The 72,089-nt window shown below is 38.9% G+C and overlaps 1 protein-coding gene across 5 annotated transcripts; it reads right to left on the bottom strand.

Annotated features, from left to right (window-relative positions):
- Nucleotides 1-22,867: 22,867 nt before the first annotated feature.
- Nucleotides 22,868-62,062, bottom strand: PLSCR4 (phospholipid scramblase 4). Of its 5 annotated transcripts, none has more exons than XM_037525827.2 (11): nt 61,841-62,062; nt 45,459-45,630; nt 45,296-45,363; nt 43,429-43,456; nt 42,213-42,320; nt 35,956-36,191; nt 33,143-33,185; nt 32,021-32,247; nt 30,030-30,191; nt 25,869-26,027; nt 22,868-24,895 (listed from the first exon to the last, which is right to left on the bottom strand). In XM_037525827.2, exons 4-11 carry the CDS (start codon nt 43,433-43,435, stop codon nt 24,845-24,847), a joined length of 993 nt encoding a protein of 330 aa, XP_037381724.1. In that variant the 5' UTR covers nt 43,436-43,456; nt 45,296-45,363; nt 45,459-45,630; nt 61,841-62,062; the 3' UTR covers nt 22,868-24,844. The 5 variants fall into 5 exon arrangements, with proteins under 5 accessions (XP_037381724.1, XP_037381727.1, XP_054556727.1 ...); XM_037525830.2 differs by having other exon boundaries at nt 45,296-45,358; XM_054700752.1 differs by having other exon boundaries at nt 45,296-45,630.
- Nucleotides 62,063-72,089: the final 10,027 nt, after the last annotated feature.

Here is a 72,089-nt window from a genome sequence, read left to right as displayed (position 1 = left end):
TGGCAGCAGATTTGGTGGCTCATCTACTGGTACCAATAATTGTCTTTTGCCACAAGGTTGGTGCCCTGCTGGACTTATTTGTGTTCTGTTGTATTTTGTTGTTATATTGTGATGTATTTGCTTTTGTGGGCCATGGCTGCATTGTTTGTTTGCTAAGAAAATTGTATATATGTAGATTGTATGGCAGAAAACCCTGAGGGGGTGGACTGTAGGGTAAGGTAAAAAGTATCAGGCTTTTCTGCCCTCCCGCATCAGGATAGATGATGGTCCAGAATGCATGCCTGATGGCGGACACCTGGAGTAGGGTGTGGGCATAGGTAGATGGGATTCACCTGGGCTAAGACTGTGCTAATAAGGGCAGCGTCACGGGACACCAGGAGAAGCTGAAAGAGAAGCCGAGAGAGAAGCAAGAGCAGCAGAAGCTGAGAGAAGGCTGGAGAGCCCAGATAGAGTGAAGACCTGTTGGGGGCTGGGAGGCCTGCCAGCCTACTGGCACCCCCAGTGCCACTGCCTGCCGTGTATGTGGTAATCCCAACAAAAACCTGCAAAACCACTGAGGACTCTGACTCCTCCTTTACCCGGTCTGCTGGATCAGAAAACCTGCTCAGTGTCCAGTCCTGCCCCTACAGGGACCCTGGGGAAGAATGCTATTGTTTGAACACCCCAGGAGATGGGAATCTGGGGATGGCCAGTGGGCCTTGATGGCCAAAAGCAGCCTGTGTACTGCCCAGCAGCTAGGCAGAGGAAAAAAGCCCATTTTGAGAAGGCAAAAGCTGGTGCTAAGTTGAGAAGCCCTGAGCGGCTGTTAAGCAGCCTGAGTATGCTGTAGACCAGTGAGTCTCTTAAAATCGCCTGTGGGTGATGCCCTGCTCATTCATGAGTGAGGGTGAGTAGCTGAGGAACCCGTCCATGGGGGACGGGTGGGGAATGTGTCTTGGGGTGGAGCCCAAGCCAAAGAGGGGACCCAAGAGAGGCCGCATGTAGATTTGGATCCCCGACCCAAGTGCTTGTGCAGTGGGTTGGCCTGAGTGCAGGGGTCTGCGTGTCGCATTGGTGGCTATGAAAGCCGAGTGTTGGAGCGACCGCAGACAGAAACTCTGAGGGTTGGTGTAGGGTAAGGAAAAATATCAGGCTTTTCTGCCCTCCTGCCATCAGGATAGATGAGGGAACCCTGTGATCCTGAATGCATGCCTGATGGCGGGCACCTGGAGTGGGTACACCTGGGCTAAGACTGTGCTTTTAAGGGCAGCGTCATGGGGACGCCAGGAGAAGCCAAAGAAGAAGCCGAAGCAGAAGCCGAAAGAGAAGCCGAGAAGCAGCAGAACGAACGCCAGAGAGCCCAGATAGAGTGAAGACTTGCTGGGGGCTGGGAGACGGCAGGCCAGCACCCCAGACTGCCATATGCCTGGTGAACCCCAATAAAAGACCTGCAAAAAACCACTGAGGACTCTGACTGATCCTTTACCCAGTCTGCATGGGATCAGAAAACCTGCTTTGTGTCCATTCCTGCCCTTACAGTTGGTGATTACCCAACAGTATAGAATTGCCAATCCCAGAGTGAGTGCATCCTGGGGGTGGATGCCGTGTGTGGCTTGTAGCCAAGACTACAGCCAGAGAAGGCCAGGAAGCCTGATGGCTCCTGGTGTGTGACAGTAGATGCTGTGAGTGGCTCCCCTTCCTTGAATGAGCAGTGCCTTCAGCAGCAGATATGGTGGCTCATCTGCTGGTGCCAATAATTGTCTTTTGACACTAGGTTGGTGCCCTGCCTGAAATTATTTGTGTTCTGTTGTATTTTATGTATTCTGTTGTTCTATTGTGATGTAATTATTTGTTTTTGTGGGCCATGGCTGCAGTGCTCTATTGTGAAGAAAAATGTATATGACTTATGTAGACTGTCTGGCAGAAAACCCTAAGGGGGTGGATTGTAGGGTAAGGTAAAAGCATCAGGCTTTTCTGCTCTCCCGCCATTAGGATAGATGAGGGAATCCTGTGGCCCTGAATGCAACCCTGATGGAGGGCACCTGAAATGGGTACACCTGGGCTGAGAGACTGTGTTTATAAGGGCAGCATCACGGGGGCACCAGCAGAAGCCAAGAACAAACAAGCAGAGAAAGAAGCAGAGCCATGAGAAGAGCAGAGAGAATGTGAGAGAAGGCCGGAGAGCCCAGAGTGAAGACTTGCTGGGGTTGGGAGGCCTGCTAGCCTCCCGGCCCCTCAACGCCCCTGCCTGCAGAATACCTGGTAATCCCAATAAAAGCCTGAAAATCCGCTGAGGTCTCCAGGACTCTCTCCTCCTTTACCCCGTCTGCATGGGATCATAGAAAACCTGCTCCGTGGCCATTCCTGCCCCATACAGGAGTGGATAGTGAGACTTGAACTAAATTTGTAAATATTTCCAAGATTTCTAATTCTGAAACTTTGGCTTATCAGAATTGGAGCACTTCAAATTTCTCCTTGAAGAAATAAAATGTGCCAAGAGGTGCTTTTAAATCAGTAGGTGTGACTCTCCAGGTCTAGATGGGAACATTTTCACAGTATTGCCTGATGCTAATTGTTTTGCAATCATCCTAAACTGGGTAGGTTCACCATCGGTTCTAGCGATTTGAAGGAGAATTTTGGAGCGCTTGGCATCATTTTCACAGGTTTTAATAGTAAGCAGGGAAACAAGCCAGCAGGGAGACAGCAACATGAGCCCCCTGTGAATCTATATGCTCTTTTCTTTGGCTTTCTCAGGCGTTTTCTGATGTTCTCCTCTAGTGGCAGTTGCTTGTTGGCTTATAGCCACTCAGCAAATGCACACACAGCCATGCTCAGGTGTCCAGTCAGGCACACCTGTTCCCACACCTACTACGTGCCCCCTACAGTAGCAAAATCAAGGCCACAGGTGATAGCCACAGAGGCCAATGGCATAAAAACCTGACCAACCTCATTTATCTTGCAGAAAATAAAGTGATTGTGGTGCCGGCAAGGCACAGTGCCAGATCTCTATGATCTGGGAAGAAGTGTACAGGAGAGTCCTGGAGTCCTGGTGGCTTTTCCAGGCTTTTCTGAGCTCTTTACAAGGCAGGAGGGTGGGGTCCAGGAGGCTGGCAGGCCTCCCAGCCCCCGGAGGGGCTTCACTCTTTCTGAGTTTTCTGGCATTCTCTAGTGGTCTCTGCTTCTCCTTAGCTACTCTGCTGGTTCTGTTTGCTCCCATTCTCATTCTTGCTACTCTTTCTCATTCTCCTGATTCCAATGGCATCCCCGTGACACCATCCTTATAAGCCCAGTCTCTCAGCCCAGGTGTGCCCCGCTATGTATGCCCACACCCTACTCCAGGTGCCCACCATCAGGCATGCATGTAGGACCACAAGGATCCATCATTAATGCTAATGGCAGGAGGGTGGAAAAGCCTGACAATTTTTCACTTACCCTACAATGATCAACATATAATAAAGGGCTATTCTTTAAAACCAGTATCAGAAACATAAAATTAGTCATTAAAAATGAATATAGTATTGTCGGCATTTCATGGAAAAGGGGAAGCAGTTAATCATTTCATCATTAAGGCCTTCCTGGGTTTCTACAGCTGTGAGTGCTGCTGCCCTGTCTGCAGGGCCTGGCACCTCAGCAGTGCCCTTTCATCATGCTTTCTATCTTAGGATGTGCTGAATTTTTCATATATGAATTCTATTTTCCTTTGAGGCACAGCCCTGCCTGACTCACGTTTGTATTCCACCAAACCTGGCATGATGCCTTGAAAATTGTAGGCATGCAATAATATTCTGGTAAATGTATAAGCATATTTCCTTTTACCCCCTTTCTGTCACATTTAAATGGTCAATGAACCCAATTCATTGGTTCTTTTCCCAACAAGGCTTTCAATTATTGGTATATGTCTATCTTACCTAATATAGCAGTATTACTAAAATAGAAAATTAATCTTTCTTACAAAATTTTAACCATTCCTTGACCTAAAAATTTTTGTAAGTGTGCTTCATTATTTTTCATTGTTCCTCTCTTCTTCATGATTACATCTGTATTCACATTTTCTCACTTTGTGGTTCAACAATTAGGATGCTGATGCTAATCCTACCGTGATTTGCTATCATTTGGGATTGCACATTGTACCATTTCAGTCCAGTGAAGGATGTTCAGTGGAGCCATAATTTTTTTTCCTGCTAAACTATAAACTTTTATATAAACCTTTAAATGCCAAACATGTTACTCAGCAATCTTCTATTGTGAATTGTGAATCATCAGAAAATAATTATTTAAAAAATTATTATTGGACCTCCCCTGGTGGCACAGGTAGTTGAGCACAGTGCTGTGAAGCTGTCCGCAGCCTCTGCAGTGCTGGTTGAATGGCGGCCGGCCAGCAAGGGTCCCACATGGAGTGGCAGACCTCTCCTGTCTTGCCTGCTGCTCCCCTCAGCAGTGTATTTCGTCAGTCTGCCTGTTCTGTTCCCCATTCTGTCTCTGGTGAATCCTTTCACCCTCCCGCACATCTGGTCTGTACCCTTGTTCTTTTATAAATAAATTAACATTTTAAAAAATATTATTTAATAATAAGTGGTATAGCCCATTATCACCATCTCCATGTATATTTATTGAAATACAGGTTTGAAATGATAACATGTAATAACAAAATGTTTTCTGTAAGAGCATCTCTCCCATTCTGTAATAGATAACATATAATAACAAAATGTTTTCTGTAAGAGCATCTCTCCCATTCTGTAATAGAACTAAGTAAGAAAAAAAGAAGCAGCTTTGCAAACTATGACTATTTGATATAATAATTCTTTATTTTGATCAAATATATACTGGTACTTTGTAAAATCTATCAATATTTACTGAGTATCATTAATAGCATGCTATCATGATGATTTATTTAGCAGATATTTTCATTTCAATTATTTGCTGTTTCTTCAGGGTGTTGACTTACAGAATTCTTTTAAGGATAATAGGCTGTCTATGTTTTCAAAGACTAATTAAAATTTGATTGGGGACAATAGGAATTTATTTAAACATATACCCACTTTCCTATTGTGTAGCTAAGTAGGTTTTGGTGTGCCTCCAAACCTATGGTGTACATATGATGTTAAAACTAAGAATAATCTTGGGGCTACAAATTTCAAAATACAAGTAAAGTCTGTTTAGAAAATTCAAAAGAATTTGAATAAAGAAGTTATGAATTGACCATCTTTCTTGTATTTTTAAATTTCTTTTTTTCCTATCTGCCTGTTTTTAGCCCTGAGGGCTAGCATTTGCTGGCTGTCCTACAGCAGAGCAGATCTAGGTCTGTACATAGAGTCAGCCAAAGTTGTGCTGAAGAAAGCATTTTAAAATTTGACTAATCATAAAAATGGTATGGTAATGTAGTGTATGCTCTTTGGTTTCTGAATTATTTCACTCAACATATATATATATATATATATATATATATTTTTTTTTTTTTTGTGGGACCCTTGCCGGTGGTCGGGGATCAAACTGGCGCTGCAAAGGCTGTGGACAGCCTCGCAACCCAGCGCTCAACCGTTGCGCCACCAGGGGAGGCCCTCAACATAATATTTTTAAGATTCATCCTTCGTATGTGTTAATGAGCAATAGTTTTGTGAGACTAGATATCAGAACAGTGAGTGTTGCTGGGATAGGAGGGGGATTGACTGGAAAACAGTATGAAGGAATTTTTTGTGGTGATGGAAATCCTGATAGGTATGCTTTACATAGGTGTATGTATTTTATAATATGTAACATTTGTATATTTGACTGTATCAGTGTGCCTCAATACAGTTTTAACTTGCTCTAAAGGAAAATGGGGGCCTGGGGAGAAAGATTTTTATAAGGTCTTTGTAGATAGCTTGTGCTTGTTTTATCTTTTTTTAGAAAAAAAAGTTGTTTTTTTTTTTAAATTTATTTATGCATACAAGAACTGGCATGTAGGCCAGAGGTGTGGGGTGGGTGGGAGAGAGGACTCACCAGAGACAGAGTGGGGAGCAGAACAGATAGATCCACTGATATACACTGCTGAGGGGAGCAGCAGGCAAGACAGGAGAGAACTGATGCACCATGTGGGTAGCTCCCTGACTGGGGATCCATAGCTTGATAGCACTGAGACTTAACCCGTGCACCACCAGGGAGGCTCTTTTTAGCAATAAATTAGTTAGCCTCTCTTAGAGGAATGTAGCTCCAAAAGCAGGCTCATTTCATAATGACATGAAAGGTCACCTTTTGGACCTTCAGATCCCCTATCTCCAATGAGTCTTCTCTCACTTTCCAAGCCCCTGACATGGCAGGCCCAGAATTACACCAAGCCCTTCCACCTGGCTTATAGCCTGAAGCTAAATTCCAATCAATTAAGCTTTTTTAATCATTCTGAATATGAATTTAGTTGATACAGCATTTTTTCAACTTTCTTGAAATTGCCAGAGAGAGATTAGGTTGTGATAGAAACAACATAGAGCCCACCACATTTTACCTTTAAATTTATATCAAGGGGGCCTCCCTGGTGGCGCAGTGTTTGAGCCCGCAGCCTATGCGGCGCTGGTTCAATCCCTGGCTGATCCCTGGCCACTGGAGGAGGGTCCCGCATGGCACGCAGACCTCTCCTGCCGCCCGCTGCTCCCCTCAGCAGTGTACTTCGGTCCTTCTGCCTGCTCTGCTCCCCGCTCTGGCTCTGGTGAATTCTCTCACCCTCCCGCGCTTCTGACTGTACCCAGTGCTTGTATGTATAAACAAACAAACAAACAAATAAATAAATAAATCTTTAAAAAAATAATAAATAAATTTATATCAAGGGCCTCCCTGGTGGCACGGCGGTTGAGCACTGGGCTGCGAGGCTGCCCACGGCCTCTGCAGCACTGGTTCTATCCCCGGCCTCCAGCGAGGGTCCCACATGGCGCGCAGATCTCTCCCCCTGCCCACTGCTCCCCTCAGCAGTGTACTTCATCGGTCTGCCTGCTCTACTCTTTGCTCTGGCTCTGGTGAATTCTCTCGCCCTCCCGCGCTTCTGACTGTACCCAGTGCTTGTATAAATAAAGAAATAAATCTTAAAAAAATAAATTTATATCAATACAATTCTGCTTTAGATAATTTTGGGTGCTAGTTCCAAGAAGAAATTTTTTTATTCATGAGTTTCCAAATGATATAACTCTTGTTCTATCCTTTTAAGCCATGGATTATAATTGATTTTTATGTATAGTAGACATTAAAGAACATAGTGACTTTTCTAAAATAGTAAATAAAAACTTTAATCAAATTTGCTATTTAGTTTTATAAGATTTACCTGAGATGTCTAGCTTCATGTTATCATTATTTTTATATAATCACATTTTTATCACTTTTTACTTTTCGAATGAGATAAGCACAGTGTGAATGAATTATATTAAATAATGACAAAATTAATTATTCCATAGGAAGGTTCAGGAATTCAAGAATTCATCTTTGATCACTTGCCAATATAGGACTGGATGCTTTTGGAAAACTTTCTCTTTTACTCCTTTAATGGTTTATAGAATTCTTTTCTTCTTTCCTCAAAATTCAACTCACAATCTCAATCTCAAAAGAATTTTTTGTCTTCTACTTAACATAAAAAGTAGTAACCATCAGTATAAATATTTTGAACTACTCTCTCCTCTCCCCTTTCCCATTGTTCCTTATGTGGATGTACCTGCATTCATAGTCATCACTGATCCTGCCAGGCAGGTCTGTCCACCTGGGCTCTGGTCAAACTGCTCAGTCACTGTCCTTTATCCATAGTCTTGTCTCCTCTATTGTCACATGTCCCTCTCTTTGCATGTCTCTAAAAGCACATATATGCACTACAGATTCTATCATAATAAAGTCAAAAAACATTTTTTTTGTCCTTATCCATCCATCTAATTCTAAGCCAGAGTCTTAAACATTCTGGCCTTAGCAACACTTTATATGCTTTTAATTACTAAAGGTCCTTCTAGGTAGTGAATACTTGTCCTCTCCCCAAATTTATATAACCATATGCTAAATCCCCAATGTAATGTATTTGGAGGTGGAAACTTTCTTAGGAAATTAGGTTTAGATAGGGTTAGGAGAGTAGAACCTCCCATGATGGAATTAATGGCCTTGTAAGAAGATGAGGAGGCCAGAGCCCCTCTCTCTCACATGAGAATAGAGCAAAAAGAGACGCATGTACTAACCAGGAAGTTAGCCCTGACTGAACAATGAACCAGCAAGCACCTTGATCTTGGACTTCCACATCTCCCTTCCCCCACCCAAAAGGAAGGAAGGAAAGAAGGAAGGCTGGCTGGCTTTCTGTTTAAACTAATAAGTAAATGGTATTTTGTTCTATCAGTACAAACTTCTACAATAAGTCCCAAAGACTTTTGTTTATGTAGTTTACGTTCATCAATATCTGCCATATCCAAAATTTGAAAGCATTTTGATAATATTTATTTTAAGGTAACAGTGAAAAAATACTACATGTTAACATAAATACAATGCTTAATGAAAAATAACTATACTTCCCATAACAAAAAATTTAATGGGTGGCAAATTTAATAGTTCACTTAATAGAAAACAGTTGTATTTTCAGTGCTTTTTGTATTTAATTTGTTGTGATATTTTTGCTTTTGATTGAAGTATATGAATAATATCTAGTCTCATACAAATAGATAGCTGAAAAAAGATAGGATTATTATAATACCTTTTTGAGATAATTTTGGATATTCTTTGATTTCACAGAAAAATTTACAAAGTAGTCATTTCTGAAAAGCTAGTTTAAATGAGAAATGCTAGTAACACTCTAATATGCTAGTAACACTCAAATGCTAGTAACACTCTAATATGATGAAAATAGTTTTGACTCTGTCTAGACAGTGGGGGCGTGTATGTAGGAAAGCAGGATCTTGTATCAAACTATTGGGTTAAAGTATGAATTCTGCCCACCGTACCAAAAAAAAAAAAAAATCTGTGTATCCATTTGCTGTGAGGATGATGAAAATATGTTCATCATTAAGACTGTTGTTGTGTTGAAATGACACAATACATTTACATAAATACATCTTTTTATATTTCCCTTAGTTTCTGATTTTCTTTTATGCTTTCAATTTATATCCATGTTCTCTGTTTTACCTTGTCTCTGGTCTTTGACAATATCTGCCATATTCAAAATTTGGAAATATTTTGATAAATTCATTTTAAAGTAACAGTGAAAAAAATACTACATGTTTATGTGGACTTAAGTCAGACCTGAAAGAAAATTTCAGAGATTAGAATCTTTCTCTAAATCAAAATTGAATTTTCAGGAGATAAACTATAATGCAAACCTGTTAGAGAATGAGAATATCTCTAGAATTTGGGAAGCAAAGAAAATGAGTCTTTAAATCACAGGGATCCAAAAGTTTCACAGGTGAAGAATATGACCTATTAAAAGGAGTCGCTATTCCTAGGTCCTCATTGGACATCTCTGTAATAGGAAAGAAACTCTCCTTCAGGCCTCTTGTGTTGATGGCACACTTGGGGAAATATATTGACCAGAGTAGAATGGTTATATTTGGTTCCTGGATTATATACAAATAGCTGACTTCAACTTTTTTTTTCTATAGAAGAACTGGGGTGTAGACCAGAGGTGCTGGGCAAGGGAGAGGATTCACCTGAGGCACAGTGGGGAGCACAACACGCAGATTTACTGAAATTCACTGCTAAATGGGAACAGCGAGCAAGACAGGTGAGGTCTGCTGTGCCATATGTGGGTGAGTTCCCTGACCTGGGATCGAACTCAGATCATATCTGTGATAATGCCGGGACTTGACTCCTAGGCAACCAGGGAGGGCCCTGATTTCAGCTCTTTGTCAGAAGTTTAACTCATGGTTGGTTATTTCCTGATGAGGATACTTTGCTCACTTCGATATTGGGAAGACTTCCTAAAACTGTCAAATACTAAAAAAAACAATAACAGAAATTCAGTGGCAGGATATTGGTACTCGTCCACAGAAACTGGAACAAGGAAACTCTAGCAAGCTAACTTAGCTGACATTGCTTAAGTGAAGAAAGCTGAAATATCGATCTGTTGAGCGTGGGATGCCAAAGAAAAGCAGTTGAATGACAAGTCATAAAACTGATTTTTATATGATATGATCACATTTCTTTAGATACATGTTCATATATATATTTCACATAATACGTAAATATCCACACTAAAGGAAACATCAAAATGCAGATTTGGTCACTTTTGGGTAGTATGAGTAAGAGTGATTTTACTTTATTTCTATTGTTTTTTTTTTTTTTTCCATTTTCCTTGCCTAACTTTCTCCTTCAATCTCTTCATATACAGCCCTGCTACCAAAAGATCCTTGATTTCATCAAACCCAACCCAACCAAGTCTCAAAATGTCCAAGTCTAACTCTGACTCAGTAGGTCTGAATCTTTTTGTTGCTTCTCCTGTTCATACTTCACCCCTTGGTCTAAGTTCATAGTATCAGACTCCTCTTCACCTTAAGTTCCAGAAAACAGAAATTCTTGTTTGTAACTCAGACATATTTAAAAGATGAACAAAACTTTCTTTGATACTTCTATTGAGTTGTGAGTTCAATGTCCCCTCCCCTTAAATATGGGCAATCTGGACTTTAACCAATCCAATATGGTAGATGTTACACTGTAACTTAGGCAGTTGGGTTATAAAAGGTATTGTAGTGTAAATTTTACCCTGTTTTCTGGAATATACAACATTTGAAGCCTTAAGTCACCAGGGCAAAATTCTGATTACTTTGAAACTGCCATTTTGTGAGTTAGCCTAAGTCCCATGGAAAAACTGTGTAGGCGCTCAGCCCAATAATGAGAATGAATGAGCCTTCACATAATTCCAGTCCAGTAGGGTTTTCACCACCTTCAAATCTCCCTGAGGTCCAGGCAAGAAGAAATGGAATCAAATTTTATATACTGTGCTTTGTCAGCATTTCTGGTGGCAGAATCCATGGGTCTAATAAATGGTTGTTTTAATATGTACCATCAAATTAAATATATACTGTGTTGTGTTTTTAAATAATTTTTTTTTCTTATGGCTGATGTATATTTCTAAATATACTCCTTGAGGGAAGAGGACAAAGGGACTATGGTAATGATTCATAGGTGATATGGTAGTTGAAGATTTTTGGAGACTGCACCTGAGGGGAGAAATCAAATATTGTACAAAAATGACCAATGATGCAAGAAAATAAAAAAATAAGTTAATAAAGATACCCCTTTATTTATTTTCATTATTGATTTCCAATTTTTTTTTAATTTTATTTATTTATTTATACAAGAACTGAAGTACAGGCCAGATGCGCGGGAGGGTGAGAGGTTTCACCAGACACAGAGTGGGGAGCAGGACAGGCAGACTGACAAAATGCACTGCTGAGAGGAGCGGTGGATGTGACAGGAGAGGTCCGCTGCACCATGTGGGACCCTCGCCAGCTGGCCAGGATGGAACTGAAGCTGCAGAGGCTGCAGACAACTTCACAGGACAGTACTCAACCGCCTGTGCCACCAGGAGAGGCCCTCCAAATATTTTTTAAAACTCCTGTTTTGAAATTATTATTATAAAGCCTGCCATAATATTTTACTTACATTCAGTGACATTTGTTCAACATTTATTTAGACTGTTCTTCCTGTTAGTCACTGCTATAGGCTGTGAGGATATAGTGGTCAACATGATGGACAGACTCTGCCTTCTCAGAACATGTGATAAACAAACAAGCCAACACAATTTCTTACGGTTTTAAGGGCTTACAAGGAAAAAGTGACTTGAGGGACTGAAAATAGGTAGAGGTATCAGGGCATGCCTTTCTGAAGAGATGAACTATGAAGAAAATATATAAATTACCTCAAGAACTGGGGGAAATGATGTAGGATTCTGAAGGGAAACAAACTTTGCCTTTAGATACTGGTAAATGGAAAGCTACTGGAGGGTTCTCAGAGGAAGTAACATAATCTGATAAATATTTGTAAGTGGACTTGAGATAAGTGGGTGAATGTGGTTAAGTGATTCAACAGTCATAACATGACTGGGAATTTATAGTACAAACGGAGTTTTACAGTTTGAGGAGTTGTTTATAAAAGGGGATTTTCAAAACTGTATCAGCAAAAAGACTAGAAGATCGTCCACGCAGGCCTCAACTCTACTAAGTCCTCACAAAGAATAAATATCCTATTAATAGCTCATGCATATATGAGGGCAGTTAAGTTTATAAAGAAATTAGTATATCTAAGAATTCAATATATAAATTATATGTAGATATATAATATGTTACTTACATTGCTTTTCTTTATGGGAGGGTTAAATATGCTTTTTGATTTTTTTTTTCATGAAAACTGAGAGTATACTGAATTCTATAGCTTGTAGAAATAATCACCTATTGTAATGAAATCTCCTTCAAATCTGAAAACTGAAGTGGATTTCATTCACAAGGGGAACTTAAACTAGCTAATGTACCTAGGTATATGGAAATATGACATCCACACACATTTTTTTCCATTTTATTTAGTCAACGGTAAAACCCAGACTTTGGAGATCTTCCCGTAAGTTTGTCTGTGACTCAGTCTTGGGTCAGATGACTTAATGCTTCTACCAAAGAAGAGACAGGAACATGATTATTTAACAAATCCATGATCTCCAGTCAGGATGCCAGGAGCCTCCAAGAGGACTAATCTTGTGGCTTGGCACAGTTCATCTTTTCTTTTTCCTTAAAAAGTCAGTTGGCCTTCTAACTGGCTTTTTTCCCCCTCTTGAGGATACTTCTGGGTCAATTTGCTTTGCTAGTTCACAAAATATATAAAAGCCTGACTTAGTTTCCTTGCATAGAGGAAAATAAGCCTTATTCCTACTTGATTATCTTTTACTTAATAAAAATGTTAATGTTTGGATAATCCAATCTTACCTACTTTCGCTCTCTCATTGGAATCTTTACAATAATATTGTTATCAAAACAAGTCAGATATCATACCTTTAGTTTTACTGATGTAGAAGTGGAGGAACACAGCTTCATTTCTAGCCTAAGTTCACCTAGTTAGCAAGGGCAGCTCCTGAACTCAAGATCTAGCACACTCTCTGATATATCACATATCTATGCAGACAATCTAATACCTGATAGGTGTTTCCCTACCCACTAAATATTAGACACTATTACAATATAAGTATGTGTTGTTCTTTTATCATATATTTGTAATCTATAGTGATGATTTATGTGGTTAATGGATAATTCTAGACAATGTAGTTTAGAAGTTGGCAGAGATAACAGTCTTTCTTCTCTTCAATAGGCAATTAAAAGAATGGGACTCTGGCTTGTTTGAAACTGATAGTGAAGGCACCACTTCTAGTTTAACACTGACAGGTTATACCCTGCTACCTGAAGAAAGGGTCCAAATAGTTGTCCCATGTTGGTGGGGGTGGGGGTGGGGTGGAGTGGGGATGTATGTGAGTGCACACACACGCACAAACACACACACACACACACCAGTCAACCCATTTGTGCATTCTCTTGTATTAAAATCTTTTCTTGTGATTCAGAAAAATGATGAGTAAGGGCTCAAAGTTGGTTGGTTTAGTTACTTGAAAGGAGGAAGTATTTAGGGTGGGGAGGAAGTGACAGAAGCAGAAATTAGAAGTTATTTGCTAATTTATTGAGTTTAGAGAAATCCAGCAAATAAATAGTCTTGTAAAAAATAGGACTACAGTGGGGAAGAGAAATGAAAAACTTTCAGAATGTTCTACTGGATGTTAGCAAAGTGAAATCACTTTGCTTTCTCAAGTATTCAATCTCCTTAAAGTTCCTTTACAAAAAGAAAATAACTGCCTTACTCTACAATGATTATTTGTGCACCATTTTTTGTAGGGTTGCTGGATTTCACAAATAAAACAACAGGATGTCCAGTAAATGTGTTTCATACTAGCAATGAATAACTTTAATAAGTGCAAGTCTCAAATATTACATGTGACAGTCTTACTAAAAAAAGACTTTTCTTTTTATGCTATGTTTTTTCATCATCCTTTATCATAAGGAAAGAACTTAAACAAATACATTACATTTAATTAAGCAATTTCTAGGACAACAAAACAAAGTTCTAACTGAAGAAGATAGATCTGAAATTCAAATCTTTTTGGGCAAGCTGAGTTTATATAACAACCTTCCTCATTTGGCTAAGACATGGATTAAAACAAGTAAGTTTATTTTATTGACATATGTGCAAATTAGAGGAAAGTATCACTTTTAGCATTAACAGCTATTCTCTAACGTTATCTCTATTAAAATTACCTGAAGAAATCTATATCTTATGCTGTTCGTCTGAGATTCAGACATGATTTAGGATTTTTCAAGGCAATTCAGAAAATGCCAATATGCCAATTGCCAGGAGCTACTGATTGATATTCAATAGTTATCATCCCGAAATATACAAAATAGACACCTAAGGAGCATTTTTAAATAATTACACATGTCCAGATCAAAAGCAATTATGCCCATATATTTGGGCAGTATCCTGCATTGATATTAAGGAAAAGCTTCCAGTAAATTTTAAGGTTACTTCAGAGTTCAGAAACCTTTTATTATCACCTAAAATATGGCATTTTAGGTAGTACCAGCTGTGAGAAACTTTGAAATGTTTATCCATAATTATTTAGTTATGAAATTAATATTGATTATAAAAAATTCAAGTCATGAAGAAGTATATAAAAGAAAGATGAATTCCCTCAAGTCCACTTTCCAAAAGTATTCAATATTTGCTATCTACCTCCCCCACCACTTTCTCTGGCAGATTTTTAGGTTGTTTTTTGTTTGTTTGTTTTTGTTTTTTGGGGGTTTGTTTTTGTCTGGTCCTTCGATTTCTTTCTCTATATTCCACATAATGCTTTTGTCCATCACCTTCTGACATCACTTAATGAAATCCCCTCTAGTTCCATCAATGCTATTGCAAATGGTAATGGTTCATTTTTTATCATACTTGCACAGTACTCCATAGTGTATATATACCATAACATCTTTATCTACTCATTTGTCATTGGGTACTTAGGTTGTTTCCATAACTTGAAAATTATAAATAGTGCTACAAAAATCAGAAGAGTACATATATACCTTCAAATTAGTATTTTTTCATTCTTTGGGTAGAATTCAAGGAGTGGAATTGCTGGATTTACTTTTAATATTTTAAGTAACTTCCATATGGTTTTCCTTGAGGACTGTATTTCCCATATCTAGTACTACCTAAAATATCATATTTTAGATGATAATAGAAGGTTTCTGAACTCTGAAGGAACTTTAAGATTTACTGGAAGCTTTTTCCTAATATCAATATAGTCTATAGTCCCACAACAATGTATGAGGTTTTTTTTTTTCTATCTACACCCTTACCAACATGTGTTGTTTCTGATATATTTCAAATAGACATTGTACATCTGTGTGATAGTATCTCAGTGTGGTTTTGAATTGTATTTCCCTAGTAAAATGTGATGTGCACTTTTTCATATCTTTGTTGGCCCTCTTTTTATCTTCACTGGAAAAATATCTATTTAGCTCTTCTGCCTATATTTTGATTCTTTTTTAGAGTTGGATGAGTTCTTTCTAAATTTTGGATATTAGCCCATTGTCAGATGTATGCTGTCTAAATAGTTTTTCCCATTTGGTAGGATGTCTTTTGTTTTAATGATAGTTTATTTCACTGTGCAGAAATTTTAGTTTGATGTAGTCACATTGTTTTTGCTTTTATTACCCTTCCTATTGGAGAAAACCTCCAAATACATAACTGAAGCCAATGTCATTAAGTGCTTTGACTATGGTTTTTTGTATTTTTTTTATGATTTCAGCTCTTGCATTGAAGTCTTCAATACATTTGAGCCAATTTTTGAATATGGTATAGATAGTGGTGTAGTTCATTCTTTCACATTGGGCTGTCCAGTTTTCCCAACACCAATTGTTGAAGAAGAGGTTTTCATTTCTCCAATATACTCCTGGCTCCTTTGCCATGGATTAACTGTCCATATATGTGTGGGTTTATTTCTGGGCTCTCAATCTATTCATTGGTCTGTGTGTCTAATTTTATTTCAATACCATATGACTTTGATTACTACAAATTTGTAGTATTGTTTGAAATCTGGGAGTGTGATACCACCATTTTTCTTTTTTGTCACAATTTTTTTTTGTTTTAGGGGTCTTTTATTGTTCTATGTGAATTACAGTAATGTTTGTTCTATTAATATTTCTTTGAAAAATGTTAATGAAATTTTGATAGGAATTCCACTGAATCTGTATTTTGTTGTAGGAAAGATGGCCACTTTAAACACGATAATTCTTCCAATCATAAGCAAGGAATATCTTTACATTTCTTTGTGTTTCTATTTATTTTAATGTGTCTTATAGTTTTCACGGCCATTCACCTCCTTAGTTAACTCATTCCTGAGTATTTAGTTCTTTTTTGATGTAATAATAAATGGGATTGTTTTCTTTGCCTTCTAGTTCTTCTTTGCATATAAGAGCACAACAGATTTTGTAAATTGATATTGCAGACTGCTAATTTACTATATTAGTTTATTTTTTCTAGTGATTTTTATGGCAATTTTAGGGTTTTAAAATATATTACTATGTAATCTGCATATACTGATTACTTTGCTTCTTTCCCAATTTGTTTGCTTTTATGCCGCGGACCAGCACAGCAGTAGACAATGAGGCCATCTCAGGGTTGAGAGACTGCGCAGGGTGGTCAGGGATTCGGTTAAAGAAATGACAAACAGACACACTTCAAGAGAGAGTGTAAATCTGAGTGTAATTTTCTTTGGGTTTGTGGCCAGTATTTATATGTTCTCTAAAAGCATAGGAACAGTGAATATACTTTTCACAAAGTAATATTTTTATCATTAAAAGCTAACAAAGCCAAGGACACAACAGAGAAATTATTAAACTAACAATTCTATTGTTACACAGAGTTTAGTAATGTTTCATTTGTATTAGTCTAATTATTAAATTACGTATGCTTTTTAATTAGCAATCAATGACCAGAAAAAGGAAAGATTTTAGAGAGACAGTTGTAGCAGAATAAAGTTTATGGGCCTTGAGAAAGTGAGATAAGGTTCCAGGTGGTCAGCATTTCTTTTAATCATCTTTGTGGCAGCTTCTGGTGGTCGTTATCTCTTGGCAGGCATTCGGCTTCTCTGCATCTTAGGGAGTTTGCTGTTCTCCCCCTGCGCGCATGGTTCCTTGCCCACGCCGGACCTCAGGGACCATGGCAACAGCCATTAGCCCTGAAGGTCACTGCAGGGGGAGGTGCAGCACTTTTATGTCTTTCATTTTCCTGATTTTTCTAGCTTGCACTTCCAACACTATGTTGAACAGTAGTGGTGAAAGTGTTCTTCTTGTGTCTTACCTGATCTTAGAGGAAAAGTTTTCAGTCTTTTATTTAGCATTGAATACAATGCTAGTTTTTGGTTTGTCATATATGCCCTTTATTATATTGCGATACATTCCTTCTATCCCCATATTTATCATCACAACCCAAACTAGCTTACTAAGACTGTCATTCTGACCATGCCCTAATCAGACAATCTGTTGATGCTAAATTGCAACTTTCCCCTTCAGATGTTGTGTGTAGTCTCTAGTCTTCTAGCCCCTAGTAATCCTATCTCATTTATCTGTGTCACTTAGTGGTCTTTCTACTTATTTGAGTTTATGATGTGATAATATATGCTAAACTATAGTTAGCTGTATTTTACTAGGAAAGTCCACTAGAATAAAGATTTTATTGATAAAAATAAACTTAAATAATGAGTCTCTTCACTGAAATTGCTTGAGTTACTCATCTACAAAATGAGTCTGTATGTATTCCTTGAGACATGTTTTAATCACAGGGTTTTGGAGGGTCTATTACATATTGGGAAAATAAGTAGGGTAATTTAATTCACTTGAGAATCAAGAGAGAGAAAGGAGGACCAGGAACATTCAGTATGAAGAAGACTTGTCTTCCCATTTATAGTCAAGGGTAGTAATCAAACAAATAAGAAAGTCATTGGTAAATAAGTTTATACTCTGATAAGAATATTCCTTGAATAGAAAAATCAAAAAGTCAATTAAAATAACTTTTTCAGTGTTGAATTAAATTCATCAACACTTGAACATATATTTTTAATGTAAATACCTTCTTTTTTTTTTTAGATTTATTTTATTTATTTATTTATTTATTTATTTATTTATTTATTTATTTATACAAGCATTGGGTATGGTCAGAAGCGCGGGAGGGTGAGAGAATTCACCAGAGCCAGAGCAGGGAACAGAGCAGGCAGAAGGACCAAAGTACACTGCTGAGGGGAGCAGCGGGTGGCAGGAGAGGTCTGCGGGCCATGTGGGACCCTCCTCCGGTGGCTGGGGAGCAGCCGGGGATTGAACTGGTGCTGCAGAGGCTGCGGGCAGTTTCGCAACCCAGCGCTCAACCGCTGCACCACAGGGGAGGCCCTTGAACATATATTTTTAAATAGACATGATTGTGTATTTTATTTTTTTTTAAATTTTTTAAAGATTTGGGCCTCCCCTGGTGGCGCAGGCAGTTGAACACCACACTATGAAGCTGTCCACAGCCTCTAGCGCCAGTTCGGTCCCGGCCCGCCAGTGAGGGTCCCACATGGCAAGGCAGACCTCTTCTGTCTTGCCCGCTGCTCCTCTTAGCAGTGTATTTCGTCAGTCTGCCTGTTCTGTTCCCCGCTCTGTCTCTGGTGAATCCTTTCACCCTCCCACAATCTGGCCTGTACCCTGGTTCTTGTGTAAAATGAATACATAAATCTTTAAAAAAAAAATTATTTATATACGCATACAAGAGCTGGGACACAGGCCAGAGGTGTGGCGCAGGGAGAGAGGACCCATCAGAGACAGAGTGGGGAACAGAACAGGCAGACTGACTGAAATACATTGCTGAGGGGATCAGCGGGCAAGTCAGGAGAGGTCTGCTGCGCCATGTGGGTTGCTTCCTGGCTGGGAATTGAACTCATGCTGCAGAGGCTGTGAATAGCTTCATAGGTTGAGTCTTAATCCCTTGTGTCACCAGGGAGGCCAGGTTTGTATATTTGAAAACCATATACAGTTAAGTGCATTATTGGACGGTCTAGGAATCATATAGCAGTGCTGTGTTAGGATTACTTAATCTAAGAAATTCTCAGGACCTTGAGTTTCTTCTATCTTTTATTCTACTACTTATGGTTTCTCACTCCTAAGATCTGCTCATAGGCCAAGAAAAGCTCCAGTGCAAACGACATCCATTCTGGAGCCCAAAGGGAGGAAGAGAAAATCAATGAGCTGCAAGGGACAGGTATCAGAAATCTTTTCAAGAAGTTGCCATACTTCATTTCTAATGGGCCAAAACTTTCCCATGACCCCACATCAAAGAAATATTGTGTTCATTCTTGGCTATGCTGTGAGTCAGTGAAATCAGAAGCTATATTAGCGAAGAAAGTTGGAAAAGTCATAGGTGGCAGGCATAATCTCTTCCACAATTATTTTCCATTCATGGCATTTCCATCTGACAGTGACAGTCAAAACATTACTAGTCATCCTCCCTCAATTACTTGCCTCAGGGAATGGGGATGACTTACCTGTTGTTGAGTATACAAAAAATAATAATAATAATACTGGGCATAAGTAGTTTAGTCTCTCATTTTTGCTTCTTTTGAAGGAGGCAGCTTGTCAGCAGAGAATGCATACATCGAGCACCTCCATGGACTAAGTTTTATTTTTTTAAAGGCTTACTTATTTATGTATACAAGAACTGGGGTGCAGGCCAGAGGGGAAGTTGAGAGGATTTGCCAGAGACAGAGTAGGGCACAGAACAGGCAGATTGGCTGAAGTACACTGCTGAAGGGAGCAGCGGGCAAGTCAGGAGAGGTCTGCTGCACTATGTGGGTAGATTCCTGGCCTGGGATCGAACTAGTGCTGCAGAGGCTGCAGATAGCTTCACATAGTGCTGACACTTAACCCCTTGCACCATCAGGCAGAACCATGGGCTAAGTTTTATAAAACAAATCTCTACCCCTCTGTTCTCCTACTCTTCTACACTATTTTTGTAAGCCTAGTATTGCCAAGGAATACTGCATGTCCTTACAAAAAGCCCTATTAGGATATAAATAATTTGTGTTTCCTTTCTGTGTCTCTTGGTTGGTTCCATTCACAAAGTAATCTCTCAAAACACTGACAATATAATTTCCCTTTGAAAGTCACAGAGCTATCAGTGAAGAAAACAGAACAAGTTTTACCTGATTTATATTCCAGGTAATCCCTGTGGCCATGCCTCAAACAAGTGTCATAAATGTGGTATAACAGAGATGCACAAATCCACATAAAACCAGGAGAGATGTACACACAGGAAACACAGAGGCAAATAGAAAGGTTCTAACTAGTAGAAAAATATATTGAATTAAAAAAAAAAAAAACCTGAAGGTGATAAAATAAACACAGAGCATTGCCTGAAATTGTCCTCATAGCTGATTGACATCTGATCTACAGATCCATGAGTAAGGCATTCCTACATTCCCAGTCATGTTATCTGTTCAGTGTCATCAGTTGAGCCAGGCAGATAAGATTTGTATGCAAGATTATTAGCTATGTTTCTCTTCTTTACTGGCAATAGTGTGATTTTGTCTTTGCTCTAATGATAACCTTTTTTGAATCAACATTAAAGTTTCCTCATACCAGGAAAATCAATGAATGAATAGCTCTTTACCAAAAAAGTCAAAATATCTATATTTTAATAAATAAATCAAACTCAAATGTGAATGGTGTCTACAGAAGACACAATTTTATCAATGCATACATGAATGACTAAAGAAACCTTTACACAACCCATGAGATAGACATTTAAAATTTTTTTGTAGGGCCTCCCCTGGTGGCACAGGCAGTTGAGCACAGCACTGTGAAGCTGTCCACAGCTTCTGCAGCGCTGGTTCAATCCCTGTCCGCCAGCCAAGGTCCCACATGGCACTACAGATGTCTCCTGCCCTGCCCTGCCCCGCCCACTGCTCCCCTCAGCAGTGTACTTTGTCAGTCTACCTGTTCTGTTCCCCGCTCTGGCTCTGGTGAATTCTCTCACCCTCCCACGCTTCTGACTGTACCCAGTGCTTGTATAAATAAATAAAAAAATAAATATATATTTTTTTTTTTTTTGGTAACGTAACAATTTAGTTTTTCCCCTGGAGTTACAAGACCTCTATTAAACTAATCTGGTTTATTAAGTAGTCTCCACAAACCTGTGTTTCAAAATGATTTTAAAAGATTAGAAAAATTGAAACTGGGATTTTTTATTGCTTAAAATCTCAATGTTATGATAGATGTTACATTAAAATATTTCAAATAACTACTAAATACTTAGTGTGATGGCAAGGAGATTGGAATAAAAATAGAGAACTGTTCTTTATGTCTGGTTTTATTACTAATTTAAGGAATAACTTTGGGCATGGGACCTAAACTTCTTTCAATTTCTTCATTCTTATGTTAGAAAATAGAGCAGAACATACTTATGCCCTTTCTAACTGTAACATTATCTGCTTCTATGCTTTAAAACTTACAGATTAGTACTATTATATCCTTGGTTGAAATAAGTATTACTTACTGAAGAAATCCACGAAGTGGCACTGCCCCCTTCAGTGTACCAACATGGGGAGATGCAAAACTAAATATTTTGTCTTTCTCTAGCTCCCTCTATATGCCTATTTCTGAATTATCAAGAATTTTTAAAACTGAGCTGTAAATGCCCTATTATGATGAAAAAAATTAAAATTATTGTAGATTATGTTTAATGACTTGTTAGCTAAAGTACAAGCAAGAGTTATTTAAATGCAAAGTGAAGCTCTTAGGAGGTAAGATTTTGTATAGGTCAAAAACAGGAACAATCTGAAATATCTGATGACCCTTATGACTAATTACCTCCCAAAGCCCTTATCTCTAAAAGCCATCATCTTGGGAATTATATTTCGATATGTAAATTTGGAGGAATGGGGACACAAATATTCCAGCCTACAGCATTTTGTTTCCTTCCCCACATGTCATGCCCTTCTCATATGTAAGATATAATTCATTCTTGTTTCTGCATTAACTAAGAAGTCCAAAGCCTCATCTAAATATGTTATATCAGACTTAAGGTCATATTCATTCTGAGACAAATTGGTCTCTAGCTATGAACCTGTGAAAACAAGTTATAAGATTCCAAAATGGAGGGACAGGCATACAATGGACATTTCCATTCAAATGGGAGAAACAAAAAGAATGAATGGGTCCCAGGTCAATTCAAGAACTAACATCATAATCATTACACATTTAAAGTTCATTTGAAATCTAATGGAGGCAGCTCAGTCCCTAAAGCTGTGCACTCCACATGCCAGCAGAGACAAGGCTGTATGGAGATCATCAAATTTTGCTGCTTAACGCACCAAAGGCACAGCCATTGAGGACTACCAGTGACATTTGAAGCAACTGAGAGTTGTGGAGCCAGAGTATAGAGCAATGCCTACACAGACTCCACAGATACCAGTAGCCCCTTTTCTAGACCCTCTACACCACCCCAGGCTCTTGCACCTGGGGGACCTGTTGGACATATCAATTCTGTTGATCTTTGAATCTCCTTTAGGGTCATTATGGTCATTCTTCCATGTTTTAAAGAATGTGGCTTGAAGAATAACAAACATTTATTTCTCACAGTTCTGGAGAATGAGAAGTCCAAGATAAGGTTCTGGCAAATTACAAGGGCACTAATCACACATGAGGGTGCCACCTGCCTGACTCATCACCTCCTAAAGGTCCCACCTCCAAATATTATCACTTTGGAGTAATTTGTAAATTTCTTGGGGAGATATAAACATTCACTCTATAATAAAGACTCAATGAAATGTCAAAAAATAAAACAGTATTTACTAGAAACCATATTTATTTAAAGCCAAAAATAATATGATGAAGCATATACATTTCAGAGAATTAGTTATTTTTTTAATCAATCACCAATTTTACACAATGAAATATCACATTAATGTCTATATTTCTTTATGGCAATTGTAGTATACAAAAAGAAGATACATAGCATTATTTTTAAATGGAGTGAAACTACAGTAAGGGACTTGTTCACACCACAAAAAACTTTAAAAATAAATTTAAAATATCATATGCTAAAAATAATTTTTGTATTATGCAGATCTTGGAATATAGGGATATAAGCAAGTAAAAACAAAAGTTTACATTTACTTTCTGAATAACTTATAGTTAAGTCTGATTTTCCATGAAAAACATGGTATCACAAGAAATAATACTTCTGTTTAAGTTTACAATTGCATTTTCATGTACAACATAGTTATCACTACAGGAAGAAGCAGGTTTTATTTTCTAAGAAAAAGGCAGAGTAGCACGCAAAAATGAGCACTACAAGAAACAGAGTAGAATGAGTTTTACCATGAATACTTTAAAAAGAGGCACCTTTCTTTAACTTTCATGAGAACAGTGAGCTAAGGTTCGCATCTCAGAATAACCACATCTAAGAACACAGACTTGATTTAATAAGGAACACAAAAATGCATTCCATTCTGCTGATAAGTCTTGTGTTGAAAAAATACATTACATATCCAGGAAAGAAGCTAAAGTGCAGTAGAGGCAAGGTGATTTATGAGTATACAGTCATTGATACATTACACTTTTAATTAGTACAAGCAAGTAAAAATAATACTTTAATGATTGATCCCACATAATCTTTACTCATAAAACTATAGATCACAGAGAAATAACATTTGCTGTGTTTTATTATTATCTTTGAATAAATATTTATCTATTATTTAAATAAAAAGCAGCAAAGTTTTTATTAAGCAGTGTCAGAATTTGTAGTTTTTGTTTTTACAAAATGCAACACACAATGTCACATTTCAAAATTTAAAAACAAAACTCCAATTCTTGTGCAATTAGAATACCACAGTGATTATCAGGATCTTATAAAAAAAATCAACTATCTCCGCTGTATACAATCAAATGAGATACTAAATTTCAGTAAGTAATCTTGAAGATTTGGTCAAAGATGTTTTATGAATAAAGCATGTGTGAGCAAGAGCTGTTAAATATACGAAATGTAAACTTCTTAGGAGGGTACAGATGTCTCTAAATTGATCAAAAGTCTAGACTGGCTACAATCCTAGTCACCTCTTATTCTGATAGTCTGATCTGTTTTCTCACTCTCTCTCTCTCTCTCTCTCTCTCTCTCTTTCTCTTCTATAGGCAGCTCCTGATTTTCCAATTAAGACAGGGAACAGGCATGAAAAATATAAACCTTATTATTAAAAAATGTAATTTATATCAAAAATCAAAAATTCTTTTAAAACATAGATGAAGTTTGCAAAATAAGGGTTTGATACATGTGCACAAATAAAATTTTCTTATAAAGTATCATGATATTTGTATCTGCCTTTTTTTTTTAAAGGTGAAGAATGTCATTTTTTCCACCTGGAATCAAATTTGTCATCAATAAGAGGACATACTGACGGACAGATTAAGAGTAAGAATGGGTTAGCGATGGTATCTCTATTACTCTGTCTCAACAAACATTGCTCTGATGATGTCCGCAATTTCATTGCATATTAATGTGATAGCCCTGTGATTCATTTTCTGTTATCTCATGTTAAATTATTTTCATCTCATTCTATATGTTGTTTTATGAATCACAGAGTAAACTCCTAGTCAACCAAGTAGACAGACACTCAGTTGAAACACACATTTAGACTGTTCTCACACTTATATTCTCAGCTTACCTGTCAAAGCTAGCACCCAGTAAAAAAATAATGTACAAAAGTAGGAAAATATATTCACAAATCACTGAGGGTTGATTATAAGCCTGAGCCAACATGTCTTTTTCATGTGTCCATCTATCTTCTTGCATGTGGTGGTGCTGCTGATTTTTCAAAATACATGAAATCCTGAAATTGGAAAAATAATTGTTATGTATGGGTAGAAAGATAGGTAATTATTTATGTGTATATAGACAGAAATTAGATGCAATGCATATAATATTGTTCGTTATAATTAATCAGGCGATCCTCCCAACTGAGCTAGGAATAAATACATTTAATGGAATCCTTATGAAGAGGACTTAATACAAAGGATGGCAATTAAAACATGAAAATGGTGATAGCCATTAAGTTTTCCATTTTGGGTAGTTAACTAAACTTTCATTGTTAAAATGGAAAAATTGATAGTAGTTATAAGATTCCGATGTTTTCGGAATGTTATAAGATTCTAAATGTTTTTCTATTTAGAAGCAGTTTACACTAAGAAACCATAAATATAGTACAGGAAATAATCTCAAATAGAAAATTTTGGCCAAGAAGAGAAAGTGTTAAATATTTTAAATGAATAAACTGAAATATGTCAAGTTTATAAGTAGTATTATCAATTTTATGAGTGTTTTATTTGTGAATATTAACCAACAATCAGGAACACGGAAAGGGAACTGTACCTCGTAAATCCAAAGGTGGTATAATATCAACGAATATACTGACAAAGTGGCGGAAAGGTGGGAGAAAAGCCAACAGCTTTGAGGTTATTTTATTTAATTAAGTAATAAAAGGACAGGAATTTTAAAGTAGTGAGAATAATTACATCAAAGATGACAATTACACCTATTGGATGCCTTATATCATTGGATGCCAAGCACTATGCCTGACCCATTACTCATATAGTTAACACCATGAGAAATGGAAGTACTTTGATCTCCATTTTACAGATGAGGACACTGAGGTTTGCAAATGTTAAACACTTTACATACCCTGTAACTAATAAGTAGCAGAGACAGATAATGCCTAGTTTCAAAGCTTATTGCCTGGCTACACCTCATTGCTTCTCATCAAAAAGACTAATTCTCTCAGGATAACTCAAAATCAAAAGGCTTACAATGAGGAAACAAGCTCCAAAAATCATGGCTTTCATCTTCACATCCAGATCCAATGGGAAGTGAATGTCAAAATGGTCAGCATCAGCCATTGTTGACAACACACCATTCCACTTCCTAATAATACTGCCAACAGTGGATATGCCATCAAGGGATTGGACCTAGAGAGAGAAGAATATGACTTCATGGTGATAAAAATCTATATATGTTTTTCTATTTAGAAGCAGTTTACACTAAGAAACCATAAATATAGTACAGGAAATAATCTCAAATAGAAAATTTTGGCCAAGAAGAGAAAGTGCCTTGTAAATGGTCAGTCACTGAGTTGGGATATATTTTCCAACTTTCATTTCAATACTCTTTCTTCAACTTCAAATGTGTTATTGAAAGTATTATATATGAATAGATTCTGTAATTCTTTTTAATATAGCAAAAGGCAGGAATTGGGCATTGGAAGGAGTCTTTCACAGTCTAACATAACATGTGAGCAAAATTAGGGAGACATGGTTCTTTGTACTTCACAAACCCTGTATCATTATTCTAGTTTCCGTGGACATAGCCACCCTATCTTATTGTTTTTAAGATTTATTTATTCATGCATCCAAGAACTGGGGTACAGGCCAGATATGCGGGACGGCGGGAGGATTCACCAGAGACAGAGAGGGGAACAGAACAGGCAGACTGACTGAAATACACTGCTGAGGGAAGCAGCAGGTGAGACAGGAGAGGCCTGCCACACTACGTGGGATTCTTGCCGGCCGGGAAGGAACAAGCACTGCAGAGGCTGCAGACAGCCCCACAGCGCTGTGCTCAACTGCCTGCACTACCAGGGGAGGCCCATACCCTATCTTCTTAAGGTGTATCAGGAGACCAAAGGGCTTCAGTTTCTCAAAGGGGTATGGTGGGAGAGAATAGGGGAAGATGACAGATGGGTAGGATCTGTGAATCACTACTACTTTCATGGACACTGGGGATCAGTGTTTTGAGGGAGCAACCACATCTGTAATAGAACTGGGGACATAAGGACCTTCCAGTGTCATAGCAAGGAGGAGAGCCAGAAACTATCAGAAAGGGAAGGAAGAATGAAAAACAGTAAGGGATGGTGCTGGTTCACCTAAAGGGATACCTGCCCTTTTCTCACCTGTCCCCTGGGCTCTTCTGCAGCCCCAGCCCAAGACTGAGAGCACACACTTCTAGCAAGAACATGCCCTGTTTGTTCAACAAAGGGTAATAAGGTGACTGGTTTGGCAGTGAGTAGAGTCTCTTGAATCTGTCCCCCCTCCCTGTCTGGTCTCTGGGGTCCCAGGACTATCTGCAAACCTCCACCCCCCAGAGAACTGGGAAAGCCACCAACACCTCCCCATATGTGACCTCTGACCTGTGCCCAGAGTACATGAAAAGAAACTGAGTGGCCACAGTGAGTTCAGTCTGCCCATTGGTATTTGTGTACCCACATTGGGAAGTCACTGAGGAGCAGTTCTGGAACTACCATAGTTTCTTCACCTGCCTCACAGCACAGGAGAGTGCAAGACCTCTGTGTTTTGCATGGAGCCTCTGCAGCAGGGGTTTCATTGACAACAGACTTTGGAAAGCCTGGGTATACACCCAACCCTCTCCACTGTGACACCTCCAACCTGTGCCTAAAGTACATAGAAACAGTGAAAAGTCAGAGTGAACTCAGTCTACACATTGTTTTTGTAACTGTTTTGAGGAGTCACTGGAAGACCAAACTTAGAGCTGGCACAATTTCATGTGCTATATTCCTTGTACAGTGGGAAAGTGCAGGCTCTCTGGTCATATTGAACATACCTTGTCTGCAGGGAGGGGATGAATGGACAGGTTCCAAAAAAACCAGGTAAGTCACCTTAATCCTTCCCCCTGCATGACCTCTGGAACTGTGTTCATAGTGTATGTTCTAAAACTACAAGTAACCACAGTGAAAACAGCTTTCAAATAAAGCATCCTAGCTGCTGGTGGAAAGTATGAGAAGCCTCCTCCAAGCATGCTCTCTTGGGCTTCTACTAAAGCTCCCAACTTGCTAATGCTGGAGAGTGTAGAATCTGTTTAGAAGATCTAACACAGCAAAAAGTCAGACATAAGACCTGGAACTGCAAAACATTAATGCCATTACCTTCAACGATATCTTTGCAGATTCATCTCCAATGGCAAGAGAGACAAAAGTAAATATAACAAATGGGGCAACATGAAATGTCTGTAGAGCAAAAGACACTACCAATAAAACAAAAAGACACCCTATTGAATGAGAGAAAATACTTACACTATCTACATCTAACTTATAATATAGAGAACTCATGCAAACACTTCTTGTTACTCATGTAACAAAAAGGAAACAACCCAATTCAAACATGGCATGAGAACTAAATAGACACATATCCAATTTTACGTATCCAAAGACAAATTGATGGCAAGCAGGCACAAAAAAAAATGTTCATCATGACTGATGAAGGAAATGCAAATAAAACCACAATGAGGTATCACCTCATGCCTGTGAGAATGGTCCTTATCAAAAAGTCAGAAACAACAAGTGTTGGTGATGATGTGGAGAAAAAGAACCCTTGTATACTGATGATGGAAATATAGGCTGGTCCAGCCCCTATGGAAACAATATGGTGGCTTCTAAAATATTAAAAATAGATCTACCATGTGATCCAGCAACTCCACTGCTTGGTATCTACCTGAAGAACACAAAATCTTTAACTTGAAGGGTTATATGTGCTCCTATGTTCATTGAAGCATATTTATAATAGTCAAGATATGAAAACAATCTAAATGTCCACAGACAGAGCTGTGGATTAGGAAGATGAGGTAGAATATTCACAGTGGAATACTCAGCTATAATAAAGATGACCTCTTGCCATTTGCAACAACATGAAGGGAAGTCAAGGGGTTAATGCTGTTAAACAAGTCATAAAAGAAAGACGGATTTCAGATGATTTCACTTATATGTGGTATATAGAGAAACATAACGAGGGGAAAGACGAAACCAAATCAATGATAAACCCGAGAAACCTGGTCATGGAATTGAGACTACAAGATGAAAAGGAGGAAGGGTGAAACAGAGTGGAAAAGCAGCACAAGTGACTATGTTGGAGAACTGAGGGTGCCTTGGTGGTACGTGTGGTATGGTGACATCCATCTGAGCAGATGGGTTTCTATGCCTTTGAGTCACATACAGTATTGTAAATAAATGTTGCTTCATTAAACAAATTTTACAATGATAAAAAATGAGCCCATATTTTCTCATATATAAATATCAAAAAATAAAATAAAAAGTAAACCATAACTCTTTCCACAGGGAAAATACCCAGAAAGATCCTGTGCATCCTTCCCTTCAAATCTGTCTTGTCTATATTATCTGTTTCTCTACAATGGTCTTCAAATAAATTAACAATGTTTAATGGTATGACGATGTAAAGTGAGAACCAAAGAAAATGTATGTTATCATAAATAGCTGAATGAGTAACTTTACATGATGAACCTTGCTGAGGCATTCAGGACTGGTTGAGAAGCTCAGGAAATATTTCGCTGAATCTCCTTTGTCAGATTTATCAGACAAGTAATCATTTTATAGCCTTGAGAAAAGGGAAAACAAAAAGAATTTTCTTTTCTTGAAAAAATGTGATAGCCTATTCTTATGAGTTTTATCTATGAGTATTGTCCTAGTCCTCTAGGATGCTGACAGCTAGCCTGCAAAACCCAAAGTGAACAATCTCATGGGTACTTCCCCATGAGATTGAAAATATTGTCCTTTTTGCTAATTACCATTGCAATCACATATGTTCTGTGATATGATGGTGCTTTCATTACTCACGACCTACATGCCAATCCTGGAAATTTTTTGGGAGAAGTGGTTAAATAAATATAGTAAGAGAAAAATAGATTGGTTTAGGTCTAATATTGTGTGCTTCTCCTTATCTTTATCAAACACTGGGATCATGAAAAAGGAGATCATGTTTTGGAAAACAATAAGCAAGTCACTAAACAGTAAGTTGAAAATCATTTATTTGCTCTCAAGCTGTTATTTAATACTTCCTTCATAATACTTTACTCAACATGAAATGATGATCTAAACCCAGATCATTCTGAGGTCTGTTAGTACCTGTAGAAAAGGTAGTAGAAACATTACTTTTAAATTTGTTTACCTCAAAAACAGAATCTGAACCACAGCCATAGGTCAAGCATGGTCCATGCACTCTCAACACATTTTCTTTCTTCTCATTCTGGAGACTATAAACAGCCCTGCACAGGTTCCAGTGCTCCGCAACAAAGCCAATGGTGACACCAGGAGGACATTGCACCTCCAGCTGCAGAGGAAGCAATGACAGAGGCAAGGATGTAACAGACATGTATGTGCACACACCACCTGGATGTGCTCCTAATTCACTAAAGGGCTAGGAATAATAGAGGGAAAGAATCTTCAACTTTACCGGGACTATTTCATGCTCATGTATTTTAGTGAACAATCTTAAGGGATGGGGTCACACTTTGCTTGTAACAAAGTTACTACTTATTATAAATGGTAATTCTCCCAGATAAGCCCTCCTCAGCTGTGTATGTTGCACCTGCCTGGGCTCCTCCTGGACACTATACAACTTGAAGGAAAAGGGACCTATGCAAACACCTGATGCTCATGCTATAAAAAAGTCCTTTGTCTCTGATCTAGGAGTCTCATTTCTCTTAGTGCCATCTATGAAATATTATAAGCTAACTTCTTAGATTTAAATCTCAGACATGCCAATTATAATAGAATCCTAGGACTGAGATAAAAGACAAAAAGAGATGAAGAGATTAAAAAATCAAAAGTATATAATAATCAATTACTTAAAATAATTCATACTATAGTATGAATAAAAAGGAATGAAATATTGACTCCTGTAACAACTTTAGGAATGTAAAGGCAATTAAAAAAGCCAGCCCTAGATGGTTTTATACTATACAATTATGTTTATATGCCAATCTTGAAATAACAGAATCAAAGAAGAGAAGAATGAAATAAAAAAGAAATGAAATAAAATCTAGATAAGAAATCTAGATAAATGGGGAAATTTTCCATATACTGGACTAAGGTTACAATTTTGACTTGCTGTAGTTTGTCCTTGCTTCCTATTTTGGGAAAGCTTTCATGTAAAAATCCCTACTTATAAATACAAGAAAAAATCTACTATACAAAATCACCAAGAATATGAGGTCAAGATTCATATAACTATAATACTTTTGTTAACAATGACAAGAATGACAGATGAATATCTGACAATAGCTAACACTCACTGACCAATACACTGTTTTCCAAGTGCTGTACTAAGCAGCTAGCATCTAATTACTTAACCCTCACAGCAGTCAATCTATGAGATAGGTACTAAGGGTTGTCAATAAATTACTATTGTAAATGTTAATACTTAACATATAATGCAAGTATCTCAGTAATCCTATGGGATATGGTTCTACCCACGTCTTGTATAAGAATACTAAGGCTCAAAGAGGTTAAGTAAATTGGATGAATTTAAGTAGGTGGCATATGTGAAATTCAAGTATTCTTGGATCTCTCTCTAGCAGGGCTTTTCTATTCCCTGAGGTGTCTTCTCAAGCTGCACAGGCTATAGAGGAATAACCAAACAGTAACTCAGCATATCATCTTTCTAGTTCTATTATTGCCTACTAGTAAGTAAAACACCATTGTTAGACACGATCTTCATCCACCTTTTCTTTTGGTAGAAAGGTGTAGATTGTGATGATTAGTGTAAATTTATCTCAAGTCTCTTCTAATTCTAAAAGCATGTTTATGCTCAGTAATATCTATATGGGGATATATAGATGTATGTGACTATTGCTCTAGGTGATAGGGACATTTTTAGTATCGAACATACAACTGACAATAGGATTGTCATCATTGACTAAGTAACTCTTAACTTGTGTTTGACCCACCAATTATCACTGATGCACAAGGAGCAATAATAAAAAGCCTTCATGATTTTGCTTAGGTGAAACATCTTGCTTTTCTCCCTCTTCACTATTATCTTTCAATCTGACTGGCAGTCAGTGAAAATTCCCTCCCGTGTAGCTTTGAAAGGAGCACAACCATGCCCTGAGGAGTTGAATGAAGAAGTGACAATGGATTAGACTTCTGTTCTCTGACCTCTTGCCTGGTGGAGGGACAACAGAAGCAGCAGCAGGTGCATCTGAAAGGTCTCTGCATTGTCATGACTTCTCGGCCCATACAGTCAGTGACCCGGAGGACGAAGGGCCTTAGCGTCCGATAAGTATTCCTGGTGAAGTCATTTGTGTCTTCATTTACAACGTAAACCATCTGGTCCACACTGTTCTTGACATCATATCTATTATTAGTTTCAAAACCTGTTATCACTAAAAATCAAAACAAGGAGACATTTTAAATTAGAAGCAGTTAAAATAGGCCTCAAGAAATGCTTTTTGTAGTATTTCTTAGGCAGTTAAAGCAAAATAGTTTAAGAAACATTCAGCTGAAACGTATATAACTGATTAAAACAACAAACTAGTTCACATGCCCTAGGAATATTTAACGGATTTTGAGAATGTAAAATTTTTTAAGAAATATTTAAAAACTCCTCCCCCATAAAAAAAACAGATTATATTTCTGTAGCTCTTGAATTCAAAGAACTTTAATTATTAAATAATTTAAGGGAGATTAAATATTGGACCATACATTAATCAGTTCATGAAATGTGCTGAGATGATTTGGGTCATTGATAATTGCAAATAAGAAAATTAACCAAAAAAAGTTTAAGGCCCTGTGTGGCAGTAAGGGATGTATTGACCTGGTATACTGATGGTCAGTGATCTTGTGAGGATGAACAACATCCAATATCAGGTACTTTGACTTCTCACTTCCAAAACAAGGGCAGTGGACTAGAACTCAACAAATCAGAGATTAGGTTCTACTTCTACCTACTATCTGACTCTGGATGTCTCTAGCTAGCTCATTCAGTCTTTTGGTCCCTTCCTTTTTCCATTCACGAGAGGTGAATATGGAGGAGATGGAATGTATAAAGGGTTGTGGTTGGATCAGATAAAATACAACTCCTTTTCAAATCTAAGAGTTTATAGATGATAGATAAATTAAATTGTACAAAATAATTTTTTTTCTTTCTTGAAGACATATTAATATATTGTCTTTGCTCTTTGAATCACTAACAAATGATCAATATAAGGAGCTAGATATTGGATAATGCAAATTTTCATCTGATTTAAGGACTGCTGCACACTACAAAATTATACATACTTTCCAGAGGTTCAAAATGCTGAAGAACGTGTATGTTGTCCAACTGTTGAGATAAAACACAGTAACTTGAAATAACAGAATTAAATCATCACTACAAAAGAAACTGATGAGACGGGTATTAAATCAATTAATACCAAAATATCTTTTTTGAAATCAAATGAAATAAAAAACTACCAAGTGCAATCAGCCTATCTATATCTAACCAGATGTTTATTAGCAGACTGTCTAGTAGAAAACCACTTTCTTCCAATTCCACTAAAAAAGATCAAAATATTTGTCTACAATATTAGAAAAGCTGGCCTTCCCTGGTGGTGAAAGGGTTAAAGTCTCAGTGCATCAAGCTATTGCCAGCCAGCCAGCCACTGCAGCATGAGTTCAATCCCAGGCCAGGAAAATAACCCACATGGCACAGCAGATCTCTCCTATCTCATCCACTGCTCCCCTCAGCAGTGGATTTTGCTCCGTCTGCCTGTTCTGCTCCCCACTCTGTCTCTGGTGAATCCTCTCAACCCCCCACACCTCTGGCCTCACCCCAGTTCTTGTATGCATAAATAAAAATATTTGTAAAAAATAAAATATTAGAAATGCATCTTCTTGCTATATATATATATATATATATATGTACAATAAAAGCATCTAGAAGAAGCTGTGTTGACATAGATTGTTCCTACATATTCCCTTGTCACTGTTTTCTCTGACAGGAGTTACTGAGCAAGTTCAGAGAAGTTTAACAGTCATAAAGAAAGCAATTTTCTCCATGGCTCAGGGAGAGTAAATCAGCCAGTGTGGACCTCAAGCAGGAGTGTCCAATTTGCAGTTACTTCTCAGGTACTTCTAAGAGATTAACATACTGATTTCTATTCAATTAGCTACTAATACCAAGGTCTTCCCTAGGTGCACACCTTAATAAGGGGGAGGGTTATGGAGCCTGAAAGGATGTGCATATGACTAGGGCAAAGGAGAAGAAACATTCTTGAATAGGGTTCTTTAAAAGCGAGATTGGGAATACTATTATATAAACTTCTATATAAACTGTTCTTAAAAATCACACTGAAAACATAGTTTGATTATCTGCGAGACCTTAGGACAATTTAGCAGAGGAGAAGAAACCACTTAAGACAGAATAATCATACCCATGTGATTTTATTTATTTTTTTTTATAAATCATTTTCCTCAAGTTGCCTTTTTTTTAAGATTTTATTTATTTATTCAAGAACTGGGGTACAGGCCAGATGCACAGGAGGCTGAGAGGATTCACCAGAGACAGAGTCAGGAATAGAACAGGCAGATGGACGGAAGTACACTGCTGAGGGGAGCAGTGGGCCAGACAGGAGAGGTCTGCCGCGCCATGTGGGATCCTCGCCGGCTGGCCGGGATCGAACTTGTGCTGCAGAGGCTGCGGACAGCTTTACAGCACGGTGCTCAACCACCTGCACCACCAGGGAGGCCCATACCCATGTGATTTTAAATACTAGATCTTGGATTTCCAATGACATTTCTATATCAAGTATAAAATAGTGACTTTCTAAACATGATTAACTAAAGAAATTTTGTAAGTTTCTGCAATAATGCAGGAATTTGTTCTTGAACTCTACCTGAATAACTGGCTTTCAGTTATGTCAATTTTAACAAAAGTACATTTTTTAAAGATTTCTTTATTTACTTATGCATAGAAGAACTGGGGTATAGGCCAGAGGTGCAGGGGGACAGAGGATTCACCAGAGACAGAGTGGAAACAGAGCAGATTTACTGAAATACATGGCTGAGGGGAGCAGCAAATAAGGCATGAGAGGTCTGCTGCGCCATATGTGGGATCGCTCCCTAGTCGGGGATCAAATTCAATCCTTAGCGGTAACAGTGCTGAGACTTAATACCTAGGCCACGAAAGAGGCCCCGAAATTACAATTTTTTGTTTTATGTAAACTCCAATTTTACTGATCCAATTATACCGACTGACAAATATCAACATAATAATATTGTACCATTTTTTTTTTTCAGAAAGGATAAGGACTGACCCATATTAAGCTATGTGCATCTTATACTATTTTAATCACATTGAGTCTTAGATTCAATTAGATTTTTAATCACATTGAATCTTATTGCAGTAACAGTGGTTTGTGACACTGTGTATGATTCAGAGAGATAGGTTCACACCTCTTCAGATGTTAAGTTACCACATTACACTCACTACCAAAGTACCCATATTCCTCTACCATACTTCATGTACCAATGGTTTTCACTGTACATGATTAACAGGTTCTCTAACAATATACAAAACTGAAATGAGAAAAATGTCAATTACAAGGAATATTTGGTTCACTATGTAGGGAGACATGTATCAAGTTGGCAAATTCCTTGTCTCAAATGTATTTTAGTATTTCCTTTTCCTAAAAGGAAATCATGATTCAGTATTTCTATTAGACGTCTTATAGTTTATTTTGATTAGAAAATATTTTTTATTTCTTAAATAGATTTTTGAATAACACCACTTAGTACACTAACTTGATATATTGGCCCAGTTTCTGATCTGGCTATCCTGTTAACTCCAGAATGTCTATATAGATGGAAATTAGAGCGTAACGTCACATTGTGGGATGAGGTTCTATGGAATTTGGCACAAAGCAGTATCCTGGGTAGGTTTCCTACTTTTACCCTTCACATTTCTGAAATTCTTACCATCACTCCTATAGTCTCACAAATTAAACATCTGTTATCACAGACCTGTCACCTTAATGTATTCATCTAGTCTTGTGTTTCTTCATTTCAGATCCCCAGCCATACTTCATTTGAAAAATATTCTTTGATCTGTGTACCTGGGCTAAGTATTCTAGACCAGGAGGGCAGTTTGGCATAAGAGGTGGCCCTGGCATCCACACTACTGGAGCAGACTGATTTGCCATAGGATATCTTCCAGGTTGGTACTGGATAGGAAATGTACTACCAGTTGGCTGGTATAAGGGGAAGGAACTGGACTGCTGTGGATTGTAGTATCCGAAAGGCATGCTTCCTGGGCAGCCTGCATGTGGAGGGACACCAGGTCCAGGGGGTCCTGTGTTCAAAAACAAATTAAAATAGTATACATTATTAATACTCTAATATACTGGATTTTTTTAAGATTTATTTATTTATGCATACAAACTGGGGTACAGGCCAGAGGTGTGGGAAGTGAGAGGATTCACCAGAGACAGAGTGGGGAACAGAACAGGCAGACTGACTGAAATACACTGCTGAGGGGAGCAGTGGGTGAGTCAGGAGAGGTCTGCTGCACCATGTTGGTAGCTCCCTGGCTTGGGCTTGAACTCAGGATGCAGTGGCTGTGAACAGCTTCATAGTTTGCATCTTAACCCCTTGCACCACCAGGGAGGCCTACATTGGAATTTAACATGACTTATTACATGACGTTACACAGATCACACAATACCTACTTAAAAATAACAAGGGATCACACAAAACCTAGTTAAAAATAACAAGATGTTCCATTTTCTGAGTGTGTATCTTGTAGCAACAACACTGGGGAATTTACATATTAACTCATTTAATCCAAAATGTTATGAAATAATCATTCCATTCAGAGTTCTAAAAATAACATTGGAAACATCAAGTAACATATCAGGCTTTCTATGTACTACACTCCTCCTTTGGAGACAAAAATGTTTCTACTTCATTAGGTTGTAGTGGGATTAGCATAAGGAGCATTAGCTAATTATCATTAGCTAACACATAATTAGCAACGTAATTTTGCTATTATGTTTATTGTTCTTATTGTTCATGGTCACAAAGTTAGTACTACTTAACTTTAAAGGGCTATTGAATTCCAGAATTGTTTCATCATCCCACACTATTAGCAATTACTCCCCATTTGCCCCTAATCCCTGCACACCCTGGAAACCACTGTCTCTATAGATTTGCCTAATCTGGATATTTCATATGAATGAAATCATATATCATGTTGCCTTTGTGCTTGATTTCTTTCACTTAGTGTTAATGTTTCCAAGATTCACCCATCATGTAGCACGTATTAGTACTTCTCTCCCTTGTATGGATAATACTCTACTATATGGATATATCATACTTTATTCATCTAATAATCAATTGATGGGAATCTGGGTTGTTTCTGTTTGGTGGCTATTACACGTAACATTGTTGTGAATGTTGGTGTACAAGTTTTGGTGTGGACATATGTTTTCAATTCTCTATCTGGAGCATAAGATAACACCATGTTTAACTTTTTGAGGAATCGTCAAACTTTCCAAGTGGCTTCGCCACTTTACACTTCCACCAGAAGAGTATGAAGGCTCTAATTTCTCAACATGTTCACCAATACTTGTTATTGTGTCTTCTACTTCAGTTATCTTAATGAATGTGAAGTGGTATCTTACTGTGATTTTGATATGTATTTTCCTGAGGTCAATCCTAATAAATCCAGCCACTACCAGAAAAGGGCATTGCCTAAAAATTCCAGAAATTCTTTTGAAACAGACTTAAAGCAGGGGCCTCCCTGGTGGCACAAGGGGTTAAGCACAGCACTGTGAAGCTATCCACAGCCTCTGCAGCACAAATTCAATCCCAGCCAGCCAGGAAACTACCCACATTTCGCAGCAGGTCTCTCCTGTCTCGCCTGCTGCTCCCCTCAGCAGTGTATTCCAGTCAGTCTGCCTGTTCTGCTTCCGCTCTGTCTCTGGCAAATCCTCTCACCCCTTACACCTCTGGCCAGTACCCCAGCTCTTGTTTGCATAAATAAATCAATCTTAAAAAAAAGGAAGTATAGCAAAGTTGACATTTCTTATAAGGTAAATTGGATAGCAGCTCAGATTCTGGAGATTTGCACATTAAAGAAAAGTGTGATTGAGGCTGATGAAATCTGGGACATTTTGTTTACTCATAAAAATTACACTCATGAAAGTCACAAATTGGGAAACTATTTTTCCTACTACTGAAAACAAGACTATGAGATAAATCTGAAAACAAGACTATGAGATAAATCAAGCGTTCCTTTCTCTAGGAAATACTTTTTACACCAATGTCAAGGACCCTAAGTTATCTTGCTGCTAGAGATGAAAGCTATATACAGACAGATTTGGTCTTCATGGACATTTGATTTTGTGAAGGACACAGAGAGTTATAGCCAAACACGAATGGCTATAAAAAAGTAATTGGTGTAACATAGGTAGATGCATAGTGTGCTACAGGATTAGACAGGAAAAGCAATTAACAGAGGCAGAGGAGTTATCTTCTAATGTAAGTGTTGATAGTAACATTAAATTCAGCTAGCACAATGGGCAGAAGTTTTACAGCAAGAGTGTACACAATGAGTAGTTACACAAAGGAGATTCAATAGAGTAGGAGTCAAGGCCATGTATGGAGATTTAACAGACAAGGCTAGAAAGGAAGGTGAGGATGGAATGAAGATTATGAAAAACCTGTACTTTGTGCTAACAACTTGACCTTTATATATACTGAAATAATAGAGAATGGAATGGTTAGTTCTACAATTAGAAACTTTATGGATAAGAAAGTTATATTAGGGAGGAAGTACCTGCAAAAATTCAGATAGAAGCAAGAAAGCTGTTTGTAAAGAAAGGAGTAGAAAGTGGAGAAATAATAATTACCATTTGAGAAATAGTATTGTCTTGGTAATAGTCTGGATACAAGAAAAGCATCTCTAGTTACTGATTTGTGCTCATAGCTGTAGGCCTTCATGGCAGGAAATGAATAGAGAACATGTATTCAGAAGTAGGATGCCAAAGTTGTATTGAGGAACACTAAGCTTGAGACCCAGTCACACAGGGGAAGTGTCTATAAGCACTTGGAAATGCAAGAATAGAGCACAGGAGATGTTATGGGCAGGAGCTAAGAGATTTGTAAATGGTTAATGACAAGTGAAAGCATGGGTATTACTTAGAAGAACAGTAAAAAGATGGAGGAGGTAAGTGAGGGAAGCAGAGCAAGGCAGGACATGGGAGCAGACCTAGATAACTCTGAGCAACACCAATTTTAAGGGTAGGGAACACAAAGTTCTTGATAGAGACTAAAAGTTAAAAAAGACAAAAGAAAACTATAATGGAAATTATAGTTGAAGTAAAAAATCTACTATCTTTAAAGAAAATTGAGGAAACTACAGGTTTCAATTGTTCAAAAATAACCAAAGGAACAATTGTTTAAACTATAATTCAACTAAAAGTCATATAAACTATCTTAAGAATAACTGATTTTTTTTAAGATTTATTTATTTATGCATATAAGAACTGGGTACAGGACAGAAGTGCAGTGGGTGAGAGGATTCACCAGACAGAGTGGGGGACAGAACAGGCAGATTGACTGAAATACACTGCTGTGGTGAGCAGTGGTGAATCAGGAGAGGTCTGCTGCACCATGTGGGTAGCTCCCTGGCTAGGGATCGAACTCGTGCTGCAGAGGTTATGGACTGCTGCAGTGGCTGTGGACTGCTGCAGTGGCTGCATCTTAACCCCTTGTGCCATCAGGGGGGCCCAGAATAACTGTTATTTCAATGAGTTAATTAAGTCCTCTGATACTTTGTGATTTCTACATAAAAATACCTCATACAAGAAAATTTGTGAATCAACAAATTCCCTTCCCTTCGAGCTTGGAAATTGTTATTAAGGATTCTGATTTGTTCTATGGGGAAAAAGTCATTCTTAACTTTGTATAACTTTGTACAACTTTGTATGCCCCACTTAAAGAAAGAGCTCTTCCCTATAAAACATTGCCCTTCCAATACTTGTTTGAGGAAACTGCCTTATGGGATTTGTTTTCTTAGTTATTCTGATTATTATCTTTTTTTATGTCAAGAAATTTTGTGATTTTTCTCTTTAAATGGACGGACTATAACAAAAGTTTCTTTGTTAGCTATTCTTTCATACATACTATTTTTCAGTGGGAACACTCATCTATTGTTCTACAATGCTAATGGGAATTATATGGCTGAAATTAAAGAAAGTCATTAAAGCTAACTATTTCTAGTATTTCCTTAATGTAAATATCAATACTTTGTATCAGTCATCATAAATTAGTATGAGTATACAGTTTAACCAGTAGGTGGCAATCAAAATGAACATTTGTGAACAGATACATTTCTTAACTGAAAATTCATTAGTTATAAGCACAGCACCATATTTTTCAAGTTATCTAGTAATTTAAATTTAAGGCTGTCTTTTATTCTCTTGCTGCTTTTGATACAGCGAGGAATAGACAATACTTTCTCAGACAAGTACAACATGACGTACAGTTAGTATTTGCATCTTAGAAATGGTGGTGCAGAATTCTGTTCTAGTAGAATCAAAGTACTTGAATATAGTGATCAGTAATGTAAGATAGATTTTGTAGATCATGTTGTATCATTAACTGAAATCATTTCATAAGAAATGATTGGATATAATGTGATTCTAATACAGGAATTTAATGCCTTGGATTTAGAAACGGTTGAATCAGTAATGCTGAAATATGAAGAGAATGTATCAGATTCACACAGTGCACAAATGCAGCGGGAAAAGGGGAAAAGGAAGCCCTCCTGCTTCAGAGAACCCTACAGTAGCAAAGGCCATCTGAGCTCCATCGATCATATATCTAAAGCCAAACAACACTACTGCTGTAAAGATACTGAGGTTCCTTCTACCCTTCCAAGGCCTAACTCATTGAATTCCGTGTGTGTGTGTGTACTAAATATATATTTAAAATATATATATAGTATAGATACACTAAATATAATTTAAAAAATTATGCTGTGTGGGCCTCCCCTGGTGGTTTAGGCAGTTGAGCGCCTCGCTGTGAAGCTGTCCGCAGCCTCCGCAGGCTTGTTCGATCCCAGCCGGCCGGCACCCGCAATGGCGTGGTAGACCTCTCCTGTTGTGCCTGCTGCTCCCCTCAGCAATGTATTTCATCAGTCTGCCTGTTCTGTTCCCCACTGTCTCTGGTGAATCCTGTCACCCTCCCGTGCATCCATCCTGTACCCTGGTTCTTGTACAAATAAATAAATCTTAAAAAAAAAAATAATAAAAATTATGCAGTCCAGGGCCTCCCCGGTGGCGCAGCGGTTGAGCGCTGGGTTGCGAAGCTGCCCAAAGCCTCTGCAGCGCCGGTTCGATCCCCGGCTGCTCCCCGGCCACCGGAGGAGGGTCCCACATGGTGCGCAGACCTCTCCTGCCGCCCGCTGCTCCCCTCAGCAGTGTACTTCGGTCCTTCTGCCTGCTCTGCTCCCTGCCCTGGCTCTGGTGAATTCTCTCACCCTCCCGCGCTTCTGACTGTATCCAGTGCATGTATAAAGAAACAAACAAATAAATAAATAAATAAAACATGCCTCTGTAAAAAAAAAAAAAAAATTATGCAGTCCATTTTCTGTCATTTCCAAAGTAATTAAAATATATTTGACTATAATCCTAATTAAATCTATTTCTTTAGTCAAATTAAGTATATTTTTAATTTTTAAAACTTCACAAATTGCAAATTACTTTATGAAAAGACTACAATAATGCCTCTAATTTTTACTAGCAGAATTAATATCCAGTTCTCTGAGTCATCAGTTGTATATTCAGACTTATAAAAACATTTGCAGAACTACAAGTTCCTTTATCAGCACTCCTCATTCATTCACCTTTATTTATTTGCCTTTCTCATCCCATTTGTGCCATGGATGACTCATTCCAGACTTTGTGCTTTTGGAAATCTTATTATTTCAGCCAAGCATGAGTCCTTTCCCTTTTCTTTGATTGAGAAACTCCTTAGCACATTAATAAAACTTGAATTCCGCCATTACAGTATCCATCAGATTCCTGGTAGCATCAGTTACTAACTTCTGTTCTACTACAATAGTCTCTTCAATGTTCCATGATAGAACAAAGAGAATCCCATAAATGTTTTTACAACTTCTTCCTTAGTAGCCTATAACACCAATGAATACAGGAATATAGTCTAATTGACAAAGAATATTTACTACCCTACAGGCACTCAGTATTTATTGAATCATTCCATTAATTAATTAGTTAATTTAAAGAACAATCTTAACAACTGGTTGCTTTTCTGTAGAGGAAAGATGGTTTCTAAATATTTAGCATACCTGGCACGAAGTGGGAATTATAAGCAGGAGGGACATCAGGTTGATCAGGCAACCTTACTTGAGTTTCCATTTTATCCGAAGGCTGTTCAGGGGCTGAAGGGACTGCATCTTCAAGGAAGGAGGGCACATGACTTATAACGGAAATGGTAGTATGATTGCAGAACATATTGTTTCTGGTTGCTATGTATTAATAAAGGTAAACAACAAGAAATACACTCATATCTCTAACCAAAAAATGCATTATGTATAGTAGATGTCAATCTATTAATATATTTGATGAATTTTCAGCTGAATACATATAAAAAAATTAAACTAAGCAATTACATTGTGCTGTGATTAAAGCAATGTGCTTTCATACTCATTGCTGATCTGATGTGGATTCTTATCTACATAAATTCCTGACAGTACTGAAAACTCTTTTTTCCACATGGAATATGGAGAAAACAGTCACACATAGAGTGATTCTGATTTTTTCCCTAATTCTTTCTGGACAATGGCTATATTTTTAAACAATTCCAACCATAACATGGTAAGTAATTAATTCAAAACATGACACGATGGTTTAGAAAGCAGTGGTGCCACACACAACTCAATTAGAGATGATTAAGTCTGCATCGCCCATGACTAACATTTTTATCATATTCTTCCTGTCATTACTGCAAGAGATAAGACAAGTCATTTCCCAAGATAACATGAGTAACGAAATTTCTCCTTGGATTCACTATAGGGAAAAGTTCTGAATTTCTTAGCTGTTGACTTTTTATCTAATTAAAAACACAAATCCCCCAAAAGAATCATTTCTCTCTTTATACCATCTCCTTATATCATCTCGCACTGTTTGAAAATATAGGGAGTGCCCTTTGAGCCCTTATCCAGGCAGACTGTCACTGTAGGCTTTTACTTATTATACTTTGTTCCCTTTGCAATCATACTTTGCTACCTCATTTTTCCTTACCTAATTTTCCTCACATACTTTAAAAATCTTTCAGTTAATATGTTCCAATATAAATATCTTTGAATCCTTTTCTGTCAAAGATAGATAGTAATGTTCATATATTTATACACTTACACATTTATAGATATATATATATAAATATGTCTATATGTATATATCCTCAAAAACTTTAACAATAAAATATTTCAAAGTGACATAAACTCATTTTTAAGGAAAGCAATCACAAATAAAGTATATTAAAATTTATTCACAAAAACATACCTGACATTTTGAGGAATTCCTATTCACCCTGAAAAATAAACCAATTTAGTATGTTAAAAAAAAAAACCTTTTAATATGTTAAAAAAGTATGTTTACTCAGTGATACATGTAACAAATTCTGAGATATTTTGCATCATTACCTGTCATGCATTTCTTCATTAGCTCAAGAAATATTTACTAAACCATTAGTACTGACCAGACACCATAACAAATATAGAAAATACAGCAGTAAACTAGAAGATAGGGCACCCACCCTGCTGAGATTAAAAGGCATGTCAACGAATAAATAAGATTAATTTATTCATTGAGCTAGTATAATTATGAAGAAAACAACATAAAATGTCTAAGAAAAACATGGACAGGGATTAACAGATGGATCAGGGAAACTTCTCTCAGGATGTGACCTTTAAGCTATTTGAACAACGAAAACACATTACACTAACTGTGGGGAGTTCTATGAAGGCAAGGAAGTGAGTGTAAGCATCCTGCAGTGATAACATAAAGAATACTGAAGAGAAAGTTTAGGTGTGTCTGGGACACAGTGAAGAGGAGAACTTAGGTAAAAGATGTCATAACTTAATGACAGTATGTCTGGAATTTGGTCTTACTGCAGTTTGTCTTTGGTGGTCTTTGTTCAGTAGAGTAGTCAACCTGATAAATATTTTATCTTAAAGGGACAAAGAAAATAATGAGCAGTGAGGAAGGGATTACTGCAGTAACCGAGGAGTGGACCAGTTGATGTGGGTTTTGACTGGGAAAGTAACAGGCTATGTAAATGACTGGTGCGAAGCAGAACCTGCAGGAGTTGCTGATGGATTAAGTAAAAAAGAGGAGTCACACGGACCTCCCTGGTGGCACAGCAGTTGAGCGCCGGATTGCGAAGCTGCTCGCAGTCTCTGCAGCACCGGCTCAATCCCCGGCTGCTCCCGAGGAGGGTCCCACATGGCCCGCAGACCTCTCCTGCCGCCTGCTGCTCCCCTCAGCAGTGTGCTCCGGTACTTCTGCCTGTTCTGCTCCCTGCTCTGGCTTGAATTCTCTCGCCATCCTGTGCGTCTAACTGTACCCAGTGCTTGTATAAATAAATAACTAAATCTTTAAAAAAAAAGAGAAGTCACAGGGCCTCCCCTGCTGGCGGAGCGGTTGAGTGCTGGGCTGCGAAGCTGCCCGCAACCTCTGCAGAGCCGGTTTGATCCCCAGCTGCCGGTGAGGGTTCCACATGGCTCGCAGACCTCTCCTGCCACCTGCTGGTCGGGCCTCAGCAGTGTACTTCATCAGTCTGCCTGTTCTGCTGCCTGCTCTGGCTCTGGTGAATTCTCTCACCCTCCTGCGCTTCTGACTGTACCCAGTGCTTGCATAAATAAGTAACTAAATCTTTTTTTTTTTTTTTTTTTTTTAAAAGGAGTCACAGATTGATCTCAGTTATAGGACAGGAAAACTGAGCTCATGGTGATGCCATTAACTGAACTAGAGTGGAAGATGGTGGGAGAAATGGTAAGAAAAAAATGGAGGGTAGGAATCAAAAGTCCAAAGTGGTACATGGTATCTGTAACAAGAGGTCAAAAGACATACTAAACCTTTAAAAAATACATGTGAGCATAATGAGAATAACTTGGAGAAATAAACTGGAAACTGAGATGAGATTTGAAGTAAGGAGTAGGTGGGGAAGAAATCCCATGAATTCAAACAAAACAAGAAAAGATTATCAGTGAAATGATCTTCAGTATTTCAGGATTTCTGAGTTCTGGATGATGACAAAGAACAAGAACATCAGCAACAGCTATAATTTACTGAATGCTTATAAAAATACCAGAAAATATGAGTACTTTTCATATATTATCTCTAATAACAAAATCTAATATTTACTCACCAACTCTGCTAAAGACAAATATATCTAAATCCAAAGTTCATGTTTCTTCCCAAGACGGACACCCTGATCTCAGTGTACAGAATGAGATTATATGTATTATTCAAGTAGAGTACAAAGTCACCAATTTATCAATTGAATGGATGTGAATGAAGCATTAAAATACCACAGGTGGGCGTAGTCAATGTGCAGAATGAGTTGACTCAGTGAACTTCACCCATATGTAAATTCCCAGCTCAAATGACTGTCTTGTCAAGCCCGGGCCAGAATTCCATCAGTCTTGGAGCATCTTTATTCATCTCTGGAGCTAGAGCTAGTTATATAGTTTCCTGTATGTCCTAAAAGTTAAAAAAAAAAAAAAAAAGTTTTCTGGGCCTTATCAACTGTTGTCAGAACAAAAAGTTCAAGAAATTGGTCCTATTCCTTCAATAATGACAATCTCTGGCATTTAGGAAAACAACCACACCTTCCTAGAACCTTAAATTCTGGACACTCCTAGGAATGCACCTTCAAGTGATTCTTGCACATGTACACTAGGATATGTACATGAATGGTTCTGTTCATATTGAAAAATAAACTAAAAGCAATAGTACATTAGGTAGATTCTGGCATACTCATGTGTTTTAATAGTAGACTGTAGTGAAAACAAAGTGTAGTCATAAATGAACAAAGATGAATCTCATTATGATAGCACTGAACAAGTAAGTCACAGAAAATGTGATTCCAATTAAGAGTGGCCAAAGCAGGAAAATGAAACAATATACTTTTTTTCTGATAGGTATTTGGGAGAAACCTTTAAAGAAAAGTTGGAATTGATAACACAAAATTCATGAAAATGTTCACATGTGGAAAAGTGATTTGTGTGCAAATGTTTAGCACTGGCCCACAAGGGATTCAACTTGTTACTAAATTTCTAGTTTTAATAAGCTGGCAAGAACAGAGATGATGAGCTGCTATTAGTCCTTAAGGAGTATGTGCATATACACATAGACACACATACTTTTAAATATAGGTATTTATATTATTTACTAATTTAAAAAAAGTTATATGTTGAGTATAAACTTCTAACTAAATATTTATGGTTTCTTTTTGTACATTAAGCCTGGGGATTGCAAATTGTTAAGGAGGCATTATATAATAAATTAGAACAGATTACTGAGTGCTTTAGTAAAACAGGGCTGAATTATCTGTCTAGCCATCTGTCTATTATCTATTCAATTATCTACAGTGGCAAATGGTTTAGCATAATGCAATAGTGTAAATTACAATGATTTGCAGAATTTAGATAAAGTTTTGAATTTATTTGAATATAAAATATTTTTACTTTCCAAAATAAAAACTGAAATGAAGTAAACACAGATTCAAGAAGCAGTACCTCTGGATCCAGACCTGAAAATCTGTATTGTGTGTGTGTGTGTGTGTGTGTGTGTTTGTATAGAAGAACTGGGGTGTACGCCAGAGGTACAGGAGGATGAGAGGATTCACCAGAGACAGAGTGGGAAGCAAACAGGCAGATCTACCGAAATAAAGTACTAAAGGGAACAGTGGGCAAGACAGGAGATGTTTGCTGCACCATGTGGGTCAGCTCCCTGGCCGGGGATCAAACTCAGGCTATCGTAGTGATCGCGCTGAGACTTAAGCCCTAGGCCACCCGGGAGGCCCTGCACTTTTAACACAATGCTAGATGATCCTTATGACCAGGCATGTTGAAAACTGATATAATAGTTCCCAACCATACTAGGCTGACTTCAGAATTAAAATCTGATTCAAGTTATTGAATAACAACTTGAAAAACCCAATCTTGAATTTTCTTTAAATACATAAAAATATTTTTAAAAGCAACTACTATCAATGAATTTAAACAAAATAAAATGTGCCTACACATTAATCTACCAAGTGCTCAATAAGTTTACTTCACCCTTCAAGACATTAGTTTTTCATTTTCACCACCCTAAATTTTCTTCCCTATAAATTCTACAATATAATTTGAACCAAAATATTATATAAAACAGGATAATTTTCAGTTGGTACAAGAATGAAAGCAGTTAACTTGATTATCCCAGAATGTTTAATATTATTGTTTCAGATTTTTCTTCCAGTTAACCATTAAGGCCAAAAAATTGTCCCATATGCTGCAGACTGGTTTTTGGCTTTTATCAGATGAAATCCAGATTAGAGAGCTGAATGCATGTCCATTATAGGTTTGCATTACAAGATCCAGGAAGCTTTGAATTTAGAGACCTGAGTATTTTCAGGGTTTAGGCTGTAGACAGGGGAATCAATGTCTACTGGAATCTAATAAACAGGAAATGGAGACATGAGCAGAGAGGACAGGGTAATAGCATAAATGGCTTCCTACAGCAAGAAAACATTTAACATGGATCACTTGCTGAGCCCAGTGCTGCTGCTTTGTTATATGGTCACTCTTTGATTTCATCTTTATAAATAGTACCAAGTCAGAAAACCACAATAAAACCATAAGCCCTAGAGTCACATCATGGATATCTGAAATGCCAATCACAACAACTAGAAGGATGGTCAGTCTTTATCAGCTATTTACTGGACTCTGTCCTGGTCTGTTGGCAATGGAGCCACTGGACCTATGAGACTCCTGTGCTACTCCAGGCACTTGGAAATCTGCCCAGCAATCAAGGGGGGTGGTCGGGAAGGTTCTGCTTATCTCTAGTGCTGTCAGTTCTAAGAGTAGAGAAAAAAAAACAAAACTGGAGGTTATTGTCTAAGCAATTCTTTCTGCTTCCTAATAGGGCATGTAAGACTGCAAGTTCCTACAAAGTCCTAGTCTGCATAGTCTCAATCTCCCATTTGGGTTTAATCATGTAACTATTAGGAGATGATATCCCTTGTCTAAAAGGTAGGACACTTGAAAGAGAACAAAATATTTTATTGTTGTTAACCCACTGGTTGGTAATTTAATTGTATGTCAACCCACTTCTGACAGAATAGACTATGGTTCTGATAATCAGATAGAGCCAAGGTCTATCACTAATAGCTATGTGACCTTGAGGGACTGTTTTATTCCTGGTTTACCCTGTGTCATAGACATAATGAAAGTTGGATTCACCTTACAGAACAGTAATGTTGCAAACTTATCAAACAAATCACTGTTGTTACATTTCAATTTAAGACTCACTTTAATTAGATCAAATACAAAATGTGATTCTTTTAAGTTTTAGTATTTTTAGAAGAGTTAAACTATTTTATTTTTTATTTTTTGAGCATTTTTATTTTATATATTTTTACATCATTTTTCATTTTTGCACAATGTATACATTTTCATCTTGGTTATATTCCCCATACAATTCCCACCCCCCTTGTTTTGATCCTACTCCCTCCTGCCTCCTCTCCCCACCCCCTCAGTGTGTCTCTGGTTTATAGTTGCAGAGCTTCCATATGATCCTGCAATTCCACTCCTAGGTATTTACCCAAAAGACACAGAAACACTAATTCAAAAGGGCACCTGCACCCCTATGTTTATAGCAGGACTATTTACAACAGCTAAGCTATGGAAACAACCCAAATGCCCAAAAATAGATGACTGGATCAAAAAGATGTGGTACATATACACAATGGAATATTACTCAGCAATCAAAAAAGATAAACTCATGCAATTTGCAGCAACATGGATGGAGCTGGAAGGGATCATGCTCAGCGAAATAAGCCAGAAAGAAAAAGAAAAATACCGGATGGTCTCACTCATAACAGGAATTTAGAAAAACTAAATAAGGGACCGGGAAAAAGACTAATTATAATAAAGTAAAAATCAAGATCAACAAGCAATGATTTAAACTATTTTAAATGTATAGTTATTAATTAATGAAGACAATTCTATCACTGATTTGTTGGATTTCAGTTTTTAGTATCAATTTGCTAATTATCTGTATGATGCCAGGAACTTTGTATATGAAGACTGAGGTGCATGTTATGATTTTGATTACACAAGTAAGGAAAGAGAATTCCACAGTTTAAATAACTTCTTCAAGATCATAGTTCTATAAGCCCAGAAAACTGTAATTGAAAACCCATCATCAAAAGCCAAGGTAACATTGAAATCCCATTGCAAATTACCTTCTGCATCCTTGCTGCCCCTCTTTTGCTACCATACTCATGTTGCTTTCAAACTATCCAGTTATCCTTATTAATATACCCTACTATGCCTTATATAATAAAAATTGGAACTTAACTTCTCTAAGCTCCTTTTCAATTTCTATTTTGTAAGTTTCTTGAAACATGTAAAATTTGGAAAGAAATTATCCATGAAACCAAAGTTGTAAAATTCGTAAAAGAGACCATATTTCAGTTCTGGTTAGAAACAATAAAATTATACCACCCTAGCTCCCCCACTAAAAACAATTAATTACACTATACAGAAAGATTGGGCATTTGAAGACCCTGGAAAACAAGGATTAGAAGTACCACCAAACCAAAATCAGTTTCCTATTTTTAATTTGGTATATTGTCCCTGGTAATAAATTCCATACATTACATTAAAAAAGCTACTAAGTTTGTAGATCATAAACATTATACAGTTTGAAGAACTGAGAAAAATTTACTTAAAAAAAAAATCATCAAAACCTTAGAGATGTGTGGGACAATACCAATGGTTCATAGCCAAGTTTCACAATGTAACTGTGATCTGTGACACATAGTTGGTAGATTCCTTAGGAACTTCTATATGTAAGTCAAATTTGCTCATTTTTCAGTATGGATCCAAGACTTTTATTTTAATTGCCTGGATTGAACCTCCAGTATAGTGTAATAAAATAAGAATAGACATTCTTGTCTTGTTTTTGGTATTAAATAGGAGTACTGATGTTTTCTCCAAAGAAAATTATTTTAGCTGTGGGATACTTCATAGGTAGCTTTTAGCAAGATTAAGTGTTATTCTATCTAGATTATTGACTGAATTGTTTTGATCTGTCTTGACAGAATACTGAATTCTTTTTTTTTTTAAAGATTTATTTATTTATGCATATAAGAGCTAGAGTACAGGCCAGAGATGTGGGGGGTGAGAGGACTCACCAGAGACAGAGCGGGGACAGAACAGGCAGACTGACTGAAATACACTACTGAGGGAGCAGTGGGCAAGTCAGGAGAGGTCTGCTGCACCATGTGGGTTGCTTCCTGGCCGGCTGGTGATTGAACTCATGCTGCAGAGGCTGAGGATATCTTCATAGTGTGGTGCTTAACCCCTTGTGCCACCAGGAAAGCCCAAGTACTAAATTCTTTATTTTTTTTAAAAAAGATTTATTTATTTATTTATACAAGCACAGGGTACAGTCAGAAGCGTGGGAGTGGGAGAGAATTCACCAGAGCCAGAGCAGGGAACAGATCAGGCTGACCAACAAAATACACTGCTGAGGGGAGCAGCGGGCACAGCAGGAGAGGTCTGTTGTGCCATGTGGGACCCTCCCAGTGGCCAGGGATGGAACTGGCGCTGCAGAGCCTGCAGGCAGCTTTGCAGCCCAGCACTCAACTGCTGTGCCACCAGGGGAGGCCCCCGAGTACTAAATTCTTTAAAGTGCATTTTCTTCATTCATTTAGATGATTTTTTTTATCTTTACTTTATTACTACAAAACATTCATTTATTTGTGTATGATAAACCAATGTTTTGTTAAATCCACCTTTTTATACTTTATTAAAATGCTACTGGGGGAGGGGGAAGAACATAGAAATTTGTTAAAAGGATGTTAATAAGTGATATTCCTATAGGAATTCTCCAAATATTTGTTCACCATTTTTCTAGAGGACCTCTTTTCCTAATATGAGATTTTAAAACTTTTCCCAAATGATTTTGATATGTCCTTCAATACCCAAATGCATATCCTTCAATTAAATTCCAAGAAAATCTAAAACCAAATTTAAGATTTTTGTTTTAAGCAATACATTCTCATTCTCACAGAAGGAATATAGAATGTATACAGAATATACAATTAGAGAAAACTGTGATTGTAAATGACATAAATATCTAACATAATGGTTAAATGTGCTAACTCACTCACTCATGTGTTAGTCATTACATATGTGTTAACCATAATTTTAAAAAATGTGTAAACCATTAAGCTAAATATTATAAAATTATACTCCTTTAAAAATATGGTCAAACAGTTTTGAAAACAAGGTTAAAATTCTAACTATAATCTAGATAATTATTTTCTGGATAGTCTTATTTTTGAAAACTATGAATAACCAAAAAATTATGAAAAACCTTGAGACAACATGCTAAAATAAGGGTAATATTTCCTGTTTAAATTTTCAACAAAAAATACATTTTATAGTCAGAGAAAAAACTGAATAAAATAATAAAAAGAGACAGAAGTGACTAGTAAATCTGGATCCACCAAGGATCGAATGTTTTACACACCCTTCCAAAAACCATACTCTTCACAAACTTTAAGCTGATGTCTTGGCAGTTTGTTATGTGGCTTTATTTTAAAATAAAAGAATCTGGGGCCTCCCTAGTGGCACAGGGGTTAAGGACACAGCACTATCAAGTTATTGCCAGCTACTGCAACACAAGTTCCACCCTGCCAGGGAGTTACCCACATGGCACAACAGACCTCTCCTGACTCACAGGCTGCTCCCCTCAGCAGTGTATTTCAGTAGATCTGCCTGTTCTGTTCCCTACTCTGTGTCTAGTGAATCCTCTCACCCCATCCCCACACACACACATTGGGCTTACACCCCAGTTATTGTATACATAAATAAATCTTTTTAAAAAATTTAAAAAAAAATAAATGAATTAGAAGAAGTGGGTGCACATTAATAACCACAGTTTAAAAATAAATTTATTAAGCATATTAAACTAATTTCAATTGAAGAGAATGTCAGGACTCTACATTTTAACTTTTTTTTTAAGATTTATTTATTTATTTATGCAAGAACTGGGGTACAGGTCAGAAGCATGGGAGGGTGAGAGAATTCACCAGAGACAGAGTCGGGAGCAGAACAGGCAGATGGAAGACACTGTTGAGGGGAGCAGAGGGTGAGTCAGGAGAGGTCTGCTGCATCATGTGGGATTCTCCCTGGCAGGCAGGGAATTGAACTGGCGCTATAGATGCTACGGAAGGCTTCGCAGGGAGGTGCTCAACCGCTGAGCCACCGGGGAGGCCCTACATTTTAACTTTCAAGAAAAATGTCTTTGTTACTTGGAGTTCAGAAAGTATCTGAAGATTACCAGATAATGCTTTGTTGTGTCATTTTGTAGTTAGTCTTCTAGTATTCAAATTATAACAAAACAATATGTCATATGACCTACAATTAAATCATTTTGATAAGAAACCTTATGTTTATACAAGCAGACATTTTTAAAGAGGTGTGATCTGCAAATACTGGAATAAATCAGCAGTTTAGCAGTACAGTACATGCATTTACAACAAAAGTAAGGATTTCCTCATGCCTAACTCCCAATTTTCCCATCTCCAAAGGCCACCACAGAGATTACATTTTTGATATGTCTTGGGAGAGCTTTTCTAAGCACACACAAATTAATATACAAGCTTTTTAACGCAAATGTCAGGCTTCTGTATCTCTTTATCTTTCATTTTTAAAAATGCCTTGATGTTGATTGCATTTCTTTTTATTTAAGTTCATTCATTGTAATGGCTACATCACAATTTATTTAACTGACTGCTTAATGATGAAAATTTCTATTATTGCCAAATGTATGTTAGTACACATAATGTTAAAATAGTCTTCTTTGTGTACCTGTGTATTGCATTCCTGGAAGCAGAATTGCTGGATCAAAGTTCTTTGCATTTTTATTTTGACACATATTGTCAAACTGTACTCCAAAGATTTTGAATCAATTCAGATATCAGACAAAAATTTGCTGCTTTCTTAATATAGTGGTTTTATCGAACTTGTTGTCTTCACCAATTTGAAAGTTTAAAAAAAAGAGTTTTATTTTTGACATCTTAAAACGAAGATGATTACATCATCTGCATCTCCATTTCTGTGAACAGCCTGTTTGACAGTTGTCTTTTTTTCTCTTGGCTAGTTTTTTTTTCTTATTTTAACATAAATTGAATAGTGTTAGAACCTGGTTTCATGTTAATTGTTCTTTCAAAATGTGTCATTTATTTTTATTGCATTTTTGTAATACATTCTTTTTTACCACTTTGTAGTACTATATGAGGGATATTCATTTTTAAATGACTGTAATGGCAAAAACATGAACATTATGTACTTTCTGTTTATAGAAAAATTAACAAGTTGTGAAATTCCTCAGGCAAAATATTTAAAATATGTGCCTACTTGAAATATCATAGCAATTGTTACAGGGTAGTGGAGAAGTTCCCCAGGACCCCCAAACCTGATCACTCTAAATAGGATATGCCATCTGCCTCATCAAGTCAAAATCTACTTTAACAGAAAGGAGCTTTAATAAAATTAGTGTGCAAGAAAGACCAAAAAAGGATAACGTTTTAAATTAAGCACCCAAAGTGACCCATGTCCCTGTGGGTAAATGCCTAGCCAAACAGTGTTGGCCCAAAGCAGGGCCTCTGAGATCGAAAGCCTGCCACAAGTCTAAGGCACCTCCTGGTAGGAACCCATAGGAAAGGGACAGAAAGGCCCAGCAGAATCAGTATTAAGGACAGAGAAAACAAAAGATTTCCTTTTTTTTTTTAAAAGATTTATTTTTTTATTTATACAAGCACTGGGTTCACCAGAGCCAGAGGGGAGAGCAGAGCAGGCAGACTGACTAAGTACACTGCTGAGGGGAGCAGCGGGCGCGGAAGAAGAGGTCTGCAAGCTATGTGGGACCCTCTCCCAGCGGCTGGGGATCAAACCGGTGCTGCAGAGGCTGCCGGCAGCTTCACAACCCAGCACTCAACCGCTGCGCCACCGGGGAGGCCCGAAAATGAAAGATTTTCAAATGATGAAGATGAAAAGGGACATTCAAAGAGAAAGTTAAAGAAGAGAAGAATATGGAAAGCTTTGTTTAAGAGAATATATTTCTTTTGCAATGTATGACAACTGATATACCCAGAAAGTAATCTGTATAAACTACTTATTAAATTCTCAGATCTTTATTATTTTCCTATTATAGTAACATTATTTATTCCTTATAAGCATACATACTTTACAGAACTATGTAATAGAATGTGAACATACTTAATACATAATTCAGTCTATGTTCTAAGTTATTACTTAGAAAAAGTTATATTATATACAAATATCTGTATAGGGCCTCCCCGGTGGAGCAGCAGGTTGAGCACAGCGCTGTGAAGCTGTCCACAGCCTCTGCAGTATGGGTTTGATTCCCGGCCAGCCAGGGAGATTCCCACATGGCTCAGCAGACCTCTCCTGTCGTGCCCACTGCTCCCCTCAGCAGTGCTTTCGGTCCATCTGCCTGTTCTGCTCCCCATTCTGTCTCTGGTGAATCCCCTCACTCTCCCACACTTTCGGCCTATACCCCAGCTATTGTATAAATAAACAAATCTTTTAAAAAAAATAAATATCTGTATACATAGATATGTACACACATATCATGTTTCAACTTATTTTTATTTCTGCTTGTGTTTGATTTTATGATATATTTTGGAAATATTTCTACATTAGGACATATAGAGATATCAAATGTTTTAAAGTATGTATCTTCCACTTTTGGATATACTATGTATTATGTAATCAAATCCTCACCAATGGATATAGAATTATTTTCAAAGTTTGTATATTACAATTTTACTGTGATCATCTTGGGTACAAGTTTTATTTGCACACTTGGGATCATGATAAATTCCAACAAATGAGTATTTGAACATTTTAATAAGTATCACCATTCAATCAGTTTCACCCAAATATTTCTATTAAGAGCTTCTAAAAGTTTATTTTCCTTGTGACATACTATTATTATTCTTTCAAAAAAGGCAAAAACTGTCTTTTTTTTTTGATAATTAGTGTAGCTAACAGCTTTTATACTGCTTGTGATGTGCATTTCTCCTTTTTGAGTTGAATATTTTTATCCTCTAATTGGAGAGTTAATTTTAAAAATCATTGAGAGTTCTAGCAACAATATTAACTTTCTGATAACTTTTCTGTTTATATCTGGCCTTTTGCATGAAAATATTAATATGAATCATTTCTCTAACTGGGTTCTCAATTTTTGTATCAAACATGCTTTTCCCACATGCCATGCTCAAATACAATTATCCAGGTTTTCTTTTATTCTTAGGTTTCATATACTTGATTTAAATTAGCAAGCAATTTAGATTATGATGCAGTAAAACAGGACAGGTCTTTCTCCTTGCTCCATCAGGTAAACTTTCCTATTTGTTGCACTGAACAAGTTTGTGTTCTTGCATTCTAAAGAAAAGGGAAGACATCCCTAAGAGGGTAATAAGGAAGTTAAACATCAGGTGTTAACAAAGCAAGGTGGTACCTACCCAAATCTCCCTATGCCTGCATCAAAAGGACATGCCCACTGTAAGATAAATGATTTTCAGGCTTTTCTGCCCTCCTACCATTAGGATTGCAAGCCTGATGGAGGGCACCGGCATTTTGTTACATTATTATATTCAGTTGTATTGTTTACTTCTGTAGGCCATTGCTACAATATTTATATTCCCTAAGAGAAGCAGAAGAGGAGAAAATGCAAGAGAGAGAATGCCAGAGAGCCCAGTCAAGAGTGGAGATTCACAGGGGGATGAGAGCCCTACCAGCCTCCTAAGCACCCCCTACCCTGCCTGCCCCACCTTCCTACCTGGTTGCCACACTACATGTAAAAGCCCAATAAAAGCCTGAAAAGCCGCTGAGAGCTCCAGGACTCTCCTTTACCAGTCTGCTCAGATCATAGGGAACCAGCTCTGTGCCTTCCTGGCACTACGCTGGCCCTTGCTCATCTCCCTTTTGTTTTACTCCTTTATATAAACACCCCTGAACTCTGCCTAAGAGTAGGATGGTGGACTTTCAAATATGAGCCTGCTGCCCCCCTCAGTTTGTAGACAAATTAAACTATTTTCCTTCTCCTCAAACTCTTATTCCTTTTATTGGCTGAGGGAAACTGAGGCCAGCATTCTGTATCAATTACATTTGGGCATTAAGAGTGAAGGAAAGTTTTAGTTATTAGTTTTCCAAATACCTAATTGTCTAAGTACGATGAATTAAATGTTATTTTTCCCCACACCTTTATTTAGAATGCCTGCTTATCAAATCATCAGCTTTCCTTTTATCTTTAAATCAGTTTTTTCAGTTTCACTGATTTGCCTGATAGGTCTATTCCCTATTACATTGTTTTTTAATTACTATAGCTTTATAATATGTTATTATGTGTTAAGGCACACACACACATTTTTCTTTTAATTGAAATCTTCCTGCAGTTTTTTTTCCCCATGAGCTAAACAATTACTTGAAAACTCAGTTAATTTATTTACTTATGCTTTTAAAAAATACCTTTATCTAGAAAAAGTATTATTTATTTTATTGTATTCTTATTTATATATATGCACTTAAGGCATTTTCACATATATCCCTAATTCTACATAATTTTTTTAAATAGGTTTTTAAATCATGTGCTGTATCTTGCTAAATCGAATAGTGTATTTTATTGTTTCCTCAGGATGACTATCAAGAAATCCCTTTACGGATGCAGATTTCTCAGGTTACACAGAGTATTTTGAAATATTTCATTGTAAAAGTTTGTCCTGGACATGTATTATCAACACCCTTTGATGTAAGTGAAGTGGCATTTTTGCCTTTGGCCATTACAGCCCAGGAAGCTGAATTGTATGCCAGCACAAGAGATAGCAGCTTAGCCTGGGACAAAATTGCCAATATTTATACTGTTAGCAGATATGCTTTAGGAGTAGTTCACAATTTTGGAATGGCTTCCTTACTCACGTGGATGTAAAATTAAAAATAGCCTTTATGTTCAGGAATTGTTGGATCTACACATTTACCTCCTGCCTAAGTTATTATTAAAATTCTGGGGCATTCTATAAAGGACTCTGAAAGCTAAAGGCAATCACTTTTTTAGCTGGTATTTCCTCAAGTAATACTGCTCTTAAAGGAACTAACAGTAATCAAGCCTCTATCATATTCCAAAGAAACATTTTTCCAAATAATTTAGGAAAACTGACTAAAGAACCTAAGAATTGGCCCCACAGAAGGAGAAATAAGATTGGAAAGTCAACAATTGTTGGTATAATAAAAAGAAAAAAAACTCTGCTTTAGACAAAATAACAACCCAGTCCTACTAGGGACTTTAAAATTTCCATTCCTGACCACTCTACATGCAATTAAACCACTGGCCCACCAGTAAAATGATACCATTTGTGAAGCAATATTGGTAGAGAGATATTAAAGCATAAAAAATGCCTTCCTTCTTGTGCTACCTGTTCAAAATACAACCAAAGAAAGCTGTTTGCATTGCTCCTGGACATTTTAAAATCCCTAATGAGACATGAAAGGTTTGACAAACCCATCTCATGGGTAAACATGTTTTGGTCATGGTCTGTATGGTTTCGCTATAGACTGAGAAACTGTTCCTTATTAACAGGTTATCGCCTCCTCTGTGGCCAAAGTCTTTTTGGAAAAAATGATCTCTACCTGGGGAAACCTACTGAACTCCACAGTAATTAACGAATCCATTTTATTAGCCAAGTGCTGATAAGTTTGTGCAAACTTATTTGGACAAATGTTTGCAACATTTATATTTATGCAAAGTTTGTGCAAATATTTTGCAACATTTCCACTGTGCTTATCACCCTTGAACCTTTTGGTTTGGTCAAATGCAACACCAACACAGTAGTAGTGTATTTCTGGTGGCCAAATGTGTAGAAATTCTAACTTACCTTGGCCAAAAGCACAGCCTTTGATTCTTTTACACTGCAGATCTTTGAGATAGCTACCATATTCCCAATTGCACCTAAACCCATTCCTCTTTTCAGGCACACTGATTAAAGGAAATACACTTCACTATTGTAAAGGCCTACTTGCTTCTGTTAGGGGGAAAAGGATGTCCTAAAGCTAAATTCCATATAGGCTTTGTGGACTCCACCCCCACTCTAGGCCAAAGCCAAAGACTCTGGGAACTCCAAATCCCATTACCACCAAAGGGAAGGTAGCTGGGACCTGAGGGTGGGGTTAAGCAGCCAAGTTGGTATAAAGGCAGACACGTGGGCTTTGGGGGGGGGGTCCCCCATTTTGGCTCTACGCCAGCTCACAGCGTCCCAGCTCTGAGAGTGACTTTGGGTTTCCAGGTCAGCAGATCGGTTAGGACGTATTAAAGACTTTATTTTCCTATTTTCTCCCTGAGTTGTACATTTTCCTTATTTCCTTTTCCCTTGTAAATAAACCTTTTATTAACCTTTTGTGTGTGCCTGTAGTGGAGTATTAATAAGTCCCTTGTAAGAGCACGGATGAGGACCCACAGCCAGGCAACCTGTTCAATATCAGGGCTGCTCTATAACAACTTGGCGCCCAACGTGATTTCCAAGCTTCACCCGTGGTTGACCAGCCCAAAGTAATTTTTCTTGCGCTGGTCACCATAAAGCACATTAGGTCTGCAGGACTCGCAGTGAAAATCTTTGTTTCACGTCTTCTATAACACTTCTATCAAAAATAACCATGTCTGGCTGAGCAATCTTTACATAGAACGCAACAGCAAGATGAAGACTTTTATTGACATAGCTTGAAACCTGGAGATTTTAACTACTGGAAAACACACCTCCAGAAAGACTCTTCAGTCTTTCTGGAATCCTCCCCCATTTGCCCCTGTCTCCCCCCCCACCCCACCCCCCCATCAAGCATTGCTATCAAATCGATATGCAGCCAAACTTCAGACTCTTGGATTCACATGATATATTTAAATAAAGCACCACATCCTCAATAGAACTGCAGACTACCTAGTAACCTGGAGGTTTACAATCTGCACTCTCTCCCTCCAACATGGGCCATGACATACAAGGAAGGTTAGTCCTAGTGTAACAGGGTGGTCCCGAGGAAAGGGGGAGGTTCCCTGCCCCACCCAAGGGAGGGTGGAGCTGAGCAGGGAGAGGAGAAGCTGCAGAAGAGACTGAGGAAGGAAGCAGGATGGAGCCAGGAGACCTGGAAGAGGCGCGTGGAGCCTAGAGACACGTGAAGAAACTGCGCTTGTCTTTTGGTCGTGGACTGGGTGACACAGATGTGGGTGAGACCCGTGGGGAGGTGACAATGGCAGCTTTTATCTTGATGTTGATTTTGCTCTTTTCCTTCCGGGCTTGTCCAGTTGTTTGTGACCCTTTTCTGTGGGTCCCCACTGGAAGATGCTTTAGACTTGTAGCAGGCTTTGGGGCCTTGTTCTGGGCCAATCCCATTTGGATGGACTTTTACCCACGAGGGTGATACCGGAATTGTCAGGCCTAGTCTCCCAGCCAGGAACGGATTCCAGGCTGCAGGGCAGTGCTGAGCCCCAGCCGCTAGACCCCCCACGGGTTGGTGTCTCACGAAGCCGCAGCAGGAACTTCGCAGACGCTCAGGCAAGCAAGCGAGAAGAGGCAGTTTGTTTAGAAAAAGAAAAAGTTTATTGAGGAGAAAAAGAACAGAAATAAAGTGGGACTCCCAGGCCAGGGAACCAGGCCTGGGAGGGGCAAGGAAGCCAAAGTGGAGTCGTGTCTTAGGGAATATATACCTTTTTTCCCTTATTATTCTAAAGCTGCCCCAGTCTCTTTGTGATTGGTTAGTTTTTGGCTGTCTCACTTAATTTGTTACTGAGTAGGGGGATCTTCACGTTCCTTATTTGTTTTTTCTTTCCCCATTTGTTGCATCTTTAAATTTATGGCCCAGTCCTCTGGATGGACATCCTTGCATTGAAGTTAAACAGCTGCCCTTCTAATGTGACCATAAATTAAACCACTCTCCATTTCTCCAATCTCCGCCTCCCTTTACCACCTGAAGGAGACCAGGACCAGCATTAACAATGTTGTCCTTGGTCCTGGCATGTTTGTTTTTCCTAATGGAATGGGTTACCTTCCCTTGCTTGTCCTTATCTCTGAAGCCTCCCTAAATTTTTCAGAGGTCCCCTCCTGCACTATCCCTAAAACTGCCTAATAACCCTAGCTTGCCCTGTCTCAAGGGGACGGGTAACTCTGGATGCTTCATTTAGAAACTAGACTCTTTGCCTTACCTGTATCGTTTCCTAGTTTTATTAAAGTTCCTTCCCATTAAAGTCTCCTATGTTTTGTGTTGATGCGGCGGATGGCAGAACCCATTTAGAATAGGCAGGTTTGCGGGACTTGGGCTGCCCCTCTCCCTGTCCTATAACAGATTAAGATAAAAGCTGCCATTGTCACCTCCCCACGGGTCTCACCCACATCTGTGTCACCTAGTCCACGACCAAAAGACAAGCGCAGTTTCTTCACGTGTCTCTAGGCTCCATGCGCCTCCTCCAGGTCTCCTGGCTCCATCCTGCTTCCTTCCTCAGTCTCTTCTGCAGCTTCTCCTCTCCCTGCTCAGCTCCACCCTCCCTTGGGTGGGGCAGGGAACCTCCCCCTTTCCTCGGGACCACCCTGTTACACTAGCACTGAGAAAAAACAGGTCACTGAATTCAGTATAAACCCAACTCTTGTTGGGCAGTGCTTTCAGAGAAGGATCTTGATCAAAATGTGAAAATTCATATATAGCAACTATTTAAATGAGGTCCAGAAGCTGAGAATTCCCTCATATGCTTGCTCAATCAGGTAACCAAAGGACCTGATGCAACAGGACTTGCATCTCCAACACAAAAGGGAAGTTGCTATCCTACCTCAGAGGGAGGAGGAGGGTTTCTCTAGAGATATAAAGGGGCAGCTCGCTTTGATTGCAGTTTTATGACTCACCATAAAACTCTACTTTCCAAACAGCCCTTCTGCCATTGCTTCCAAATGAACACATTTTTGTTGGTGAAATAAACTGATTGCTGATTGCTTTTCATTTGAGGTCAGCACTTCTCTCTTGAGACCCCCAGGACTTCCTCCCAAGCCAATCCCTATCCCCAGTTTGTAGACATTATAAATCCTACCTGTGAGTAGGTACTAGTCCAGCAGAGCTGCAAGGGGATAATGCCCCAGAGACTAGGCAAGAGAAGCCCAGTCAGCCAACACATGAACTAACTCCCTGGTTGCAAGGGCAGCCCACACAAAGCCACTTCTTCCAGAAAAAAAAACTAGGGCCAGAGCGGCTGACAGAAAGCACAGCACTGTCTGCTCTCCTAGAGCAGATTTCTGCTTACAGAACAGTCTCTCCAAGACAAAGTCTCCATTGGCCAGGCCTTGGAGGCCAATATTAAGATTTGGGAAGGGGGGTGGGGCGTATAGAAGGGAGGGAGGGGGGGCAGTCCCAATCCCGGGCAGGAAACAGGTAACCAACAGTCCCAAAGCGTACATGCTCCCGTTGGGGGCCCCAAGTTGGATAACCACCTGAGGATTCCGGGCCTGGTGCTGGGGACACCACCAGCAACTAACACGCTCTGCTGGTCCCCCGGCTTGGATCTCCACCCCCGACGCTCTGGCTCTGAAGCTGAAGCGTTTTTGGCCCCCGACCCCGCTCTCCACGCACCCGACCCCATTCACCTCACGACCGGCTGTCAGCGCTGCACAACTCGCGATGCCTGCGATGCAAACGTTATCCGCAGAGGAAAGAGAAAGGGGAGGAGAAAAGGGGAAGAAAAAGGAGGGTTTTTCCAAATAGAAAACAAAGTATTAGGAGAGGGGAGGGAGGGGTGGCGGACTTGGGTGCGGTCGGGAGTGGCGGCAACCCGCCCCAAGGCCAGAGGCCTCCGGGAACTCGGCGGCCCTACACACCCCCCCCCCCCCCCCCCCCCGCCGGTGCTGGGAGCTCCTCCCTTCTCGGCTGATGTTGGGGAGGCGTAGGACTCCCTGCTCTTCGCTTCGCAGTAAATACTAGGAGGACGAGGAAGTGGAGAAAATACTTTATTACAGCTCTAATAGGAGGTGAAAAGAAATGTAAGAAGACATAAGCCCTAATCAGAGAAAGGAAGGTTTTCCAGCTTGGGAGGAAGAGCTGGGCTTCCCGGGTGCACTCCTAAACTTGGGAAACAAAAGAGGAAACCACTCTTTCGCAAGAGTCCTGTTAGCCTAGAGAATTGGCCTTGGCCGTGCTGTGCTGGCTAGAGGCGCTCTGGCCCGGGGCCCAGGCATTTTGTTTTCTCTTTGGCGGAATCGCAGGCCAGTTAGAGGCTGGAGGGCGAAATGAAAGGAGGCCCGAAAAGAGGGGCGGGGACACAGAGTTTCCTGTTTTTGGCGTCTGTGGGAGAATGCCATTTGTTAATTACTGTCCCTAGGCACGCAAGCTTTTTTCAAACTAATAGGGTTCAGCTGTGTAAGGGCTCAGGGGCAGGAGCAAAATCCAATGATGGCAACTAGGAAAATGTGAATAGCCCTGGTCTTGTAAGAGAATCAGGGTGGTTTAACTTTAAATCAGTACCAACTCTCAATGTTTTGTATAATTCAATTATAGGATCTCTCAATACACCTTTTTTTTTTTTCCAATTACGTTTATTGAGGTAAAGTTGGGCTACACCGTTGTAGGGTAAATGGTTTTCAGGCTTTTCTGCCCTCCCACCATTAGGATTGCCCTGCCTGATAGGGCACCTGCAGTTGGTACATTGTTGTCTTGTTTACTTCTGTGGGCCATGGGAGAAGTACTGAGATACTCACCTGGAGAATCAGAAGCAAGAGAGAGGCAGGAGAGAAGAGGAAAAAAGAAGACAAAGCAGCCCAGAATGAAGACTTGCTGGCACCCTGCCTGCTGTGTACCTGTTTGCCACACTGTATATAAAGCCCTGAGAAAGCCACTGAGCGCTCTAAGACACCTCCTTTACCCGCCGGTCTGCCGAATCATAGAAACCTGCTCTGTGCCACCTTTACTCTACAATCCTTAACTATGAAATTATGTAAAGCTTAGAAATTTAAAGGTTTATATTTTTCTGTATTACTGTAGTGGCAGGAGGACACTGAGCAGGTTATCTATAATTCGGCAGACAGAGTAAAGGAGAGTCTTGGAGCCCTCGGTGGCTTGCTCCGGTTTTTATTGAGCTTTACATGTAGTGTTGCAAACAAGGACACGGCAGGCAGGGGTATCGGGGGCCTAGGAGGCCCATAGGCCTCCAAGCTCCCACCAAGTCTTCACTCTGGCCTTCTTTCTCAACCTTTCTCTCTCCTGCTACTTTCTCCTGCCTCTGCTTCTCTTGGTGACTCTCTCAATACTCCTCCCATGGTCCAAAGAAGTGATACCAGAATTGTCAGGCCTAGTCTCCCAGCCAGGAACGGATCCCAGGCTGCAGGGCAGCGGTGAGCCCCAGCCACTAGACCCCCCACAGGTTGGTGTCTCATGAAGCCTCAGCAGGAACTTCGCAGACGCTCAGGCACGCAAGCGGGAAGAGGCAGGTTTGTTTAGAGAAAGAAAAAGTTTATTAAGGAGAAAAAGAACAGAAATAAAGTGGGACTCCCAGGCCAGGGAACCAGGCCTGGGAGGGGCAAGGAAGCTGTAGGGTAAAGAAAATATCAGGCTTTTCTGCCCTTCCGCCATCAGGATAGATGATGGATCCTTGTCCTGAATGCATGCCTGATGGCGGGCACCTGGAATAGGGTGTGGGCATAGGTAGATGGGATTCAGCTGAGCTAAGACTGTGCTTTTAAGGGAGGTGTCATGGGGGGACGCCAGCAGCAGCAGCAGCAGAAGCCGAAGAAGCCAAAACCGAAAGAGAAGCCGAAAAGTAACAGAACGAATGCTAGAGAGCCCAGATAGAGTGAAGACTTGCCTCCCAGCCTCCCAGCCCCCCAGCCAGCACCCCTGCCTGCCATATGCCTGGTGAACCCCAAATAAAAAACCTGCAAAACTACTGAGGACTCTGACTCCTCCTTTACCCGGTCTGCATGGGATCAGAGAACCTGCACTGTGTCCTGTCCTGCCCTTACAGAAGCCAAAGTGGAGCTGTGTCTCAGGGAATATATACCTTTTTTCCCTCATTATTCTAAAACGCCACCAGTCTCTTAGTGATTGGTTAGTTCTCAGCTGTCTCAATTTGCTACTGAGTGGGGGATCTTCACATTCCTTATCTAACAGCTTTCTCTTTCCCCATTTGTTGCATCTTTATCTTTATGGCCCAGTCTTCTGGATAAGCATCCCTGCATTGAAGTTAAACAGCTGCCCTTCTAAGTTGTCCATAAATTAAACCACTCTCCATTTCCCCAATCTCTACCTCCCTTTATCACTTGAAGGAAACTAAGGCCAACGTTAAATGTTGTCCTTGGTTTTGGGATGTTTGTTTTTCCAGGTGGAATTAGTTACACTCCTCTTGCTGCCCTTATCTCTGAAGCCTTCCTCAATTCTCCGAGGTCCCCTCCTGCAGTGTCCCTAAAACTGCCTAATTCCTAGCTTGCCCTGTGTCTCAGAAGTAAACAACAGAACAATGTAACAACTGTAGGTGCCCCATCAGGCAGGGCAAGCCTAATGGTGGGAGGGAAGAAAAGCCTGAAAACTATTTACCCTACAATTACCTGTAGAAAATAAATGATTTATACACACAGAAACTAAAGTATTTTAAAATCTTGATTAAATATTAAAATTACATATACAAATTAAAAAAAAAATCAGCAACTGAGTAGAAGTAAATCAGAGCTCTGAAGAGTACTTGGCAGTATACTATGGAGAAGTTTGTATAAGAGAAGAAGATTGAGACATAGGGCAAGTTAGGGTTATTGGGCAGTTTAGAGACATTGCAGGAAGGGACCTCTGAGGAGTTTAGGAAGGCTTCAGAGATAAGGACAACTAGAAGAATGTAACTAATTCCACTTGGAATAATAAACATCCTAGGACCAAGGATAACATTGTTAAAGCTGGCCTTGGTTTCCTTGAGGTGATAAAGGGAGGTGGCATTTGGGGAAACAGAGAGTGGTTTAATTAGGGCAGAAGACTCATGTCTGGTAGACCACTGTTCTCCCCTTTGACAGAGTGCAGGGATATTTATGCAAGGAGGAGATGAGAAGGGGTCACCACTAAGACCAGTAGGTGGCAGCCTGTTTTTCTTCGATAGCTGATGTTTAACTTTCTCTTCCCTAAAATGCAGGGGTGCTCATCTGGGAGACTGGGCCATAAAGATAAATCTATCAAACAAGGGGGAAGATGCAACAAATGGGGAAAGACAAACCTGTTAGATAAGGAATGTAAAGATCCCCCGCTCAATAGCAGATTGAGACAACCGAGAACTAACCAATCACAGAGACTGGTGGAGCTTTAGAATAATGAGGGAAAGAAGGTATAAATTCCCTGAGACATGACTCCGCTTTGGCTTCCTTGCCCCTCCCTGGCCTGGTTTCATGGCCTGGGAGTCCCACTTTATTTCTGTTCCTCTTCTCTTCAGTAAACTTCTTTCTTTAAACAAACCTGCTTCTTGTCGCTTGCTTGCCTGAGAGTCTGCGAAGTTTCTGCTGCGGCTTCGTGAGACACCAACCCTAACTTTTTCATTTCCCCTTGTATCCGTGTTATTTGTCAGTATGTATGAGTATGGATTTTAAAAATTATTACTGTATTTGTGTGTAACAATTACACAGGGCATTGCTCAAATACAGAAACAGTTTTATATTGAACACATAAACTAATGCCAAAACTAAAGCAAAATATAAAACTATTCATTACCTTTGTTTTAAGTTCATGAGAATGATCAAGAGATTAAGCTTAAGTGAAAATCTTCACAATGGCCACATGAAAGATGACAAGAAATTCAAGAGCAAACAAGTCTTGTAAAGCAATCTGCTTGAGGGAATACATAACTGAAAGTCTGTCCTATACCCAAGATCACAGGTATTGAGGGCAAGAAGAATGGTTCACACCCATGTCTTTCTGATCTGATAGTGGTTTGATTTGAATACTTTAAGCTTTCAAAAATTCCTATTTCCTGTGCTAATTCTATTTTAGTAATGCAATTGTTCCTTAACTATACCTTTTTGTATTATTTTCTTTTTACTGGTAGTTCATAGGTTACCCCAGTCTGCTTAGAGTTAAAATTCTACCTTAGACTTAAAATTGAACCCAAAAAAATCTGTACCAGTATTTTTCAGCTATTCAATCCTACTACAATTGCTGTCATGTATACATAAATACAATTACACAATACAATGTTAGCTTTTGCCAAAGCAGTGATTTGTCTTTTACAGATATTAAGGGAAGAAAAGCAAATCTTTATATTTGGTCACATTTCATGCACTTTTCATTTTTTCTTGTAGATCAGAATTTTATCTATTGTCAACTTCCTTAGGTTTGGAGAATTTCATTTAGTATTTCTAAACTATAGCTATTCTTTCAACTTTTAAATCTGGAAATACTAGTATTTTGTGTGCATTCCTTTAAACGTATCTTCACTGGAAGTGGAGTTCTGGGTGGACAGATAGTTCCTTCTGACCTCCCTTTCTAACTGATGGGACTTATATTTTTGGTTTTACAATGAATTTTTGTAACTTCAGTTTTCTGTAGTTTGTCTATGATGTATACTTTTGTTTATATTCATCCTACTTAAGAGTTCTCTGAATATCATCGTGTGCTGTTACCATCCCAGGCCCGGTAGGTTTATCTTCAATTCAGGCAGCTGGAAAGACAACCTTGGAGCTTTTGGCATCATCCCCACAGGTTAGGGGAAATGAGATGCCAGGAAGACACAACTTGGCCCCCCTGTGAATCGCTATATGTTCTTTCTTCTCTTAGCCCTTCTCTGATACTCTCCACCACAAGGTCCTCTGCTCATGCCCTTAAATGCTGTCTCCCAGGTCAGATGCATTTAATCAACGCACCGCCCACACCACACTCCAAGTACCACCATCAGGCACACATGTAAGACCACAGGTGTCGATCATTGATGCTAATGGTGGGAGGGTGGGAAAAATCCTGCTAACTTCCACTTACCCTACTGTAGGGGAAGGATGGGCCACTGAGCTGGTTCTATGATCCGGCAGACGGGGGTAAAGGAGAGTCCTGGAGCCCTCTGTGGCTTTCTCAGGCTTTTATTGAGCTTTTACAGGTAGTGCAGCAACAAGGTACACACCAGGCAGGGGTGCTGGGGAGCCAGGAAGCCAATTGGCCTCCAAGTCCCCAACAAGTCTTCACTTTGGGCTTCTCTGGCGTTCTTTCTTCTCCTTCTCTCTCCTGCCTCTGCTTCTCTTGGTGAGTATCTGTAGGGTAAGTAAAGTATCAGGCTTTTCTGCCCTTCCGCTATTAGGATTGATGATGGATCCTTGAATTCACGCCTGATGGCGGACACCTGGAGTAGGGTGTGGGCATGATCAAGTGGGTACACCTGGGCTAAGACTGGGCTTATAAGGGTGGCTTCACGGGGATGTGAGGAGAGCAGAGAGAAGCAGCAGAACCACAAGAGCAGCAAAGGACAAGGCCACCAGAAAACGCCCGAGAGCCCAGATAGAGTGAAGACTTGCTGGGGGCTGGGAGGCCTGCCAGCTTCCCGGGCCCCTGGCACCCCTGCCTGCTTTGTACCCAGTAAAATCCCAATAAAAGCCTCAAAAGCCACTGAGGGCTCCAGGACTCTCTCTTCCTCTACCCAGTCTACTCAGGTCATAGAGAACCCTCACTGTACCCTTCCTGCCATTACACTATTTCAATACTGAGCCATGGCCCACAAAAGTAAATAAGACAGCTTACAACAATGTAACAACTGCAGGTGTTCCATTAGCAGGACAATCCTAATGGTGGGAGGGCAGAAAAGCCTCAAAACTATTTATCCTATACCTACACATAGATATGCAGTTTTGTAACAGCAATTCCTAGAGAAATCAGGCAGTACTCAGAAAGGTGGAGAGAGGACTTCATTCCTCACATTGGCTGGCTCAGTGGGAAAGCTCCTGAGCCTTGAAAAGCAGAAATGGCAGGGTTTTGTACAGTTTGTGTGCAGAAGCTTGTCATCCCATCTATCATGGACTTTGCTTATTGTTTGGAAATGGGGCCAAGGTAACCATGGCTAGCACTTGGGCAAACAGCAGACCCACTTTCCACTACAGTGAATCCAAGCAGCAGACTCCAAGCAGCAGACTCCAAGTGGTAAAGTTAGCAACTTCTGCTTTAGTTTTATATTTTCCATGAAATTTGAGAAGCTTTCAAACCACCATTTGTAAAACAGTAAATCAGTAAAAGATATTTAATGACTAGGAAATGATGGGCAAGATATTTCAGGACAAAGTTTCCAAAGGTGCTAGTGGTCATAAAGGGTAAGGAGAAAGTATATATTAAATCATCCCATCTATTCCAGGGAAGAATTGATCATGGACTTCCTGAAAAGAAATACATACATGGGTACAAATTGGCCATTGTTTCTGCTTCCTTGAAGCCATTATTATTTTTTTTTAAAGATTAATTTTATTTACACAATAACTGGGGCACAGGCCAGATGCGTGGGAGGGTGAGAGGATTCACCAGATACAAAGCAGGGAGCAGAGCAGGCAGAAGTACGGAAATACACTGCTGAGGGGAGCAGCGGGCAAGTCAGGAGAGGTCTGCTCATGAAGTGGGTTGCTCCGAGTCCGGCGGGGATTGAACCTGCAATGCAGAGGCTGTGGACAGCTTCACAGCGCTGTGCTTAACTGCGTGAGCCACCAGGGAGGCCCAGCCATTATTTCTTTAAACTATATCCCTACACTATTCTCTTTCTTTCTCTAAATCCAATTAATCTATGTTAGGTTATTTGATGTCTCACAGGTCAGCAAGACTTATTTTTTTCTCATTTTTTCCCGCTGTAAATTGAACAATTTCTATGACTTTTCTCTTCAAAATTTTCTGGCCTATGTCAACAGTCTATTAAGTTTAGTACAGATATTATTGCAGTTTTCACACATAATATGTCTGCCTCTGTATTGCTGGGAGGACAGATGACCCCAACTTACCTCCTCTGCAGACTCTACCATCACCTCAGTGGACTCCATCTTTCATTGTAAAACATTTTATTTATGTTCAATTCTAGATTTTAGTCATTCAAGTAGGTATATGTAGGGTAAGTGAATAAATCAGGTTCTTTACAACACTAGCTTCTGTAGTTAGCACCTGCTGCCTTGAATGTATTAATGCAGAAGATGCTTGGGAGTGTGGGCAGAAAGCATGAGTGCCTGACTGTGCACACCTGGTATATGAGTGTGGGCATGCGTAAGTATGCACACCTAAGCCTAGAGGCCAGGCATGTAAGGACTATGGGACTACTGCTATGGGAGGACGAGTGACTGCAAAAGAGGCGAGATCATGAAAGAATGCCCGAGAAACCCCGGAGAAAGAGTAAAGATTTGTGGGGAGCTGTGAGGCTCCCATTGCCTGCCTGCCTCCCAGCACCCCCTGCCCTGCCTGTGCCTCCCTCCTTGCATGCCAGCCTCCCTGCCTATTGTGCCTCTGTACCTGCTTCCCTGAGAGAGTGTTAATGTCTGAAAAATCCAGTGAGGGCTCCAGGACTATCCTTTATCCATCTATCTGCCCAAATCAATAGTCAACCTTCCCTGTGCATGCTGGCAACACAGTATCTCATTGCCTATTTTGATTTCCTGATGACATATGTCATGGAGTACCTGTTTTTAGGCATATTTTCCATAAGTATAGTCTTTGCTGAGCTAGACTGACCCATTTTTAATTGGTTGTTTTCTCATTTGTATCTTTTTAAGTGTTCTTTGCATATTTTGCATAACATCAAATATGTCTTTTGTAAATATTTTCTCCCAATCTTTGGCTTGTCTTATCAGTTTCATGACATTGTTTTTTAGAGAGCAAAAATTTTTAAGTTTAATGAAGTCCAACTTATCAATGATTTGTTTTATGGATTTTGTCTTTGATGGTGTTCTAAAAAGAAATCACCATAACCAAGGTCGTCTAGATTTCCTCTTATGGTCTAGGAATTTTATAATTTTATTTTTACATTTAAGTCTATGATTCCTGTTTATTCAATGAGCAAATAATTTTCATAAAAACTCTTCAAATGATAATGCATTCTGCATATTACTTTGTAAGTAGAGCCTATCTGTTTACATTTTAATTCAAGTGGATATGCAATGTTTTATACTTGCTATATATTTCAACTAGATAAGTTCTGAAATGTTGTTACACATAGCAGGAGGCATGATACAATTGTAAAATGTGCCAGTAATTCAAACTGAGTCTGGAGACTGTTTTGCAAGGAGGAAGCATGTAGAACTAGATAATTTAAAAAGTTGGAGATAGTTCATAGTTGAATTTATACAGCAAAAACTGTTAGACCATTTTCACACTTAATTTGGAAAGCTAGTAAGTTCAGCTTTTAGACCTCTAATGAAACAAGAGTTGAAGCACATCCATCATTATTTTGTTTTTTAATTCAACAGATATATTTAAAATATCTATGTTCTATATTCTGTTTGGGTGATAGGGAAATCAAAATAGTGAAAATGTGTCCCCATTTGAAATCATAAAACATTTTCTAAATTTTTTTCTTTTTATCCATAATAAAACAAAAAGTCTGATTCATAAATATGTAATCTGTTTCACTTGAGAAAGCATGTGTTAAAAAATGACTCTGCATTTGGCACAGGTGATACATCCCCCTTGTGACGCTAATGATGATGCAATAATTACTGCCTGCTTCCCAAATATCCACCTCCTGCTCCCGCTGCACCTTAGTAATATTATACATTCTCACTATCTGTTCCCAGTTACATATCTCTTCCTGATTAGTACTTTTCCATTCCTCTACCAAGCTTTGTGAATTGGATAAATACTCCAACCTACAAGTAAAAAGAAAAAATATCTTATTGTGAAAGAAAAAAATTAAAGCTCATGGTAACTATTACCTTTCATTTTTGGATAATCTGTCAATCTTGCTAAGCTATTGTGCAGAGACATGCAAGAAATGCAGTGTGAGACAGGATCCTGAAGAACGTTTGTCAGGTGGTATACAGTTGTTAATAGTCTGCAGATGCATGTTGAAATGAAAATGTAAATCTATAGGCCACAAGAGTCCTGTGAAGGGGCTGTCTCTGGCACAAAACTTGGTCTCGACCAAGGCTCAAGGACACAGCAACTTGACCGTGATATTCCTTTCTGAAATCAGGAAAAAAAAAAAAAAAAAAAAAAAAAGCATGTTTAGCAGGCTGAAAACCTTAATGGGAGCTTGACTGATCAGAACAGGTGCTGTCTGTTTTGGTGTCTTTCTCCTCTTCCTGCAAATCATCCACTAGCCATACCTGGTAAGAGCCTTAACCAGTAACAGGGGAAGACCCAGTATCATCCCAAAGCTTGGGAGGACCAGCAGTCATTTGCCCCTCCTGGTAAGAGCTCTGACCAGGTAGGGGAGGAGCCACACCCAGCAGAAGTGCCACCTGTAACAGTGCAGTCCTGAAAGCAAAAGCAAATTATGGGGAGAAGAACACAACAAAATGGCCTTGTGAGCCCTCAGGGTAATATACCAGAGATAAATTATATATCTGGAATCTGTAAACAAAGACCTGTGTTTACTGTCAGACTTCAAAATATTCATGAGGGCCTCCCTGGTGGCGCAAGGGGTTAAGACCCAGCACAATGAAGCTATCTGTAGCCACTGCAGCACCAGTTCGATCCCTGGCCAGGGAGCTGACACACATAGCATAACAGACCTCGCCTGACTCGCCCACTGCTCTCCTCAGCAGTGTACTTCAATAGATCTGCCTGTTCTGTTCCCCACTCTGCCTCTGGTGAATGCTTGTAGGGGCAGGAATGGATGGAGCACAGGAGCTTTATGACCCCAGCAGACAAGGTGAAGGAGGAGAGAGAGTCCTAGAGAGTCCTCGGTGGCTTTTCAGGCTTTTATTGGGA

The sequence above is a fragment of the Talpa occidentalis genome, unplaced genomic scaffold, assembly GCF_014898055.3.
Source record: "Talpa occidentalis isolate TD23 unplaced genomic scaffold, MPIMG_talOcc4v2.1 talOcc4.4, whole genome shotgun sequence".
Taxonomy (NCBI): Eukaryota; Metazoa; Chordata; class Mammalia; order Eulipotyphla; family Talpidae; genus Talpa; species Talpa occidentalis.
This window is presented reverse-complemented; position numbering and strand designations above follow the sequence as displayed.

Bases quoted from the DNA above. Each gene is read 5' to 3' on its own strand.
- PLSCR4 (XM_054700752.1), bottom strand. The intron at 33,186-35,955 runs GTACACAGATCA...TTATCTCAACAG, and splicing joins GTCTAGAATACTTAGCCCAG to TTGGACAACATACACGTTCT. The intron at 24,896-25,868 runs GTAAGCCTTTTG...TTCCAATTTCAG, and splicing joins TTGGAGCTTGTTTCCTCATT to GATTTCATGTATTTTGAAAA.